Genomic DNA, 72,089 nt, shown 5'->3' with positions numbered 1-72,089 from the left:
GAAACTTCTAATAGCTTGTCAATCTTCCATTTGGCAGGCCACAGCATGCTACCCGAGTATTTGACATGATCGATGATTTTTACATTGGAGATCTGGAGCGGTAATCAATCACAGCCATCAGTTTGTGATTTACAAGAAAAATGTGCTTCCGAAAATATCATTGTTCTGTTCCCCATTCCTGCCTTTATGGATGACTTCTACATTGGAGATCTGGAGCGGTAATTAATTACAGCCATCAGCCTGTCAAATGGACAAGAGAGACGGTTTCTGCTTTTCATTTATGAGCAAAAATTGGAGATGTTTTAGTAATTAATTACAGCCATTGATTGGTAAGTTTGACAAGATAAACGTACCTTCCAAATCTGATTTCTCTTTTGATTTTCCTGCCTTAAACGCAACAGTCTTGTATTGTGCACACTAATTATTCTCAGTTTCTTTATTGAGTAAATGCTCCATCAATTGCTTAGATGATCTTGAGCCATCTAATAATAGTCTTAACCAATTTTATCGTTCCTCTTCACTACGTTTCTATGGTTTGCTTTTCTTCTGGTTATAACTTATTCTGAAATTTTACATTTACACCTCCATAGAAGAACTTATAAATGAATGGTATCCATTTTACGACGTTATGTTGACAAGTGAAATGACCAAATGCCCCATGTTTTATACTAAATTGATATTCGGAGAGGTCAAAAAAAGAAATGTACTTAACTGTAATTTTGTGTTTGCATAACTTAATGGTCAACCTTGAATGAAGAAGAAGAGGATGGATCACAACTCTACCGTCTGACATTATGAATTGAATTGTGTAACTCATAAAATTACATGACAAAATAAGTATAAATTACAAAAAAAAAAAAAAATCAAAATCAAAATCAGCCCAAACAAGGTGGGTGAAGCTGAAGAATCAAATTGATTGAATGGGAGACTGAATTTAAAAAATGATGCGAAAATTCCTAAAACACTTTAATCAATTCAATGGTGGATTCACCAAGAGATCTAACAAGACCTAGTAGTATCCACAGTAATTCTTGCTTCTGAAGCCTTTGCTGCCCACTTAATCTGAAATTGGAGGCAAAATGATCCAATATTTTTCTTTTCTAGATGTCATATTTCTTAGGCTGGCGCCACTGAGCTATAGTTCTGGCCAATGAACCGAGGAACGAGACTTGGGGAGGAGCTCCTTTCTTCCCATATAAGTTCTTTCCTCCCAAGTCCGTAAAAACTGGACCCATATCCCTGCTTCTTTCAATCTGCAAGAGAGTACATAAAATCACTTACGGTTCAGAAAATAGGCAAAAACGACATTATAATTAATATCGTTTATTTAACTATAATGTTCCTTTTTCCATTTCTTTCCTTACCCTTTGGATTGTTTCAGTTCATGATACAAGGGAAAGCCCTTCAAATAGGCGGAAGGTAAAGAATTATTGATTAAAAATCCTTGAACCACAGAATATTGAGAAATGATAGTTGCAGTCGTGAGTGTGCAAGTGTCGTGCAATCACTTTGAAAAAAATAAATAAATACAGGACCCACATGAAAAGAAATTAATTATTTAATGGTAGATCCCACTCTTTTTCAAAGCGACTTCACGATGTTTGCGCATTCCACGACTGTATGTAGCATTACTCCAGAATATATGGGTGGCAAAGTGAGAAAAAGGGAAGATTGTTCATCTCTAAGCAAATCCATTTTGTATATTACCCGGCATTTAGACAAGTGAAATAATACTTCGATTGAAGAAAATCATGTTTTTGTAATCAACAGAAAGACCTTAGCCAGCTTACCTTGAATATCTTTCCATTCTTCAAATGATAACGGATACCAGACCAATTGATAGACTGAGAAAAATGAGAACGAATTGCAGAGATAGGGTATAAAAAGTTATCCACTATCATCGCAATGAATACCTGCTCAATCGAAAATCAGTTCAATTACATTAGTAACTACGTATCAACCATAACCAGGATGTCCCAATTCAAGCAATCGAAATTATGTTGGGTTTTTGCTTAAAATTCAGACCTTTTAAGGTATTCCAACTTGCAATTATTGCTTCTGAATATCAGCTTGAAGCAATTTTTTTGTAAAATGTTCTCGCTTTTAGATATCTCAACATACTATCTTACATTAATCTAAAGGGGGGCGCAACACTTCTCTTTCCTGATTACTCGTTGAAGTTTCTAGAACCTAAAATCCCTCAATTTACCTACCCTACATTCAGGTCAAATTGTCATTCCAGTCGCATCTATACAGCAAAGGATGAACTGGAAAAAGATCCAAACAATGTATCCATGGCACTAACAGAGCTCTTAGAACTTCAAGAAAATGGTAATGGCATGGATGTAGTAATAGAAGTTTACCCAGTCCTTTCACTGAAAGAAGAGACTTAAAAGTACTTACACGACCCCAGTTGTAAGAAGTAAGTGAGAGTCGGGATGCCTCAGGAGATAACATGTTGCATAAATGAACTTCAATCCTTGTCAAATTCCACATTGAAAGAAGTTCTATAGCAGTGCATAGAGCTAGGCAGTTTACCAATAACAACCCTGAAAATATCAGTTATTAAGCTGTTAGAATTGAAAGTGCTGTCCGCATAGACTTAAAACTCTCACATTAATAGTGCGCTTCTCTGCCTCAAATTTCTCATTGCTAACACAAATATCTTATCAAAGTAAGAGTTTTAAACTAAAGCCTCAGGGTTACAACACTAAAATACCCCCCCCCCCCCCAACCCACAAAACAAAAGGGTGGGCAATGGTGGCAGTCTGAATAAAATTCTAAGATTCATCGGTCAACTATCATGTATAAAAGAGTATGGTGCTTTTCTCCATAGCTTGAATAAACTAGCAATCCTACCTCAACTAACCCCACATTAATGGTATGAAACATTCGTGCAAAAAAAAAAACAATACCACACGAAAGATCCTGCAAATCTGTTTAATCTGATCAATAACAACAACCTACCTAAAAAGGAAAAGTAGTGTGCTCACCAGCAGAAGTCAAGGTAGTTTCCTCGAGTGAATACCCCTTAATGTAAACTCTAAGTGCAGCAGTGATATGAATCAAAGACATAACGTATGGTGCTACAAATCCCCATGACAGGTAGCAGTGAGTAGTAAACAATGCACGATTCATTATCCAGTTAACCTTTGTTGTGTATGACTCCAAAACAAATGTTTGCTTCCTCAAGTAATTCCAATACCTACACAAGAAGCCAAAATTTAAAACATGGAAATTAATGCAATAGACGTGAGTTTACCAGATGACAATCACAAACCTTGGGAAAGTAAGATCGCTTGCAAGGGGATGAGGAAATACGGCAACTGGAGGTGATGTAATGAGCCTCTTATGAGCTCCTGGGAAGGGAAAATAACAGAAAAAATAAAACAAAAAGCCACTCTCCACCATGCTGGATAGAAAATAAATATAGCTACACTCTGCAGTCAATGAGAGCCATAGCTCGCACCCTTGTCAAAGCACACTAAATTCATGGAGAGAACAAAGCTAAGGACATTACAACACTTCAATCTTCAACCACCAAAAACTATCCATTATGCACAAGATATGAAATGACTTGTCAGTGATAGCATATCAACCTGTCGAGAATCTACAATAAAATGTCTGATAGAGACCAGAATGTCCAATATGACATTAAATAGGGAATTAAACCTAGGATTTAACCAGAGACACTACAAAGCCTGAAACTTTCATTTAGTGATCTCAAACGTGCAAAGTTGGTAGAAACAAAGACCTAGTTTGGTTAAGGGCATTTTTCAAAATTTCTCAAAACAATTTCCAAAAGGAAAATTCTATACACCATACCACCATCCCACTTTCATCCCACTAAGCATGATGTGGCACATTTATCACCATTAAACGATCATTTATTGCATGCTTCTTTATCATCTAATGGTGATTAATGTGCCACATACTACTTAGTATGATCAAAATAGGATGAGAGTGTGGTATATAGCATTACTCTTTTCAAAATCAAACCAAACATCTTCGAATCTCAAAAAAATACTCTATTACAACTTTTGAACCTTTCATCCAATCATCATTCAAACACAAAAGTCAAAGCAACCTTTACAAAAATCAAAACAAAAACTACTCTTAGATAATTATATTCAAACAACTTTTCAACTCTACCATTCACTTTCACAAACCCCAATACAAAACATATTTAAAAAAAAAGTACTCAAAATTCTCTTTTCAAGAGACCCAAAACGCAACACATCTAAAAAATTTCTCAAAAATTCTCTTAATTTTCTCAAAAATCTTGAAACCAAACATGCCCAAAGGTTCACTAGCATTTTATAAATAAGAAATCTTAGCTTATAATGGCAGAAAGCAGTGCTCTGTGTAGATAAAAGCTTCTGAGTCTCCAAAATGGCTTGCAAGAAAATAAAAATAAAAATAAAAATAAAAATAATGATGAGTTCATTACCAGCTATAGCTGCAAGAGTCATATCGTCTGAGTATCCACCATCTCGAAGTCCCGAGAGCACACCAAAGCGGTCAAATCTAAAATCATCAGCATGCATCTGCAAAACTTGAAAAGAAATTAGAACATCTAAATTATGTAAATACGGTAGCAATAGAGAAGGCAGTATTTGTTTACCATCATGCACCCTCCCCACAGAAAGAATGTTTTTCCACCAGTAGCAAATCCCATTGAACAAGGCTGTGAATTAGAGAGGGAAATAAATTGTCAGATATACACAATCAGAAGGATACAAAAATTGATAACCCCCAATAAGGAAAGCTAACAATTAGATGTGTCATCTATACCAGCCCACTACTGGAGAATTGTTAATTGTTAGCTAACAATAAGGAAACCATTAACATTCCAAAATTCTCTTCTAAGCAACTCAAATCAACTTAAATAAACAGATCTCTATCCCAGTAGTTGTGATAAAAATTCAAGAAAACCACCTGGAGACAAAAACTGATCCTTGATAGAACTCTGTTCTCATTGCATTTGAAATTAAAAAACATATAGATCACTCATCAAATTGTTGCATCACAAATTCTTAGTGCTTTGAAATTTCCAGGAAAACACTCATGATCACATATTTGTTTATTCTCTTGTTACTTAAAATTCACAAGAGATGAAGGAGCTAGTTTTGATATAGTTTCTGGGACAGATTACTGTGAAGTCTTTTCAATCAATCTAAACATATTCCCATTACATATATGTTTATGAACAGTTATTCATTAGAGAATTTTTAACAACTTATTTAAGCATACCCCCACACAAATGTGCCCAAGCACACACAGTGCAGGTCAAAGAACTCAAACACAGGACCAATCTACCTAACATGTAGTAAACAAAGAAGAGATTAGAAAAATGAGAGCATCTTAAGAACGGTAACATAACAGAAATTTCTAGATATGAAAATAATCCTAGCAATATCTTTTTCTTTTTGTGAGGAACCCTAGGCAAACCCAGGCAGTAGCTTTTACAACTAATATTTTCTGGTTAAACATACTGCCAGGTTGGAAGTAAAGAAAACCCTACCCTAAAGTATAAAACAGGACAAAACATATTTGTACACATGCATTAAGAAGCTTGGGAAAAAGAACAAATAAATGATAAACTCATAGATTGCGCTTTACCATATGATATTCATATATGCAGTAACTCCCTAAACTTCCGGAAGGTAAATCCAGAGGGTATCCAGTTTGAATAAATATCTGTAATCAAATACAAATGAAGTTAAGAACATCTCAAAGTCCACAGTTCAAATAATGTCTCATAAGCATGAAAAAAATTCACCTTAAAGATATAATGTAAATAAAATAAAATCCTAAGGAATTAGAATACAGAATGTTTGGTAGTTATCATACATCAGGATTTTTTTCCATCTCAGCGGTGAGAGCTCCAATTGTACCAGGGTGCAGCCTAACATCATCATCCAAAAATAATACATATTTGCTATCATTATGCATTTTCTCCACTCCAACCTGCACAATAGCATTATATTATATATGACTAGCGCTTACAAAGTATATGCTTCTAGGAACAGTAAATTCTCAAATCATACAGCTCATAAGATTATTTCAGTAATCAGAAGATTGGCAAAGACCATATTACATACCAACTGATTGTGAATTTTCTGACTACAAGTTGTGGACAAACCAGCTACAATAATCTTAGCATCAACTTCATCCTGTGCATATAAAACATGGATACAAGTGAGGAAGGATAGCCATGGTAAAGTAGCTTGAATGAGTTGATTATGCGCCCATTTCTTCATTAAAGATATTAAAAGACAAGGTTTTCCTTTTGACATCAGTCTTTTTGGCATTCAGAACCAATCACAGAGTACTCGAGGCTTCTAGCTGTATCTTCTCAATATAGCCAGAGCATATGTAAAGAGAGAAGTAAATAAAGTTCGTGAAATAAATACCTTAAAATCTGATATTAACAAAGATACAGGATGGTAAGCAGGGTCTTCTGTACTTTCCACCACAAAAATAAATTCTACAGGACCGCCATAAAGGGAAGTTACCTGTAACCATTCATGAGACAGAACCATGTGAACTCTACAGACAAGTATAAATGTATGCAATTGGAGGGGGAAAGGTTCAATGTAAATGTAAAATAAGTATGAGGATTTGAAGCGTAATTATTTAAGTAAGAAAAGAATTAGAAAATCCAAAACATGGTTAAAATGGCCAAGTATCAGCTCCAAAAGAAATTGATGTTAAATAATCTGGTCAACAAGGTCAACAGTGACAGTAGGATATATGTATAAATACATAGCTACACACACATATCTATGGGATAATTGCACTTTTTACCCACAAATTACTGTCCCTTTTTCACTTTGCACCATAAAATACAAAGAGTTTAGAGATAATAGTTCAATTGAGAGTGTAATGTGAACCTATTGGCAGTTTTAGGTGCATATTGAAACTTTCTGTAGTTTAGGATGCAAACTAAGAAGGGGGTGATAGTTTGTGTGGGGAACGGTATAAATTTTTTATATTTACATATCTTGACTTCTTTCCCTTTTTTGACCAAAAAAAATGCATTTTTTTATTTTTTATTATTTTATTCAGTAAAAATAGTATTGATATTAATAAGGAAAATAGGCTAGCCTAAGTACACAATATGTATACAAGAGAGAATACCTAGTCAAGAGCTAGACATATATACAAGGAAATCGTGAAAACTAAGCCCATTTGAAATCTGTAGCAATTTCCCATGTAATTAAAAGCACACACTACAAATGCAAATAATTCTTCACCTGACTTCTCCAATTGTGTAGATTGTGCTCTCCAAAACCCTTTAAAGGCATAACAACTGACACTCTGGGCAGATTGACCTGTTTAGCGTGCTCAAGTTCATTAATATCGTGATAAAGAAAAGCAAAGCTATTGCCACGCCGCATACTATCTTTCATTTGGTTGATCTCCCTATTCCTGTGAGAAAGAAGAGGATGTTGAAGATAGCCCAAATAGAAACTTTGAGTTATTTATATTAAGATTATTAGAAGGATTAAAGCAAAGACGTCATGTCACTAAATTTATCAGTAAACTCAATCAATAGTATTTTGATACCTGACATAAGCTGCAAAAGCCCACCCAATAGCAAGAATTAAGCAGATCATGCATCCCTACATTAAGAAAATGGATACAAGTCAATACACAATGAACTCGATAAGTTTATCTTAAAGAAACAGATGGGGAATGAACTACCACATTACAAACACCATGTTATTTAGATAACTAGTTCCTCGATGGATATAATAGCAACAAGGAATTTAATACCCAATTCTGTTCCCCAATTAATATTGTAGTAACAAGGAATTTAATTCCCAATGCTAGTACAAATTGTATTTTTTGCTGAAATGCCAGTGATGGAACTAGACAAACTAGATTATTAATATATGCAACTATGCAAAACATTGATCTTTGCAGTAGCCTTTTTGTCGCTAGTCTAATTCCGGCCCTGTTTGGATTGAAAGATGAGATGAGATGAGTTGAGATGGTTTGTGAATAGTAGTGAGATTTAAGAGTTGAAATTTGTGAATAGTAATAAATAGTAGTGAGATGAGTTGAGACATCTCTCAATTCAACATCCTCTTCTTTCGGTTTAGAGAGTCACCACAGCAATTGAGAACTATGAAGCAATACCCTATGATTTCAAGGGGTCGCCACAGCCAGCAGATACATTTATCTTTGAATGTTGAGTTATGGTACTTTGAAAAGTAAAAAAAAAAAAATGACATCTTCACCTAATTTAACTGTCAAAGTTATATTGGAGACACATTGTCGTGGTAATAACCCAATTTAAAATTGACACCAATATCTTTATCAAAGGGCATAAAAGGCATTCATTTCCTGTCTTTAGCTAGAATGAGCTATCCATATCTCGGACTAGCATAATGAAAAGTTTTACTGTTTTCGAAAAAATTATTTTATGCCAAATGATAAACGAAGAAGGATGTTTTCGGTCTCATAATAAAGAAAAGGAGAGAAATTCAACTTTAATCTTCCGGAAAACCACGGCTCAGCCAATTAAAAATAAAGGGAAAGATTAAAAGAAAAAACTAGTCCTCCGTTTGGTTGCCGAGAAAATGTAGGAAACATAAGTAATAAAAAAGTGAATATTAGATTGTAATTGTTTAGAAAGAAAAGGAAGAAAACGAATGAAACCAGCCAAACAAAGCGATGAGGCTCTATTCCAGACAGAAAATCCAGAAAAAAAAAATACGAGAATCACAATTTCCCATCCCTTTTCCCCTTCTCAACAAATTTGTCGAAAGCCAAAACACTTACAGATCTGAATTAAACACAAAAAGCGCAATTGCGAAGGGAAGAGAGAAACAAACCTGGATCTGAACGAAAACAGCAAGAGGACCACAGAAGGCTCTGCTTAGAGAGAAGAGGAACAAGTCGAAACCCTCCATTGCAGGCATTGTCGCCGCCTCTCTCTCTCTCTCTCTCTCTCTCTCAAACCAAATCTAGTTTCTTTAATCCCTCCGAACCTGCGCTTTCGAATACGCCAAAAACATCCACAAAAGAACCAAAAAAATAAAAAACAAAGCTTCAGATTTCAGCTAAAAGAGTCTCCTCTTCACTATCTCTCCCTCTTCATCAGATCACCATGGACAGAGTAAGAAGAACATTGAGAGAAAAAGAGAGAAATTACAAAATGGAGGAGGAGGGGTCACTGAGAGAGACCTTTAGGCCACAGAATTATTATATTTTATTTAATTTTTTGAATTTATTGCCCAAATTAAGTTTGTTTTTGTTTTTTTAGAGGGAGAGACCGTTAAATGGGTTTGTTATTTACAGGTAGCATAGATTGTATTGGGGGGATGAGATGTGATTTGCCGATGGTGGGCTGAGAGAGGACTGAGGGGGCAATGGAAGCGTGTAAGGTGGCACGTGTGGGTTGGTCTCTATTTTTCCAAACAAAAAATAATAATAAATCTTAGTCTCGACAATGAGATGATATGATATGTAAATAGTAGTAAAATAGTTTGTAAATAGTTGTAAAATTATTTGAGTTTAAATGTTTTATAGGTTTTTGAAAAAATAGTGGGAAAAAAGTTAATAAAAATATTATAAAGTTAAAATATTATTAGAATATAAAATTTTTAATATTATTTTTGTTTTAAAATTTAAAAAAATTGAATTATTTTTTATATTTGATTTAAAAGTTTTAAAAAGTTATAATAATTAGGTGATGATTTGATAAAAAAATTAAAAATTAAAAAGTATTTATATTTATTATATTTAAATATGAACAATGATGTATACACAATATATTATATAATACATTGTACAATAATATTATAAAATAACGGTATTTTTATAAAATGACGTTACTTTTATATATGTTTAACAAAATACTCTTTATTTAAAATATAATTATATAAAGTGTTGTGAAAAATATTGTGTCTAAATTATTATTTTTTAAATATTAAAATAAAATGAAATGGTTTCCAACCAGGCGTCAATTTCTTTTAGGGAAGAAGATGCTGCTTTATGATTCGAATCTTCATCATTTGCCGCGTCAATCTTAATAGTAACTTTGTTTTGGCCTTCTCTATTACCCTTTTCGTGTTTGGGTCCTTGCACGGAGGACAGCTCTTCTTTTTGTTTGGTTCTTTAACTTCTTCTCAATTTTGGCCAATAAATTATTAGGCTGCTTTTGTGTTATTGCATTTGATGAAATATATAACGGAAGGAAAATTATATTTGTAAGTCGATCTGTAAATCACATATTTCATGTTGTTGACATTGTAGAATTTGATCGGCAAGAGAAGTTTAAAACGAAAAATTATACTTATTATTCTCTGCACCACACACTATATAATGTGATTTGATATTTTTGTATTTATATTTAAATACATATATTTACACATCAATATGCATATATTTAAATAGAATGATAAAAATAAAAAATCACATATTAATGTATAGTACAGAAAATGATAAGAAAATTTTTCGTTTAAAATTTAAATCTATTTCAAAGTAAATCATCGGCTTATAAGTAGAACTACTCATCATGAAATTAATATTTAGTAATTATAATATTAGCACGACACTAAATTGGTTGATTTTTCTTTTCTTTTTGAGAGTAAGATTGCTTCTTATATCCAAAAAGAAGGAAACAAAATATAAAGGGTAGAGATTTAAAAAAGAAAGAAGGTCAGGACTATTATTAGAGATTTAGAAAAGAGAATGCGACAAGTAAGTTTTACATCACACACTTTTATCAAATTAACATATAATTTTTTTTATTTAAATACATACATATTTAAGTATTAAAATAAAATGATAAATTATATATCGATTAAGCAGAATTATGTAGTGAATGGCTTCTAAATTAAATTAATTTTGAGTTTTTGGTACAAATAAGATGATGTCATATCATGTATCATTCACGTCAACTTATAAATATAACTTTTCATACACAAAGCCAGAGATATATAGTTCATTGGCGCGGGAAAACAGCAATAAGTGACAGAAAATATCATAGTAATTTGGCAAAGCAATGGGCTGTCAATGACGTGGCTAAGCTTAAGATTGTCTCGTAAGGCAAGGATGACAAAAATTAGTGGCACTACAGCCACCGCTCTCAGCTCCAGCTCCTGCTGAGAGCCGCCGTTAGTTTTAAATTATTTTTTTCTCTTTTTTTTTTATATGTGTATTTTTTAATAATTTTTAAAAATATAAAAAAATAATAATATTATTAAAAAAAATAATGCTAGATATAGTTTCTATTTGAGGATTGCAATGCAAGTCTAGGCTATTTTAATTTTAAAATTTTTTAAAATTATAAAATTATCCTTCTTAAAATAATATTTTCTCTTATTTAATAATATACCTGTATTTATAATTCTCACTGTAAATAGAATTTTTCTATTATAAAATACATACTTAATCATTAAATAAAAAAGAATTTAAAAAAAAAAAAAAAAGGGGAGCCACCAGCGATAGCGCCAGCGAGAAATGTATCATTTCCTATAATATTATGAGTAGGAAAGGAAGCATATATTATATTATATTATATTATACGTCACTCACATGGCTGTGCCAGCATTGCTTTTCAAAAACCATATCAGAAAGATATGGTCTGCCATGCCATGTGGCCCCTTGCAGTAATGCGGAGCTCTCTTTTTTTTTTTTTTTCTTTTTATTTTTCTTTTTTTTTTAAGGATTGTGGCAAGGTTCATTGTTATAAACCTACCAGTCTTCTTGACAATTTTTTAGATGGATGGAGGATGATTGATGATTGTCAGCTTCTCTAAGATCTAGTTTGGGTTTATGTATTTTTGAAATATTTTATTATTATTATTTATATATTTTTTATTATTATTAATTATTTTTTATTAATTTTTTATTATTATTCACATAATATCTAAAAATATTTCACTACTCAAAAGCAACTTAACTCTTAGAATTGAAATGAGTTTTAAGAAAATAAATTTGAATTTTGTCTTCTATTCATTGAAAAAGCGTCACTCGTGTGTAATGTTACGATTTTAAGGATTAAGATATTATTTAACAGTCTTGAGATTACTGGATCAATGATTAAGTCCGTAATCATGCTACAAGCTCGAATTACATAAGATGTTATTACTATGTATGAATACAATATCAGTATTAGTAGATGAGTGGAAAAGATTACTCCTAGCTAGTTCGTGTAACAAAGTGAATCTTCGTGAACATCAAGCTAAAAAAACGTTATAAAATGTTACGATCCTTAAAGTTAAGGAATTAATAAAATAAATGTTTAATAGTCTTGATACTTTTGGATGAATAAGTAACTAAACAGGTAACCATATGAACTGCCCACATCTTCCGATAAACATCATTTAGTTAAGCCTAAGAAAGAATCAATTCCCTGTTTGAAATGATCTGGTTGTGGTAGGAAACTTCTCCCCCCTGCATGTTGATGGTCAGTAGTTTTTTGGCAGAATCTACATATGTGAAGGGTACAACATTGTTTTTTTCCATTTCGATTTTCTTGAGGTAGCATGTTAAAACTCAACAACTTGGATAAAAACAACTTTTCATCATTTCCACCCAATTTACAAGATCCAATGCAATATGCCTCTCCATTTCAAAAAAAAAAAAAAAAATCCCAAAAAAATTTATACTTTTGACATGATGGTATTCAATTTGGTAGAAAAATTTAAAATTAAAATATCTTGCAAAATAAATATTGTTACGCGAGCCTCCGCACGGATTTGCAAATATAAATTTTCTTTGTTATGTAGTTCATAAGCTTGGTATTCATTTTTAAATGAGTGGAAAATTTTGATAATTTCTCTTGTTAAATATGAAATAACTTAAAATAACCTATGTTTTTATTCTAAATATATATTATTTATTTCAAGTAAACGATCTTGTTGTACGGTTTGGATGAAGTTATGAATGCTTTTAATTGGTAATTTCATGACTTTAAATGAATGCTTTAAATTCAAAGAAAGAAAAAAAAAATTATACAGGTGCCAAGAACATAAATGTTCGGAGTCTCCAAAAGCTCGTGGAGTCTGGGGAGTGAGATGAGATGATAATTTTGTAAATAATAGTAAAATAATTTGTGAATAATAGTAAGATAGTTTGAGTTGAGTATTTTTTAGATTTTAAGAAATGAGAGAAAAAAATTGAATAAAAATATTATAAATTAAAATATTGTAAGAATATAATTTTATAATATAATTTTCACTTAAAAATTTGAAAAAGTACTTGAAATTATTTTTTATTTTTTATTTGAAAGTTTGAAAAAGTTATAATGATTAATCTGAAAAAATTGTAATGATTAGTTTAAAAATTTTATATTTAAATTATGTTTAAAAGTAAGATTGAATAAAATGAAACGAGATCATATAAAAATTTTATGTCTCATCTAAAATTCCAAAAAAGTAATTCGGACAAAAGCTCAAAAAAATGCAAATTCTTACCTAAACTCAAAAGTTAAAGAGTACAGGATAGACTAAAGTTGGGCAAGAAGGCCCCTGATAGAGGCCCAATGCGGCAAGCCCAGCTTAGTTCAAAAGGATAGCTCCTCGTTACGGCAAGCACATAGAGAACACCTTGAACAGTTGGCCCCAACATAAGTTACCCTTCACTTCAGAAAATGAGAGTGGCTACGAAAAAGGCTATCCATTGTTTTTTATATTTTAGTTTTTTTACTTAATAATTAAAGAAATATTTTTTAATGAGATTGTGATTTTTTCTTTTAAAAATATTTTAGAAGTTTAAAAAAATATTTAAAAAAAACTTGCACATTCGTTTCTCGATAGGTATAGCATTACCTTAAGAAAAACACAATTTATGAAAGTGTCAAAATATCATTTACTTTGATGCTAACTTTTTTTGTTTTCTATTTTTGTTAGAAGACACATGTTTCTGCCGCTTGGGTCTCGTTTGGATAGTGAAAGTATTTCATCTCATAATTACAACTTTTCTAAATTTATACACAAAAATATAATAAACAATTCAACTTTTTCAAATCTCAAAACAATAATAATATTAAAAAATAATATTCTAACAATATTTTATTCAACTTTCAACTTTCATTTAAAAACATCCCATCTCATCTTACTATCCAAACTGCACTCTAGGTATGGGCTCATGATCTCATCCACATCTACCTTAATTATCATGGCGTGGAAATAAACTTTCTAATTATCTCACCCCATAGAAAGAAGGATTTACAATTTAGGTTCTTGAAGATGTTGAAGTGTACTATAATACTTTTGGAGAGAAGAATCATGTTATACGCATGATCACCATTTTGAGTTATTCAAATTTTCACATTAATGCTCAAGTATCTGAAGTGAGTAGGGGCAGTATTATATGGCAGATGACATGTCTGTATGGCCATCCTGAGATAGCAAGAAGACATGAGATTCGGAATCTCTTGAGGTCAATGAAGAGGAGAGGCAGTGCTTGGCTGGTTTTTGGAGATTTCATAGAACTGTTGAATAGAAATATTTTATTCAACTTTCAACTTTTATCTAAAAATATCTCATCTTATCTTATTATCCAAACTGCACCTAAGTAGGTATGGGCTCATCCACATCTACCTTAATTATCATGACGTGGAAATAAATTTTCTAATTATCTCACCCCATAGAAAAGAAAGATTTACAACTTAGGTTCTTGAAGATGTTGAAGTGTACTGTAATACTTTTGGAAAGAATAATCATGTTATATGCATGCTATACGCATGATCACCATTTTGAGTTATTCAAATTTTCACATTAATGCTCAAGTATCTGAAGTGAGTAGAGGCAGTATTGTGCGGCAGATGACATGTCTGTATGGCTATCCCGAGACAGCAAGAAGATATGAGACTTGGAATCTCTTGAGGTCAATGAAGAGGAAAGGCAATGTTTGGCTAGTTTTTGGAGATTTCAATGAACTGTTGCATAGAAATGAGAAATGTGGGGGCAGAAAAAGACCTAAAGAACAAATGGAGGACTTTAGATAGGTAGTTAGTGACTGTGAACTGGCTGATATGGGTTTTTCAGGATCAAAATTCACTTGGTGGAACAATAAGGAGGAAGGCAAATATATTTGTGAAAGACTGGACATATTTATGGCCAATGAACAGTAGAATTCTTTGTTTCCATTTGCTAAAGTAGTTCATGTAGCTACAGCATATTCAGATCACTATCCTATTTAATGCAGCTTGATGGGGGAAGTATAAGTAGAAGAGGATTGAAACCCTTTAGGTTTGAGGCTATGTGGATTAAAGATCAAGAATGCCCAAGAGTAATTGATAGATCTTGGCAGGTCATTAATGGAACAAGAGCAATGGAAGATCTTATATATAAGTTATCAGTGTGCAGTGAGAATTTGACTAAATGGAATAAGCAATCCTTTGGGAATGTACAAGCAAAAGTTTATCAAGGACGAGCTCGATTGCTTGAACTTCAGAAAAGTGCATCCAGTTCATAAGATATGGAAGGCTTACAATAGGCTAGAGATGAGTTGCAAGTTTGGTTGGAAATGGCAGAGATCATGTGATGGCAAAGGTCAAAGGCTTTGTGGTTAAAGGAGAGTGATCACAACATAAAGTTTTTCTATAGGAAAGCTACTCACAGAAGGAGGAAGAATGAGATTCTGAGGCTTCAAATAGATTCAGGTCTGTGGAAAGAGGGGGAGGAACATGATGAGCTTATTATGCATTATTTTCAGGATATATTCAAAGCAAACTCAAAACAAGGGGAGATGGGCTTTCTTGCAGATTTACATGGCAGAGTAACAACTGATATGAATCATATTCTAAAAGGCTCTTTTATAGCAAAGGAGGTTGAAGATGCTTTGAAGGAAATAAATCCAACAAAGGCTCCAAGTCCTGATAGAATGCCTCCGATATTTTTTCAATAATGTTGGAATACTGTGGGGAGCTCAGTTACCTCAGTTGTGCTGAAAGCATTGAATGATGGCCACTTTACAGGTTCTTTGAATCACACCTTCATTTCTTTGATTCCTAAAACCAAAAAACCTGTTAAAGTGAGTGAGTATAGGTCTATTAGTCTTTGCAATGTGGTTTATAAAATAATTTCCAAAGTCTTAGCTAATAGGCTTAAACAGATTTTGCCTAATGTTATCTCAAAGTCTCAAACAACTTTTGTTCCTGGAAGAATCATTTATAATAACATATTAGTGGCATATGAAATGGTCCATTACTTAAGGAATAAGAAGAAGGGTTCATGTCCCTCAAGCTTGACATGAGCAAAGCCTATAATAAGTTAGATGAAATTATTTGGAAGAGGTGATGCTGCAGATGAGATTTGCTAGTAAGTGGATTGATATGGTAATGTTTTGTATTAAGTCAATGAGTTTCTTTATACTCATAAATGGTGAGCCAAAATGACCAATTTATCCGACAAAATGTGTGAGGCAGGGAGATCCTTTATTCCCCTACTTATTTATGTTGTGTATTGAAGGTCTCATTACTCTTTTGAATAAGGCTACTGAAAGAAGACAAATTAGTGGGATTAAAGTGTGTCGAGGGGCCCCTTTAGTAAATCATCTTTTGTTTGCTGAGGATAGTGTTTTCTTTTGTGACTAACCTCAATGAAAATATGGCAGTGCATGAGCTTTTACAAATTTGTGAATTTGTTTCTAGGCAGAAAATAAATAGAGACAAAACAACAGTGATCTTTAGTGGGAATGTGCCTAATGAAAGAAGGACATATCTGCTACAATTGTGGGGGATACAAAGATTTGAACAGTATGAAAGATATTTAGGACTCCCACCAATGATTGTAAGAGCAAAGTCTTCTGCTTTTTCTGATATTAAGCATAAGGTTTGGCTCAAACTGCAGAATTGGAAGAATAAACTCTTGTCTCAATGAGGAAAAGAAATACTAATCAAGGCAATGGCTTTATCAATACCATCCTATTCTATGAGTTGTTTTAAGCTGCCTTCTTCTTTGTGTAATGAGCTTAAGCAAATGATGGCAAGTTTTTGGTTGGGTCAGGAGAGAGAGAGAGAGAGAGAGAGAGAGAGAAGAATCCATTGGATTAGTTGGAAAAAGATGTGCGACCAAAGAGCGAAGAGGGTATGAGTTTCAAGGATCTCAAAATTTTCAATGATGCCTTATTAGCTAAACAAGGATGGAGAGTTATGCATATTGAAGATAGTCTATTTTACAAGGTTTACAAGACTAAGTACTTTCCAAATAGCAGGATCTTGGATTCAAAGAAGGGACACAATAGTTCCTATGCATGGCAAGGTATATGGTTATTTAAGGACAAACTATCACATGGTTGCAAATGGAGGGTTTGCAATGGAAGAAGTATTGAAATTTGGAATGATTCTTGGATTCTAGATGTTAAAGAATTAAGAAGTTTTGTGAATGAGAATGTCATTGAGGATGTTGGTGCAAAAGTGGTTTCACTGATTGATTCACAAACTAGATGGTGGGATGTCTCCAAAGTAAGAAGTTTACTGCCACCTAATGCTGCAAATGCAGTCCTCAAAATGGTATTAAGTTCTAAATAGCATGAAGATAGTTTGATTTGGACTATGGAGAGGAAAGGGAATTATTATGTGAAGAGTACATATAGACTATTTACAATTATGAAGAGGGGAGAAGACTAGGCAGAATCTTCGAATACAAACAATCAAAATAAGCTATGGAAATTCATTTGGAGTTTGAGTATTCCAAATAAGGTGAAAGTCTTTTCATGGAGGGCTTGTGTGGAAGGATTACCAACCATGGTGAATATGAAACAAAAAAGATCAGTGGAAGAGGATGTATGTAGATTATGTTTAAAAGAACTAGAGAATACTCTTCATGCCTTGTATCGATGTGATCAACAAGTTGTATGCTAGAAAAAGGCACTTTCCTTGCTTGCAAGCTGTAGACTCACAGTTGCTGTTTGGGGAATCTCTAAGATTAAATCAAGAAGGCAAAACAAAAGCATATTTGTAACTAATGTTGCTCATTGCTTGGAACTGCTGGCATAAGAGAAATTAATGGACTTATGAGGAAAAATAACTCTGTCTAGATTGGGTGATTAGACAGGCACTTTCAATGCAAAAATTCTGCAACTCTGTCAAAACAGAACATCCAAACACAGTTAGTAGATTTACAAAATGTATGCCTCCACATACTGATGTAGTTAAGTTGAATGTTGATGGAGTTGTTTTTCATGAAGCAGGAATAGCAGGAGAGGGAGTAGTTTTAAGAGATAGTAAGGGTGAAGTGCTTATGACTTGCTCAAAGAGAGAATTGGCAGTGATTGATTCCTATGAGATTGAACTTATTGCAGTGTTAAGGGGCCTCCAACTTTGCATTCCACTGGGTTTACAAGAGTTACAAATTGAGAGTGATTCTCTAATGGTGGTAAAGGATAATCAAGATCAAACAGATTCCTCTACAACGATGGGTCATATTGTCAAAGATATTCAACACCTCATGAACAGGTTTTCAAGTTGTTCAATCCTTCATGCTTTTAGTGAGTCAAATGTAGTATCTCATAAACTTGCAAGGTTTGCTTGTAATGCTCAAGATATTAATGTTTGGTAGGATATTTTCCAACATGTATTCGGCAGCCAATTTGGGTTGACCAACAGTTGTAATGTTTTATTTCACTAATGAGAAGTTGATGTTTCATATAAAAAAAGAAAAATAAAAAAAGAAAGAGATGGAGAAGAATGAGTACTTTTGAGATCCATACCATTCACAAAAAGATGGAAAAAATAACTTTGGTTTCGTTTGGGAACACATCTCATATCATTTCATTTCAAAATTTTTCATAATTTTATTCCTTAATATCACTTAAACACAAACAATTTTCAATTTTAAGTTTTTAACTTTTTTTTATCTAATCATTACCTAATTATTAAAACTTTTCTAAACTTCTAAATAAAACATAAAAAAACAATTCAACCTTTTCAATTTCAAAAACAAAAATAATTTTGAAAAATAATATTTTAACTTAATAATATTTTTATTCAACTTTTTTTTCTCATTTTTCAAAACCCACTACTATTCATGAACAATTTTACTAATATTTACAAATTTCTCATATCGTATCATTATTCAATCGAAGCTCCTAAAAGGGATTTAATTTGCCCTTCAACCATCTTATTTCTGTTGACAAATCAGATGGTAGTAATTTTTCGTTGACCAATCATGTTGTTTTCCATTGACAAATATTTTCAATCCTACTCAAACAAGTAAACCGTTGAAATATTAGAAAATATTATCATTCTAAACAAACACAACCTCAAACTCAATTGTAGGTACAAATACAATGCATAATATTATCTTCTTCGTGCCGACAGAGCAGCCAAAACTGGACCAATCCCAGCCCATTCATTCCCTTCGCCATCCATTTTAGTAAGCCTGGTCAATACGCGTATAATTAAACGACATATCGTTTATTTGTTTAGAAATAAAGCCGAAAAAAATAAAAATAAAAACGCTCGTCGTTTAGATGGAAGGCTGAAGCTCCACTATTCCGAACCCTTTCCCCACGACACGCGTGACTATAAATTAGTTTTGGAACCAATTTCCTAGTGCGAATATTTTGCTCGATCACCGTACGACGCTCAAGCCTCTACAAAAGAAACCCTAGAGAAACTTCAGCTGATGGGGACGCCGGAGACATCTAGAGAGCCCTGCCCGGATCGTATCCTCGACGATGTAGGTGGCGCCTTCGCTATGGGAGCTGTTGGAGGCTCGGCCTTCCACTTCCTGAAGGGAATCTACAATTCCCCCACAGGGGCCCGCCTTGTCGGTGGCTCCCAGGCCGTGCGCCTCAACGCCCCGCGAGTCGGCGGAAGCTTTGCCGTCTGGGGTGGCCTCTTCTCCGCCTTCGACTGCACCATGGTATACGTCCGCCAGAAGGAAGACCCCTGGAACTCAATCGTGGCCGGCGCCGCCACCGGTGGATTCCTGTCCATGCGCCAGGGCCTCCCCGCCTCGGCTCGATCGGCTGCTTTCGGAGGAGTCCTCCTGGCTCTCATCGAAGGAGCCGGGATCATGCTCAACCGTATATTCAGCGCGCAGCAACAGATGCCCATGGTCATCGAAGAGCCCCCACCCAATATGCCTGCTCTTCCTGCCTTCATGGGCCAGTCACCAGGCCTGCCTCAGGCCCTGCCCACGCCTGAGCCGGCGTCCGCAGCTGGATCTTCTTCGGATTCTGGTTCGGGTTGGCTCGGAGGCTGGTTTGGCGGAGCAAAGAAAAAAGATTCGGTAGCAACTACTAGCGGAAGCGAGACGAAGATCTTGGAAAGTTTCGATGCGCCACCGGTGCCGAGTTTTGAGTACAAGTGACAAAGGTTATTTTTGAGGTAAATGTAGGGTTTTGATTTCAAAATTGTTAATTTTGTTGTTGGAAGGGTGTTTTTTTCCCAGCTTGGGAATTTGGGGGTTTGTGTTAGGCAGTGTGTAACGGACCCGAAATCGGTGGTACAATTTTTCTTCTTTCATAATGGTATCGTAAGATATAGTACTAGCACTGTATGATAATGCTTTTTCCACCATTGTATTTTGGATTTTGACTGGGAGCTAAATTGAACTTTGGTTGAATAATTATTTATTGATGGGTTTAATTTGAGTTTTTGTTGGGAGCTAGCTGGTGCACAAGCCAGTTTCTTGCACCTCGGATAATTCAAGAAAAAAATTGATGCAGGAGGATCCGAGTCAAATGATACTGAGTTGTTGGATTGCATGTTGACGCGTTGAAATACCTCAAGGTAGCACATCAGTGCAAAAATGGTAAGAAATTGTGATCTTTTCTTGATTGGGACAGTTTTGGACACGCTTTGGTATTTTGGCCATAACTTTGGTTACGGGTATCAAAATTGCATATATGACCCCAATTCGAGGCTAAATTCCACTGTTTTCCCTCTGAATCCCTATTTTTAGTTATTTTTTTCTTTTATGGTAATATTTCATTTATCGTTTAGGAAGTTATTCTGAACTCGATTTAGACCAGATTTTTGGTAGATTACATCTTTTATTACATATTTATTTTTAGCGTGATTATTGAGATTTTGCTGTTTTGGATAAAATTCTGATATGGTTGATTTTCAGCTATTATAGCCCGGCTTGTGGGCTGATTTAGTCATTCTTGGATATTGATAATTTTGAATTAAACATCAAAGTCGTTTTCTCTGTGTTATGGGCGATTCTCTTATCTTTCGTCCCTATGAATTTTATGTTGAAAGCCTGCGGAATAATCATTATTCTGTTCGGCGTCAATTGTGATCAATTTCTCTGTGTTTACGGTCGATTTTCAATTGGTCAGTTGTGACCAATTGACGCCGGACAGAATAGTGATTATTCTGCTAACTAGTTTCAACAGATAATTCACAGGGACGGAAGACGAGAATAATCCAAAACATAGAGAAAATAACTCTGATGTTCAATTCAAAATTATTAATATCCAAGAATGACCAAATTAGCCCACAAGCCAAGTTGTAATAGCTGAAAATCGACTATATCAGAATTTTACCCAAAATTTCAATAATCACGCCAATAATAAATACTTAATAAAATAAGTAATCTGTCAAAAATTTGATCCATATCGAATTTAGAATCATTTGGTAAACGATAAATGAAATGTTATCATAAAAGACAAAAAAACTAAAAATATGGATTTTGAGGGGAAAATAGTGAAATTTGGCTTCGAAAATGATGCACACCGAGCGCAACTAGGTGACCACGATGTGCATGCCGAAAAGAGCTTTCTGAATTGGGGTTCATATTCGCGATTTTGATACCTGTAGCCAAAGTTATGGTCAAAATACCGAAACGTGTCCAAAACCGTCCCAATCAAGGAAAGATTACGATTTCCTAACATCTTTGTGCTGATCTGCCATCTCAAAGTATTTTAGTGCCGTCAACTTGGAATCCGACAACTCAGCATCATCTGACTCGGATCTTCTTGCATAAAAAATTCCCTAGTCTGGTGGCCCCTAGCAAACTTTGCACTCATGATGATTTGAATCGTAGACATGGAGGGAGCATACCACCAAGACCAAGGCTTTTACCACTTGATCCAACCCGTAGGACTCCTATGTAGAAGAAATAATGTATGGGTTATTGTGTAGGATCCTCTTATCATGCTTAAACTTTGGGAATAATTGTCTTTGTTTTCAAACTGTGGATTCCACCCTATGCCTTGAAATCTTAGATATACCTATGGCTTTTAAGTTAGGTTGTATTCAACCATTTGGAGAATCAATTTGAGCTTTAAATTCAAGATTCTCGATGGAATGATTTCCTAGTCTTTTCATTGCAGTATGAAAAAAGTGTAGGTTATGAGGTCACTGGCGTAGTTAACATGCCATACCCTCCCTCCCGCGGGGGCCGACCTCCTTCTTTCCAGTTTCCACCCTTTCAAATTGACGTTATTAAGGTCCTATCAAAGTTCACAAAGCAAATTGCATACCTCGCCGCTGGAAAGTACTACCATATTTCATTTTTTGTGTTGTTCAGAGCCAGTTTTCTTCTTTTTACTTTCTGCCCCCTGATACAAACTGAAATGACCACTATTGCCTAGTTATTTTCTTTTCATAGATTAGATGTGTTATGAATCACTCTCTTGTTATGCACTATTTAAGTTTTCAGTTTGCTTAGATTATTATTTTGATATTGTTATGGGTTGACATTTTCATATATATATATATATATATTTGATAATTGGATATTTTCCTTTGTAGGCATCTCTTTGATCATCGGTGATTGCAATACCCTTTCATCATTCCTCCCCAATTCATGAAGTTATTTTTCTAATTATATCTTTACATGATGTCTTCTTCCTTGAGATGGGTACTCCAGCTATGCACAAATTTTTCACTTGGTGATGTGTCACTGGTAGGCTGGATTTCATTCTATACTCAAGCCTGAAAGCGTAGAAAGAGTAGGACGCGGTTGAACATGTAGTTTGTATCCATCATATTGCTGAAATTAGATGTAAACCATGTTCATATCTTTGGTATGTTTTGAAGAATTTTGTATTGTTTTTCAATGTCTATTTCATGACAGCATGCTGTCATGTGACGGCTTGCTGACAAAGATAGTTGAATTTCTAACCTGTGAACCAGTTCCATTGTTTGGTTGGACGGACATATCTGGTATGTTATATGCTTTTGGTCTAAGGTGCAGAGAATTTTAATTATTGGCGTGTGAATCAGTACTGGTACTAGGTTGGACGAGTTGTGTTTAAACGGTTTAAAATAGGGCAAAATTAATGTCTTAATTTATTTATCGATACATCTACACATTGTCAGGGTATCTTGGGTTTTGATTTTTGATTGATTGATTGATTTATTTTTTATAATTGCAATTGGTCAACGATAAATGGTGTGTTTGCGAGCCAGCTGTTAAAATGGGTGTCAGTTTGCACCAATTTTGAGATTAGACAAGGTGTTCGAGATAAGTTAGCTTGGTGGACTTAGGTGTCTCAAGGATCGTTTGTTTTTAAAGATGAGATGAGATTAAAGTTAAAAAGTTGAATAAAATATTGTTAGAATATATTTTTTAATATTATTTTTATTTTGAAATTTGAAAAAGTTGAATTGTTTATTTTATTTTGTATAGGGATTTGAAAAAGTTGTAATGATGAAATGAGATGAGATGAGATGAGATGAGATGTTTCTTGAAAACAAACAAGGCTAATTGTTTGGAAACCGACTTGATTTTAGCAATCCTTGGCTGACTTCCAAAAATCTTCTCATCTCATGAGTCATCTCTGTAGCTAATACAATTGAATGGGAGTCGATTGTTAAATCTCAAAAACCTTCTTCCCACTCTTGAAATGGCCTTGCCCTCGAGGCCCAGCGAACTCATACGTGTTTATTGGGCTTATAAATCCCCTCCAATGCCCATGGATGAGAGTTTCTTGGTGTTTTGTTTGAGGTTGAAGTCCTCTAGGCCCTTCCGCACGTATTGTTTGGCCATTTAGGATAGTGGAGTGTGAACACTCTACTACTATTTATTATTTTATTATTTATTTTTATTATTATTTATTATTTAATATTTTATTATTTTTTTTATTATTATTCACAGAATATTTGAGATCACTTCAGCTGAACTCCCTGCTGTGCTGACCACAATTAGCCAAGCCATCAGCCAAATGATTACCTTCTCCTTAAGTGTGCGTTACCTTGCAGCTTACATAATCAAAGGGTAATGCTAAATTAGATCAAACACCATATTATATATATATCTGAACTGCTTAATATATATCTGAACTGCTCAAACGAGATGTAATTGTTCCGAACTGTTCAGACGAGATATGATGCGAACGAGGTGTAATTAATCCGAACTGTTCCTTGCGCTGCTGCTGCAGATTGTGTTCATGACTCGACCAGCTAGATCTGTTGTTTGGTTGGTCCTCCAAATAATTTCTCAGTAGACATAAACATAATATCACAATTTCCAGGTTAGTTTGGAAGGCTTTGGCTCTCTCGGAGGAGACTGGAAAGCTCCTGGGTGACACTAAACAAATCATACTTTCATAATGCCATTTGGTGGCAAGAAAGAGTCAACTCCTCTCTCTCTATGTGTGTATATATCTTCTTATACTTAAAAGAGGCTATAACGTGAACAGTAATGAACAGTAGTCATGAATAGTAGTGAACACAGTAAAACCACTATATCTCCGCGTTCCTCTCTGCATCCTCAAAGCAAAATCACGGCAATCATCACAAAAATACTACAAAGTAAAAAAATCACCACAAAATTATCACAAAATAAAAAAAATCACCACACAAATCACAGTGGTGAAGGGAAAACTGGCCGTGTGTGAGAGGGAGAGATGCCGTGAGAGAGTGAGGGAGCATAGGTGGCAGATCGGGGCCATGGGTGGTTGGGATGGGTCGGTGGTGGTCTGAGGATGTCGGAGAGGGTGGTCACATGCTGTGGGTGGCGGCGTACGGTGGTGGAGGTGGCCTAAGGGGAAGTGGGCGTCCGTGAGGAAAGGTGAGCATGCTTGGTGGCTCGGCTAGACGTGGGGATGGCTATGAGAGGTGGTCGGTGGCCAAAGGAGGTCTCGGTGGTGGTGCGGTGGCTAGAGGAGGTGGAGCTCCTCCGCGAGTGTGGAGAACCCTTGCAAGAGAGAGGTGGACTTCGTGAGGGCAAATGACAGGAAGATGGAGGTCGAGCTTGCTGGAGGAGGATGGTTGGTGGGAGGGGAGGCTACCGTGGAGGTGGTGGCACCGGAGGATGGCGCACGACAGCGCAGCAACATCAAGCCCATTCGGGCTGTGCACTGCCGAGAGAGAGGAAGAGAGCGTGAGAGAGTGAGACTGGTGTGGGGGGACTCGCCGGAGTGAGGTGGTGTCGGTGGAAGGGGCGGTGAGGCGCACCTGCGCATGGCGGTGCCGGGCTGGGCAGTGGAGGAATTGGGCATGGGGAGAGCTGCGTATGACGTACGCTGAAAGAGAAGGATGAGAGAGAGAGAGCCAGGGGGAGAAAAGTGAGGGAGAAAGAGAGAGAGGCTGGGGTTTTTTATTGTAAAATCTAACGTTTGGAATCTAAAATTTGTTTAAAGATATTGTGCAAATTTTACATACTTTAAAATTATATAAATAATTTTTATTAAAATTTAGAGATACAATTATAAGACTATAATATTTATCACTATAATAAATAATTTCTTTTGTTAAAATTTATATATAAATAATTTCTCTTATTAAAACACTGATTTAAACTAATTTAAAATATAAATAACATATCATACATAAACTATCAAATTTAATTTATAAAATACTAATATTTCATCATTAAATAAATGATGAAATTTTACTAAGTATTTTTAAGAAATTAAAACTATATAAATAATTAGAGCTTTAACATAATTTAAATATGATAATATTTTTAATTAACTAAATTAGGCAAACGTGCATGGGGAAGGAGAGAGAGGGAGAAATGAAAAGTGAGGGAAAATGTTAGTTTTTAGGTTTTAAATCGCAACCCTTCATCTTGAATCTTCAGATTTAATCTAACGGTAGAAGTTTAAATATTGATTTAAACTAACATAAAATAGATAATTAAAATATAAATATTATATCATATACATAAAATTAACTTTAATTTATAAAATACTAATTTTTCATCATTAAATAAAAGATAAAGTTTTACTGAATTAGGCAAACGTCCCTTGGACATCACTCTACTGCTAGTATATATATATATATATATATATATATATATATATCTTCTTATATCTTAAAAGCATGTATAACGCGAATAGTAATGAACAGTATTGACTGTTTACGTTAAAAGTCAACCGTAATGAATAGTTATTATTGTTCAGGTTAAGAGTAAAAAATATTGAATAGTGATTACTGTTCACGTTAAAAGCCAACAGTAATAAATAGTGATTGGAAAAATTAAGTTTTGAGACTTTAAATCTCAACCCTTCATCTTGAATCTCCAAAATTGATCTAACAGTGGAGGTTAAAACATTAAAAGTAAACAAATTTAAAATAGATAATTAAAATATAAATTCAACTTTAATTTATAAAATATTAATCTTTTATCATTAAATAAAAAATAGAGTTTTGTTAAATATTTTTAAGAGAATAAAATCATATAAGCCAACAGTAATGAACAATGATTGGAAAAATTAAGATTTGAGATTTTAAATCTCAACCATTCATCTTGAATCTCCAAAATTGATTCAACAGTAGAGGTTAAAACATTAAAAGTAAACAAATTTAAAATAGATAATTAAAATATAAATTCAACTTTAATTTATAAAATATTAATCTTTTATTATAAAATAAAAAATAGAGTTTTGTTAAATATTTTTAAGAGAATAAAATCATATAAATAATTAGAGTTTTTAATATAATTTAAATCTCATAATATTCTTAATTAACTAAAATCATTTAGATAAAATGATTTTTTTTAGTGCTCCCTGAGTCATTGAGTAGTGTGCTTAAATTCTACCATTAATATATTTTATTAAGAAAACTATTGCTAGAATATCCAAAATCTTTTAATTTTCATATTACTCATATTACTGTAACATTTTGTTATCATTATAATGTTTGTTAAAATTTATTTTTCTACTCCTGTACATTAAATTATTGACTAATTAATTTTATTTAAAAAAATATTATTTTTACATTTTATGGATATTAGTCACTAGAAAAACGTGCATTGCACGTTACTCACTGCTAGTGTATATATATATATATATATATATATAAAATATCCTGGATCAATGGTTTCAGCCCATTGCCCTTTAATTAAATTGATGGCTAAACAAATTAGATTACGATCCGTACTAGTGGAAATATGCAACATCTAACGTGCCCAGAGGTCCATTCATAGACAATGAGACAGGTACCCATAAGAGAAAACCCTACAGCCAATGTGCCCACCCAGTCTTGCCCCAGCAAAGTGTAGTCTAGAGGAACTTGTACCAACGGGATGGGCTAGTGCTTCCATGCTGACTCGATTGGTAAGATAGGTTGGAATTGCCACCTCATGCCCTATGCCTAGAAAGGGTTATAGCATTCAATGCACCGAAGTAACATTTCAAGAGACATGTCTGTGTCAGGCTGTAATGACAAAGGCCCAGAAGAGATCACCACATTAAATGCGGTAATGAGCCCTCTCAATATGAGCTAATGTCAGACCACCAAAAGGAAGGACCAAGATAGCACCTGAGCAAAATATATAGGGAAGGGAAAGTAAGCTCAAGGGTATGGTCCTTCTTCTCTCCCTTTGTACACTTCGAAGGATATCAACTGACTTAGATATCAGAGGCTCCCCTTCAAGCTATCAAAATTCACTTTGTTTGTAGGTAGCGTAGAGGAAGCAGGCATACCAAAATTGGCATCAACAATCAGCACCGAGGTGAAACTAGGAAGTTTTTGTTGGAGGCCAACCGACATAAATATAAAAGCATATAAATTCTTGTAGCCTCCTTCTATATTAGTATGTGTGCATTATCAAATATATGTTTAAAAAATTAAAGTAAAAAACTAATATTGTACTTGGTCAAAATCGATCAAATAATAAAAAATCAACATTTTCCTACAAATACATTATAAGAGCATATAAGCAAAGGATAAAAATTAAGCAAACGAAAAATAAATTTCTTTATTAAATCTAAAATTGAATGTTGTAAAGCCTTTATAATATAGATAAGAATAGTCATATGAGATTTGTTGTCTTCACTCCTAATTGTTAACTTGGTGGTAGCATATATATTACTAACAAAATCAATCAAAATAAGTTAGCTAGTGGAAGAATTTAAAGGAAAAGTATAAATAAATAGAAAAAAATGAGGTTGTAAATCTATCAAATAGCTTGTAAAAAGAGACTGTTATATTTTCTTACCTCTTATGAGATGTGAAAAAAAAAAAAAAAAAATTAATGTGAGAATGTGAGATTTTATTAATGACCAATAAAAATTAAGTACTAGGTAATATTTTAAAGAGTTTTTGGGAAGGTAAATTGTTTTTGAGGAATGCTATCCAGCCTCCTACACCATACACCACACACCACACACCACACACCACACGTGTTTAATTGTTTAAAATTTTATGTCTATTAAACTAATTGAATTTTTCTACTCATCATCCATACACCACATACTTGCTAAGGGAAAAACAATAAAAAGATATATATATATATATATATATATAAATCAGGTGTGATGTGTAGTGTAGGGGTGATGAGTAGAATTATTCATTATTTTTATGCAAAAACATATCTAGAACAGTTCCGCCCTTCATTTGCAACCTCAAGAATCTCACATCCATTGATCTTTCAGATAACAATTTCGCCTCAACTAAGTTCTCGAGAGCTCTCTATAACTGTTACAAGCTCCAATGCCTCGACCTCTCTGAGAACGCTGTCGCTAGAGCCATCGTTGATGACATTCATCGCATGGATTGGCTTCGGAATCTCAAACTCGAAGGCAACAACTTCACTAGGAACATCCCATAATCCATTTGGCAGTTGACAGAACTGAGGACACTCAACCTTTTCATGTGTCTGTTTTGTTAAAGATATTTGTCCCAAGAGTCCTGCTATACCAAGATCACTTGAAAACAACCATTCTGGTGAGGATAAATCTGTGGAATATCAAATTACTACATAGCTTATCAAGAGTTTGTTGCCTTATCTTATCTTTAGTTATATGTACTTAGTTGCTTTATCTTATCTTTAGTTACCTGTAGTTATCTACACTTGTTTACATTTATCTATAAGTTGTAATTCAAACTGTGTAATTGTCTATATAAACAATCAATACAATATGACTGGTATCATTGTTGAACCAGCATTATTTCATTACTTTTGACTTGGTATCAAAGCAATAATTAGATTACGCTCTTCGATCCAATATGGCTTTATCTTCATAACTTGTTGTTTCTCACTTTGTCATTCCAAACATCACACATTTGGTTTCTGTCAAATTAGATGGAACCAATTATTTGAATTGAACTACTCAATTCATTCCAGTTCTTAGAAGCCATGACTTACTAAGCATTGTTGTTGGCTTAGAAGTGTGCCCTCCTTAATTTCTTCTTGATTCCACTGGGAAATCTACTTTTGATGTCAAGCCAGGTTACTTGGTTTGGCAGAAGAAGGATCAATGTTTTTTGGCATGGTTAAATGCCACCCTTAGTGAGAAAATTCTCTCTACAGTTTATGGACTTACAATGTCCAAGCTGGTTTGGAATGCATTGGCTAGCAGGTTTGCACCTCAATCTTGATCCCGCATTTCACATCTGAAACAACAACTCTAAACTTTACAAAAAGATCTAAAACTTGCTCTGATTATCTAAAACTTGATGTCCTATGTTGTTGGAGGTCTCAACCCCATTTATAATTCCTTTATCACTTCCCTCAGCTTTGCTACCTAGGATAATCCAATTTCCTTTGATGACTTACAAGCTAAATTGCTCAATGATAAGCAATTACTTGAATCTTAGACCAAAAAACTTTCCATTGGTGGTACCTAGTTTGCATGCTTTACTCACAAACAAATACCCCAACATGGCAAGAAACACAAGTTCTCCCAACTGCAATGTAAACCATGAACCTACTCTCATCGTGCTCCTAATTCCACTTATGGTTCCAAATCACCCAAACCACAGTCTTCCAATAATCCATTCTTTTCCAACAAATTTCCACCATGTCAAATATGTGGCATGACCAATCATTAGGCCCATTATTGCTACCACAGAATGGATTTTCCTTATCTAGGCAGGCATCTACCACCACAGTTGGCAGCCATGGAAACACACACTCATGTTGCATAAGAAGCTGAACAACAATGGTATCTAGACAATGGTGCTGGTAATCACATTACAACTGAGCTAGAGAACTTGACCTTACATCAACAACTTTATTAAGGCACTGACAAGGTTACAATAGGCAATTGAGAAGGTCTGCTCATCACTAACACTAGTACCTCTTTGCTATTTAATTATAAAAATAGCTTCCTCCTGAATAACATATTACATTGCCCTAGTGCATCTTTTAATTTCCCATCCATACAAAAGTTCTGTAGTGATAATAATTGTTATTTTGTTCTCACATCTTCTAATTTTTTTGTGAAGGATCTACAGACCAAAGAAATCTCCTCTAAGGGCAAAGTGTAGTGGGCTTATACCCTATGTACATGAAGCAGCTGGAACTCAACAAATCAACTCCCAAAGCTACTCTTCTTTCCTCATTCACTACCTTGCAAGATGTTAAAGCTCCAATTCACATTTTGTACTCCAAATTGGGTCATGCCTCTAAGTCCACCATCTCTAGATAGTTAGAAATTCTATGTTACCAATTTCTGGTTCTATAAAGTTTAATCATGTCTGTGAGTCATGCAAGTAGCCAAGTGTCACAAGCTTCCATTTCTTGAGTCCAATAACAGATCCACATATCCTCTTGAGTTGATATACTCGGATGTATGGATCTCCCTAGTTTCTTCAGTTAGTGGTTGTAAACTTTATGTTCTATTTATTGATGATTTCTCAAGGTTTACATGGTTACTCTTTTTAAAACTGAAATTTGATGTTTTTCCTTGCTTTATCAAATTCAAACAACTAGTAGAAAACATGTTCTCCAACAAAATTAAACTACTTCTCACTGATAATGGTGGAGAATATCTTTCCACTGCATTTTAAGACTTTATCTCTTCACATGGAATACTGTACAAGCTCACTTGCCCTTATACATATGAGCAAAATGGAGTATCTGAGAGAAAACACAGCCATATCACTAAGATGTGGCTATCTCTCCTAGCCCAATCTCAACTTCCCTCTTGGTACTGGGTTGACGCCTTTCTCACAACCACTGATATTATCAATAGGCTCCCTATACCTGTACTAACTAATCAATCTCCCTACTTCACTCTTTCCAAAAAATAACCTGACTACTCTTTCCTTAAAACCTTTGGTTGTACATGCTATCATTTTCTTAGATTTTACAACCCACACAAATGAGCTTTTAGAAGTAAAAAAATATGTGTTTCTTGGGTATAGTACAAATCAGAAGGGTTATCGTTGCCTTGACCTACAATAAAAAAAAGTTTATATCTCATGACATATCATATTTGATGAGTTGAGTTTCTCCGCTCAGACTACATGGGGTACAGATGTTGCTTCTCCACCTTTGCAGGACCATTTCCCTACCTCTATCACTTCTTTACAATCAGGTTCAGTCTCTAACTCTCTACCCTTTATCTCAGTTCCTTTATTTCCTACTTCTAATTCTCCTACCTCACCTATGCCTGTTTCTCCTAAAAATTTTTCCTCCTTCCTGCACCAAATGAAATTTCCTCTACCCCATGCCCTCACACAACTCATTGCTGAAACCATCTCTACACTAGCATCAACACTTACACATTCTTCTAGTGAGTTACCACCCATTTCACCTGCACATGATCCACCGCTTCCTGCTTCTACCCTCGCTCCCTCCTCTATCCAAATTATCACTCGTTCTAAGACCAACTTCTTGAAACCTAAACAATTTCTAGACTATCATCTCTATTATTCTACTAAATATCCATTCCAAGCCCTCTGCACTATAACCTTACCCTCTAAACCCTAAACCTATAAAGAGGCAGTGAGGGACCAGCAAACCTGAAACTTATGTCCCTGACCTTATCATAAATAAGTTGTGAGGAATAAGTGGGTGTTTAAGGTTAAACAAAAATTTGACAGGAGCCTTGATTGATACAAGGCCAAATTGGTAGCTAAAGGATTTGATCAAGTTGAAGGAGTTGATTTTAATGATACTTTTAACCCTGTTATGAAACCTGCTACAATCAAGCTATTTTTGGCCCTAGCTGTGCACCATGACTGGTTTATTTATCAACTTGACATATCTAATAACTTTCTACATGGTTATCTTGAAGAAGAAGTTTACATGGAGCAACCCTAAGGATTTGAGGATCCCCACCTTCTTGATTATGTGTGTCGGTTGAACAAGTCCATCTATGGACTTAAACAAACTCCTAGAGCTTGGTTCTTGCGGTTGTCCCAAGCTCTACTGGCTCTTGGATTCATTGGTTCAACTGTTGACACCTCTCTCTTTACCTTTCATCACCACAACATCTCCGTATTTCTCTTTATTTATGTTGATGACATAATTGTTACTAGCAATTCTTCCCCATCTATTGATGCTCATATTACTAATCTTGGTTGTGACTTTGTTGTTAAAGATCTTGGACCACTCTTTTATTTTTTGGGCTTTCAGGTCACAAAGACCTCTGCTGGACTACTTCTTCATTAAGGAAAATATGCTGCTGATTTACTGCATTGCGCTAAAATTGCTGGTGCAAAGCTATCAAGATTTTTGGGTGATCCATTACCTGACCTTACTGAATATCGCACTCTGGTGGGAGCTCTTCAATACCTGACCCTCAAAAGACCAGACCTATCTTATAGTGTAAACCATATGTGTCAATTCTTAATTGTCCCATCATAGATCATTTTGTTGTTGCCAAAAGAGTGTTGTGATATCTCAAAGACACTTTACACTTTATTCTCCAGCTCATCAAAGGATCACTTCAACTTAATGGTTTTTGTGACTCTAATTAGGCTGGTAGTCATGATGATAGGAAGTTCACTTCTGGTTATTGCATATACTTTGGACCTTGTCTCATCTCTTGGTCTGCTAATAAGCAGCTAGTTGTAGCCAAGTCTAGCATTAGAGTTGAATACAGGTCTATGACTCTCATAGTGGCTAAACTTTACTGGATAAGGATGCTATTTCAGGAACTCCACATACCACTCACAATTGGTCCCTCCTTATGGGTTGATAACATTGGTGCTTTGGCCCTTTCATCTAATCCAGTATTTCATGCTTGCACTAAGTACATATAGGTGAATTACCATTTTATTTGGAAAAAAGTTTTCAATAAGGGCATCCAGGCAAAATATATCTCCACTTCTGCACAACCATTTGATGGGATCTATCTCTAGCACACTTCCTACTACTTCTTGACAAATTAATGATTCGTGACCTTTCCATTACCTTGAAGGGGGATGTTAAAGATATGTGTCCCGAGAGTCTTGCTATACCAAGATCACTTGATAACAACCATTCAAATGAGGATAAATCTGTGGAACACATTATCAAGAAGTTGTCTTATCTTATCTTTAGTTATATGTACTTAGTAGCTTTATCTTATTTTTAGTTACTTTATTGATCTACACTTGTTTGCATTTATCTGTAACTTGTAATTCAACTATGTAATCTTCTATATAAACAATCAATACAGTATGACTGGTATCATTGTTGAAACAACATTTTTTCATTACTTTTAACTCGTTTATCGGTTCTTTCCCGTCGGAGATTGGAAATTTGTCTAATCTTAAAGAACTGAGATTGATATTTAATTCTAAAATGACATCGATGTTGCCTTCTGAGTTCACCTGGCAAAAGAAGCTGAAGCTTTGGATGGCCCAGATGAATTTTGTTGGGGAAATCCCAAACATGATTGGAGAGATGGCATCACTAAAGCATTTGGATTTGTCGAGCAACTGTCTAAGCGGGAAAATTCTGAGCAGTTTGTTCATGCCAAAGAATTTACATATAGTTTACCTTTACAAAAAAAAATTTTCTGAGAGATTCCTCAGGTTGTTGAAGCTTTGAACCTAGACTTCATTGATCTCTTGGAGAATAATTTGGCTAGGATGATTCTCAATATTTTGGAAAACTCTAAAAACTTTCGGGTCTGAGTTCGTTTTGCAATCTGTTATCCGGTAAAATCCTAGATGGCATTGGTTGTCTTCTGGGGTTGATAATTCTTAGAGTGTTTTGTGACAGTTTTTCAGGTACTTTGCCTCCAGACTTTGGTCGATATTCAATGCTTTAAAAGTTTCAGGTTGCGTCCAATTGGTTTACGGGCGAATTTCCAGAACACTTGTGTGACAATGGTAGATTGGTGAGAGTGGACGCTTTTGAAAACAATCTTGGCGGAGAAGTACCTAGGTTGCTTGGAAATTGCAGCAGTTTGAATATTTTTATTGTTTACAGAAATCGACTCTCTGGGCATATTCCTAGTGGTTTGTGGATATCATTAAACACGAGCATCTTGATGTTAAGTGATAATTCTTTTACGGGTGAGCTTCCTGAGAGATTTTCATGGAAGCTTTCATGGTTGATGAGCAACAACGAGTTTTCAGGTAAAATTCTAGAGGCCGAGAGCTTCTTCCTAGAGGAATTTGGTTGTTCTTGAGGTGAATAATAACCTCTTGAATGGTAACATTCCTCTAGAGTTAACAACTATTTCTCGTCTGACAACTCTTTTGCTTGATTGGAACTGACTTTCAGACTCCCTTCCATAAGATATTATATCTTGGAATTCCCTTCGTACTTTAAACCTTAGTTGAAATGCAATCTTTGGACATATTCCATAAAAATTTGGTTTTTTACGAGACCTTAGCGAATTGGACTTGTCAAAAAGCCAACTATCTAGCCAAATTCCACCATAACTCGGCCTCCTAATCAAGCTCACTTTGCTCAATCTCTCTTCCAATCATCTGGTTAGGAGTGTCCCTATTGGATTAAAAAATGATGCATATGCCAACAGCTTCTTTAACAATCCTGGCCTCTGTGCCAGTAACCCATCACTAAACCTTGATGATGAGTGCAAATTGAACCACCAAAGTTCAAGCAAAACTTCATACCAATTGGCTTGGATGATAGGTTTGGTGATGGAAATTGTCTGATGTTTATTAATCTTATTCTTTATTGTTTGAATTTACAGAAAAGGAAAGCCTAGATTGGACTCCAGATGGAAGCCACCTAATTCTAGAATCTGAATTTCACAGAATCAAACATTTTGTTGGGACTGATAGAAAATAATGTGATTTGCCAGTCGTGGTGGATTAGGGAAGGTATACCGTGTTTCTTTTAATAATTCACGTGATAATGTTCTTGTGGAGAAGTTCATCTGCAATAGCGGAAAGCTTGAAGAAAGGGTGCTTGACAAAAAAAATTCTAGCAGAAGTTGAAATACTGGGTTCAATTCAACATCCCAACATAGTGAAGTTGTTGTGCTATATCTCTAGTGACAATTCAAAACTTTTTTTATCTACGATTATACAAAAAATTGTAGCCTAGACCAATGGCTGCAATATGGGAAGAGTGGAGTATCAACTGACTCAAGTTCATTCTGTCACATAGACTGTCTAGATTGGCCTAAGAGGTTGCATATAGGAGTTGGGGTTGCTCAAGGGCTCACCTATATGCACCACGACTGCTCACAACCCATTGTTCATCAAGACGTGAAGTCAAGCAAATTTCAACTTTAATGCACAAATAGGTAATTTTGGTAAGATGCTTATAAAAAAGGGATAAGAGGCTACAATATCATCTATGTCAGGCTCTTTTGGCTACATTGCTCCAGGTGTATGACATTAGAACTTCTCAAGATTCATATAATTATTAATTATCACCACGTTTTTTAGTTGAGTTCTTGCTATTATTCTTAACTTGAATCTGCAGAGTATGCTAGAACGGCATGAGTGACTGAGAAGATTGACATTTATATAATTATTTCAATTATATTTTTATCAAGACTTTTACACAATTATATACAACTTCTCAAATCCAATTTCAATTAACAATGACTTATGTAAATAGTTTATTTATAAATCCAATATCACAAATACTTATTCGGGACTTTTTTTTTTAATGAAAGTTATATACTATTCAAACAAAACAAAATCAAAATAAATACCACACTATAAAATATTGGGGGTTACTAATATTTGACAGAGAGAATGAAGCTGGCAATATTCATAGCCAATCATGAGGAGCAATCTAGTTCTCCCCAAGCACTTCATTGCAAATTTCTCTCTTTTGATCACTTAAGGTTTGTTTGGAAAATTTCTCAAAATTCTCAATATCTATAGCAAATCATCAGGAGTAATATCTTATTACTATTTACAAAATTCTCATCTCATCTCATCTCACTCTCTAAATTTGTATTTAATTTCCGTTTTCTTTTGTTCTTTCTCAATTTCTCTAATTTCTTTTTTCTAAAAATCTAAATGAAGATATAGCCTCGTTTGGATTTAGAAAATGTCTAATTTCATCTCATCTTACCATTACAACTTTTTAAAATTCTCATACAAAATACAGTAAACAATTTAACTTTTTTAAATCTCATAATAATAATAATATTAAAAAATAATATTATAATAATAATATTTTTTTCAAATTTCATTTTTATCTAAAACTATCTCATTCCATATCTGAATCAAAACCAACCCTCCTTTCAAGCACTCTACTCTAGTCCTCTTTAAACATCGGTATATGCATGATCTCAATATGACTGATTCTCCGAGACGTGTTGATTTTATTTTCTAAAAAATTTTCGAAACCTTGGCTCTCTCGCCTGGAATTTATTTTTCTTTTTCTCTTACAAAAGAACAAAATTGTGCTAATTATGCGGATATCTCATCGTCCTTCGCATACAAAATCCAAATTAAGGAGAGAGAAGCAAAAATAAATTATTATTTGTAGTGATGTACTATTGTTTTGCCGGAACAAACGAAAGATGGGGAAAGAATGGGTTTTACAGTGGAAAATTGTATTTAATATTTTCAAGGTGTTATAATAAGAAGAAAAATTCTAAATTTAACTCTTATATCATACACTTTTATCTGATCAATATATGATTTGTCATTTTTATCATTCTATCTGAATATTTAGATATGTATGTATTTAAATAAAATGATAAAAATAACAAATCATATATTAGTTAAGTAACAAATCAAGTATTAGTTAAATAAATATGTGTACTCTTAAAAAAATGTATCACATTTAAAAAATTTTAAAACTAAAAAAAAATATGACAAGTGGATAAATTTAAGGGAGGTTTGAATAGTGAATTGCATGAAAATTAAAAATTAAATAAAATATTATCATGATATTATTTTTTAATAATAATATTATTTTGAGATTTAAAAAAATTAAATTATTTATTATATTGTAACAGTGTAGAAGATTGAGAATTATATTTATATAATAGATAGTAAATTATATTGAATCAAATCTGTAAATGACAGGGATAATGCTTTCTTCGAGAGGAAGCTACTCCAAACAACGTAAATAATAGAATATTCCAAAATGAATTCCCCACTCCCACAACAAACTCATATACTAATAAAAGGAAATTATTACAATATCCTTATTGTAACTGGGCCCAAGGCCACTTAAAGATTAACTAAAAGTCTAATAAGGCTTGCGGTCTCATGGTCCACGACCGTCCACGATCCAACTCCTTCCCTTAATTTTTCATCTACATGGCTCATGGCCCAAAGCCTTCACAATATGCATTAGACATGAAGGCTTAGGGTTCACTTCGACAACAACTAAGATTATTTTCATTAGATCAGCTAAAAGTTAAATTTAATGAGTATTTAATTATTAGAGAGTAATATATGCTCACAATGGATTAGCTAAATTTTAAATATTTGGAATTTAGCTACAGTGACTTTCAAAAGTTTTTCTAAATTTGAAGGTTACTGTACATATGTCAAATACATATTTTATTAATTATTTCTCTCTCTTTCTTTCTATCACATATTTTATTACAATTGGTATATTAATTTGAGTTAGTGATATATTAATTTAATAAGAATATGATTATTAATTAATATATAATAAGTAAAATAGTAAAATATGATAAAATAAAATAAATTAATAATTAAAAAAATTAAATATTTTTAAAATTATTAGTTATTCATTATTATTCATTACTATATAATGAATAAATGTATAATATAATGTGGAGATTTGATGTGAATAACCAAAATTAAATTTATTTTATATTATTTTATTGTTATATAATGAAAAAATAGCTATTCCAATGTAGAGATTTATGTGAATGGAATAGTCAAAAGTCAAATTTCTCTTACATTCATAAAAAATGTCCTTTAATTTCGACTAATCCAATGAGAGTGCTCTAAGGTGTTCTTCTCTTCTTGTCGGCATCGTGTAACATGTGTTTTGTGTATAAATTTAAAAAATTTATAATGATAAGATGAGAGAGACAATTTTTTTTTTTTTATAAAAGAGATCACATTTCATTCATAAAAGAGAACATACAAATTTGACTTAAAAAAGTCAGTTACATATATTAATAGCTCCCCAGCACACTTCCGTGGCTGACATAGTCTAGTTCAGACGATAGATCTCTAAAGACCTAAGTCTAAGGATCTGTCGTGCACATCTCTGTCCCCGACAGAGTAATAATAACTAGGTGACAAAACCCCCCACTACGCAGAGTAGGGTGCACCAACCCCATACACCGCCTAAGCAGAGAGGAGACATCATACTGTTCGGACCAAGGTCCAAAGGGACAAAATTTTTAGATTTTTTATTTTTTCAAAAAAAGAAAAACAGGATACGAAATAAAATACAATGGAAGAACCACTGTAACAACAGAAAAGTACAAAGCTCCACACGGCTGCGCCACCCTGGGAGAAACCGTCGACCTATCTTGGAGGTTTCGGACTCACAGACCCCAGTGGCGCCGCACGTGACGACGGTAGAGGGCCTTTTGGCGTCGTGAGAGAGCCACTTGCTGAAAGTCTCCGATAACTTTTGGCCGTGAGTGCGAGCAACTAGCCGTTCTGTTTGGCGCCGTCTACGATAGTCTTAAAGATCGGCGACTGGGCAATGCCATGGAAAGACGTATGCTGATCTATAGTCGCCGGGTATTCCAGATCTGTAATTCTCTCTTATTTAGCCTATAAACACAATAAATACAAAAAAATAAAACACAACACAGAGGAGACGGTGGGAGGGAGAGAGGTGGAAGGAGCCGAACCTCCTACCCCTAAAGACAGAACTGTAACAAGAGTTTTAAGGGAGACGGGTTCGAAGAGCTATAGAGTTTCGAGGGACAGTTATTTCATATTATTATTTTTTAATATCTAATGCTAGGCGGCCCTAGGCCTCATTAACAAGGTCCAACCGTTCCAAAACAACCTCAAATTCGAGCTGAAATTACGTCTAATGGACAAGTCACAAGTTAGATAACACCGAGTTTGAGATAGAAAAGCAATGCCATTGCCAGTGCCTCCAGTTCTTCGATTCCTCTCCCTCTTCCAAAACTCCCTCTCCCACACTCCCACTCTCTCCTTTCCCTATCTCACTTTACTCCGCCGCTCCATGGCTACCGACTCCATTAGCCCATCCAACACCCGCGTCGGCTGGATCGGCACTGGCGTCATGGGTCGCTCCATGTGCTCCCACCTCATCCAAGCCGGCTATTCCCTCACCATCTTCAACCGCACCCTCTCCAAAGCCCAACCGCTCCTCGAAATGGGTGCCCGTTTGGCTCAGTCTCCCCTCGCCGTCGCCTCCCAATCCGACGTCGTTTTCTCCATCGTCGGCTACCCCTCCGACGTCCGCTCCGTCTTATTAGACCCCACCTCCGGCGCCCTTGCCGGCCTGCGCCACGGCGGTGTCCTCGTCGACATGACCACCTCCGAGCCCTCCCTCGCCGCCGAGATCTCCGCCGCAGCATCCGCCAAGAACTGCGCCGCGATAGACGCCCCGGTATCCGGCGGCGACCGCGGCGCCAAGAACGGAACCCTTGCGATCTTCGCCGGTGGGGACGAGTCGGTGGTCAACCGTCTGAACCCACTGTTTTCCCTTCTAGGAAAAATTAATTACATGGGTGCCCCCGGAAAAGGGCAATTCGCGAAGCTAGCGAACCAAATCACAATCGCTTCGACCATGGTGGGGTTGGTGGAGGGGATGGTGTACGCTCACAAGGCCGGGCTTGACGTGGGTCTGTTCCTGGACGCGATATCGACCGGTGCGGCAGGGTCCAAGTCCCTGGATTTGTACGGGAATAGGATTTTGAAGAGGGACTTCGAGCCGGGGTTTTATGTGAACCACTTCGTGAAGGACTTGGGAATTTGTTTGAAGGAGTGTCAGAACATGGGCCTGGCTTTGCCGGGGTTGGCTTTGGCTCAGCAGCTCTATCTCTCGCTCAAGGCTCATGGGGAGGGCAACTTGGGAACCCAAGCTCTTATCTTGGCTCTGGAGCGGCTCAATAATGTTTCTCTTCAATCTGCGGCGGCTTCTCCGTCATAGACTGGTACTGTTTTCCTTTTTCCCAATGTTAATGGGTGCGATAAAGATTCTACCCACATTTTCAAGTGCGTGTGTGACCTGAGTTTTGTAAATAATGAATATAGTGATCTACCCTCGCATCTGTTTCGGAGTGAGACGTGTTTTTGTTACTTCTGTTTGTTCTTTCTACTCTCGTGTAGGATATTGTTGGATAAGTTGGTGGTGCTTTTTCATAATGAGGAAATTTGGGGAATGAAGAGATGGCATTATTTTCTTCATAACCCTCTTTTTCTAAGAATAACAGATGCGTTCAGTGAGATAAATGTTCTCATAAGCTTCCTGAGAACCTTCATATTGCTTTACCTATTAGCTTAAACATGATATTGTTGGGTGCTTAGTTTTTAACGGGATAATGCTGCCTATCTATAAAATTTTTATTGGTGCTGATTTTAACCGTGATCGTAGTGGACGTTTGTTTTAACACTTATCTAGATTAAAAATTAATTTAAAGATTTGTTTAAAAAGTATTAAAACTTAACGGTTAATTTAGTTAATGGGTAGTTAATGAGTAATCCGGGTCAGAATATTACAAGTGTTATCCATTCTTTTGGTAGCTCAACATCGATCCAGCCTGTTAGGAATGATACCCTCTCCTTCTCTCTGTTTTTTTTCCCTTGGAGCAACATATTAATCATTATTACTCCCTTTTCTCAGGTTACACCGGCTAAATCTTGGCCTCTAGAACCCTAATCACACAAGTTCTAGTGATTGGTTGCCATCTTGAAAAATTGACAACCTTCAATCTGGTCTTGGGTTAAGAGAATTTAAGATTTGTTGTATTTAATGAATGTCCTTCCCTTTATGTATATCGGAAGCTTGTGTTTAGGTTTGTATTGATGAGAAGTTACAAGAGATTGTTGTTTATCCTAGATATACTGATACAAATTCAAAATCTAACTTAAACTAGAGATTAGTTGATCCTTTGGTCTTCGGTGGCATTCTCCTTATCTAGTTGCTTTGAAGGCTTAGCTTTGCCTTGTTTTGAATTGAGTTGTCGAAAACTTGGTGCAGCGGCTGCCTCATCTTGGTCTGAATGCTACGCGTTATCCAATTGCCAAATACATGTGTCAATGGGAGCCTACAGTCTAAGTGGTAATTCATGAACAGTGAGATTGGATTGGATGTTTGAAAACTTGGAGGATGGTTACAGTTTCATAAAGGTGTACGCAAGTTGGTCTTTAGTGGAGGAACCATATTGTAAGGTTGCCTGAGGAGGCAAGATCACAAACAAAGTGGACATATATTTTAATATGCTTAACCCAAGCGTGGAAGATTGGGGTTAGTAATATATCTATAATGGGACCTATTTCTTGTCGATGGTGTCAGCACTTGCTCGTTAATTGATCTTTGTGCTGACCAAGAGATCGTGCATTGCTTCTTGGACTTCAAGAAGATGAGGTTGCAGCCGAAGAAGATGCAGTATCCCCCAACGGAAGAATGGTAGTCATCAGGGCACTTGGCTCAGCCTGGGTCAGAGTAAGCCTTGAGAGTTGGTGTGGAGGAGCGCAGAAGAAGCAAACCATGCTGAGCACTGTGGTTTAGATAATGCAAGATGCATTTGATGGCACTTCGATGCAGTGCTGTCAGCTGGTGCATGAATTGGCACACCATGCTAACGATGGCAAAAGTGAGGCCTGGATGAGTGATGAACAAGTATTGGAGTGACCTAACAACACTTTGATTTGTTGTTGGGCAGAGAATGCATCGTTAGTGAACTACGTGAGAGAGGCCCAAGAGCCCCAAGAGCTCATAAGAGAGAAAACAGGCTTTGCATGCTGCATTTGTCTAGACAAGGAGATCAAGAATGTAACGTTGTTGGGAAAGAAGGAGCCATGTCTATAATAGAGGACATCAACACCCAAGAATAAATAAAAGGCTCGAGGTCTTTGAGTGCGAAATCCACCTGTTATTGATCAATGAAACAAGCAAACCGAGTAGAATCTAGGAAACCAAGTAGAATCTGGGATTGTGAGAATGATATCATCCACATAGATGAGAAGATAAAGTGGGTTGGGCGAGTGAAGTGTCATATTTGGATCCAAGAAAACCAAGATGCGAGAGTTTTGAGCTTAGCATGGAGAACTAGGCCCATGGGGCCTATTTCATAAAGGGCTTTCTTCAACTTGCAGACATGATTGGGGTATGTTGGGCGAGTAAAATCCAGAGGTTGCACCATCAAAATATCCTTGTTAAATTAATCATGAAGGAACACATTTTTAACATCGGCCCAATTTTGAGAGACAACAAAGGATAATATAATGTGAATAGTAACATGCTTGACAACTGGGCTAAAAGTCTCACCATAGTTCACGTGATGTTGTTAGTGGAAGCCCTTGGAAACAAGACGTGTCTTATACTGTCGAATGGACTCATCGGCTTTAGGTTGATGTGGAAGACCCACTTGTAGCCCACTAAGTTGGAATTGGGCTGAAGAGGAACTAAGGCCCAAGTGCCATTTTGCACAAGGGTTGTAAATTCCTCACACATGGTCAGATGCCATTTTGGGTACTTAGAGGCAATCGAAAAACATGTAGGTTTACCTGAGAATACCTGAGGTTGCGTTTGGGCAGTGAGGTATTTTTAGGTATTCTATGGATAATAGTGAAAAAGTAATGATAGAATATTGAATATTAGTGAATAGTAATGAAAAGTATGTGAAAAGTAATAATAAAATAATGAATAGTAGTGAGATATTCTCAGAATATCTGAGAATATCTCATTACTGTGTAGAAGTTTGTAGAGGTAGCCATAGTGTCGGGAACAACAAAGTCACTAGGTAGAGGCTTGGGTTTGAAGATCTACCTTTTAGATCAGGTCTGGATGGGGTGCCGATATTGCTTTGGACCAAGAGTGGTGTTGGGCAACTTTGGGAAGGATGAAGCCTTTGAGATTGGCGACGAAGCGAAAGGACATGGCAATGCCAGGTAAGCCAATGAGGACTCAACTATTTGAATGGAAGAAGGAAGATGAATGTGTATGGAATCAGCTTGCAAATAAGATAAGTGAGCAAATGAAAATAAACATTCATCAAAGTTTGAGATTGGTGGAGATAAAGATCCGACATGTAGAGACATCTAGGAAACAATAACCTTTGTGGTGTGGACCATACCCAACGAACACATACTATTTTGGTTGAAAATCTAGTTTCTGTGCATTATATAGATGAAGATGAGGCAAGCGAGCACAACCAAAGACTTTGAGAAAGTTGTATTCGGGTGAGTGATCGAGAAGTAACTAGACTTGAGTGGGTAATAGAAGAGGGAAGTTGGTTGGTAAGTTAGCTGGCTGTGAGGAAGGATTCATGCCAGTAAGCTTTAAGCATGTAGTCAGTGGAAGAGGGTCAGGCCTAGGTTTGTGCATAAAAGGGCCTCGCCCTATCAATCCGAAATGTTCGACATGGGCCCACCCGACTAAAGTCGGATTCAACAGGTCAAACCCAATAACGGGTTTATTACACCTAATATCGGTTGAAACCGATCACCCGAGGAAAAGAAATAGCGTTACAACGCCCATTGCTTAGAGCTACTCCTCAAACCCTAACCTCTCTCTATCCTCTCTACCGCCCCCTCCAAGATCTTCACTCGGCATGGCCTGAGACAAAAGCAAGGTGCGTCCTCTCTCTGTCTCTCTCTTCTCTTCTGCCTCTGGAATCTAGATCCCCAAAATCCTCTTGCAAAATCCTCTCTTCTGTGGCTACTGTTACAAAATCCTCTTGCAAAATGGCATGTAATGCATTAGCCTTAGATGTAGGGTTTCCTTTCACATAGCCCAAAAATATTAAGAAAGTTGTGTGGGTAGGTAAAGGTTGAGTCTGGGTTTTCAGAGCTTTGTAATCTGAAAGCCGCTTGTAGAGAGTCCAGGAAAATGTTGAGTGAACAGAGCTTCGGCCGAAGGCCTTAGAAGAAGTAAAGAAAAGCTTCATTTTTTTCATTGTGGATCGTATTCATTCCGTTTTATTCCCCTTTTTCCAACATTTCACCACTGGTAAATGTTGAATGTTGTGCAAGAATTTGACTGAATCGGTTCGGTCTGGATCAAAATAGCTGCCGGAACTGGATGAATTAATTATTTCACTCAAAAGGAAAAAAAGAAGCAAACCTGAAACAAGGTTAGAATATTGGTTTTTTTCTGGCTTTGAGAGATAAAAAGAAGCAAACCTGAAACAAGAATCCAAACAGAACAGTCCCAAGAGGGGTTATGGAGTAGAGTGACAAACCCATCATTTCGTATATAGCTTTTTCCTATCAAATACCTTTATTTCCTTTAGGCATCATCTCCCATTTTAATAAAATCGAGAAGCAATAGCTGGGTCTTCCAATAAGTATTTAGTGCAAGTAAAACCTTTCTCGTTATCATTATTAATCTACCTTTGGGTTTGAAAATATTTCTAAGTAGGATAAGTATTAAATGCAAGTAAAGCCTTTTTCCTTATCATTATTAATCTATCTTTGGGTCTGAAAATATTTCTAAATAGGGAAATTCATAGGGTGAAGCAGCACTTCATCATGGATCATAATGGCAGATATGGAGGAAGAGACAAGAAGCTTCTATAATTTGATCATTGGATGCTCCTTAGTCCTATATCAGTTGATATTCATATTTTGTAATTTAGATAGTTTTTGTAATAAATAGTTTTTGTACATTTTTTTTTAGTCTTCGTAGAAATTTAACTTGAATTATGTTGAAAAGAAGACCAATAAAGTTAAATTTATGTTGAAAAGAAGACCAATAACAATTATTACCCCCACTGGGGGGGGGGGGGGGGGGACCCGATCCGAATTATACGGGCCGGGTTGGTGCATTAACTGGATTGGGCCGGGTCGGCCCAGGTCTAGAACCGGTCGGTTCTTAGCCTGTCTTGACAAAAGAAAGTCAATGGCCGCGTTCAGTGGAACCGTTCATTTTACATTATGAATAAGAGAGACATGGAGATAAAAAAAAACAGATGATCTTCAATTCATGGTTCTCCTATACTTTCCCCCCTCCCGCACCAAGTTTGGAAAAAAGGTATAGTCTTCTTGTTTTCTTCAGTAAGGCCAGTTTGTCAATAATACTATCAACCTTAGCATGATTTTTTTTTTTTGGTAAATCCGGTGTATGATTTGTGCTTTGGTTACACTTCATCCATTTTGTAGAATTTAACGTTTTCGTGACCCTGACGATTGGAAGACGACATATTGAGAGAAATACTTTGTCTAATAAAGGGGAGCGGACAAAGCAAGATTTAGGGAAGAAAAATTTTCTCATTAGTCACCATTCATCATTATATTTTACATTCTATGAAAAATATTTTCATACCTTATGAAAAATATCCTCACACCTTATTAAAAAGTTATAGATGTGGAGTGTGAGAGTAAATAATGATTGATGCATAGTAAATACTGGTAGTTAAAGGGAGGCCGTAGAATATATAAAAATTTGTATATAATAAAAATTAAAAAATTACTTAAAAACGTGTATAAATATATAAAAAAATTTAAGTTTGAATGTAAAATAAAAAATAAAAGCATTTAACATGTCAATTGTCAATTGATCTCGATATTTTTTCAACAAATAAAAATCATTAATTATCATACTCCTTATTATAATAGACTAACAAATAATTTATAAGGAAGTGATAATTTATTTTTATTTTGAAACCTAGTCTTAATGACATTTATGATTTAAAGTTTTTGATTTATCCATATCATTTAATTTAAAATTTTAAAATAAAAGAGAAAGAAAATGACTCTGATATTCAAAACTAATTTAAATCAACATAATAAATTAAATTAAAAAGTTTGGATTCACATGATGAATCAACGAGCATATATATAATTTATGAAAAATAAAATATATTTGAGATTAAAAAATTTCACATCTAATACTCTTTTTACTTTTTTATTTTTACATAATCAGGCACGCCTCTAGAATCCTAGATTCGTCGCTGGGAGCGTTGAAATCCACAGAGGTATCATGTACGGATGAAAATATTTACATCCACATGAACGACAGTGAAGTCCCTCCCAGTTAACAATTTAGAATTTAGCTCGACTAATAGCATAAGCAGTGGTCTAGTTATTCTTTAACCAAAGTTTGACTACAAAATTTATGTTTTATTTTTAATTTAGCTAGTCACTTTTAATAACAAACTCTTTAAATCTATCACTATTCTATTTAAATATTTCTTTGATATTTTTATTTATTTTAATTCAAATGGTATTGAAATATTTATTTCTTACTAAAAAAACACATTGATTTCAACTGCTGGAAATCTCTTACCAGTGGGAATTTTTTTTGATAAGTAAAAATATTATATATATATATATATCAAAAGGAGTAATCAAGTACACTGAATGTATATAAGAGAACATCTTGCCCATAATAGAAAATCCCTAATAATCCAAAAAACCAGTAAAAAATAATCCAAAATACTCTAAACCCGACCCCAACCCCTTACTTCCCATAGAACTAAATCTCTACCCAACAAACCCCACCCCAACCCCTAGTTTTCCCGTCTTCACAATGCCCACTCTTTAGACTTCCCTCCAGATGAGCTACTACCCTTACCGTCATAGTTGATTTTTGACAAAAGATGCTGTAACTCTATGCTTTTCTTGAAACTTGATTTGGTTTCAAGCGCGTGGCTTATTTCGATCGCAGTAATTAATTCTTTAAATTTCTCTTCACATCCTCTATGTGAAATTTTCACGAACTGCTGAATCTCATTAACTTTAAACAGAATTCAATCTACTATTGGAGGAAGAGATACCAGGGGATCCACCACTAAATCTTACCGGTGGTACCGGTAGGAATGATCACTAGTTCAATATTATTTTTTTAAATAATTTAAAAAAAAATACAAATTCACTATTAGTAACTTTTGTAAATATTAAAAAAAATAAAATATACTAATGATAATTTAGAGTGGCATATTTGATGGGGTTAATAAACATTTTCATTTGATTAATTATAATAGAAAGAGATATGATATTTGCAATAATAGAATGCGCAAGTGCCGAACACTATTTTTTTTAAAAAGTAAATACATATGAGATTCACATAAAAAAATTTAATTTTTTAATAGTGGATAATATTTTTTTTCAAAATGAGTGCACGACATTTATATAATCTATAATTGTATTTAGCATTACTCTAAGGGGTTGACCCAAGTGGTGAAGGCCTTAGTCTTGGGGTCACTCATTTCAAGGTCTAATGTTCAACACCTCATGGGTGTAAACAATCCTTTGAGGCCATATTCCTGGTGAAAAAAAACGATTTAACCAATTCCATGTAAAGAAACATCCAAGGATGTGTTGCACGGGATTGGATTTTACTCTGCAAGGATGGGTCTAAAGGGCCTTGCTTTGGAGAGGTTCTCCGACATAAAAAAAAAAAAAAAAAAAAAGTATCTAGCATTATTGTAATCAAGAAGTCAAGTTTGGTTGTTGCTAGTCCCAATTTAGAGTTTAGCTTGATTAAAAAAATTTGTTCTCATGCATTCTTAATGGTGGACCATGCTCTACAGTCATCGCTGGGGTTTCGACAGTGCATTACATTTTTTATTTTCATGCAATTTTTTAACACTTTTAAATATTTTCTTTTAAAAAAAAACTCACAACATCATTCAAAAATATTTACTTAATCATTAAAAAAAAAAAAACACCCATTGTGAGCCTAGTGGGAGCAGCAAAAAAACTTGGTCTACTACAACTTACGGATGATAAAAAAAAAGGTGAACCGGTAAACTAGACCGGACCAACGGTTCGGTTCGGTACTGATTTTATTTTTTTTAAAACTAGTCGGAATCGGTCCGATTTTAATTTTTCTTTTTCTAACACTGGACTAAACCAGATCGGACCAGTTTATATATATTTTAATTTTTTATATTGTATAAAATATTTTTATATGATTTTTTATATTATATACAATATATATAATTATATATAAAATATTTTTGTATTATATGATAAATTACTAATTAATATAACATTAAAATTTAAAATCATATATAAATAACTAAAAATTATTATTATATTCTGTACTAATACTATATCACAATATATTATAATATATTATAATATATTATCAATGTATTATTAGATACTATAATATAAATACAATATATACTATAATATAAATACAATATATTATTAAAATAAAGGATCAAACCAGATAAAATTGATAAAATTAAAAGTGTCTGTTTAGAGATATAACTGGCGAGATAATGAACCAGTTACAGTCTTGCTACAACTGCACCATTCTTTCGTGTTGACCAATTATAAAGGAAAGAGAATATTTTCGTCAACGTGAGTTGAACGTTGACTTGGTAAATTTTGATTCTAACAGAAAATTAATTAAGAAGAAAATTGACTAAAAGTGTATTTGAATATTGAAGTGAGTTGAGTTGAGATGATAAAATATTATTGGAATATTATTTTTTAATATTATTATTATTTTAGAATTTGAAAAAGTTGAATTGTTTATTATATTTTGTATTGAAATTTGAAAAAATTGTAATGATGAGTTGAGAGTAATTAAGGAACCAAACGAAGCCTAACGCATCAATGTAAAATCACTTTTGTGAGAGTATTTCTTTTATACGAGATTGTTATTAAGGTATCGTTTAGATTGCAAAATATTTCTATCTCATATCATACCATCTTATTTTGTATCATTTTATAAAATATTGTTAAAATATAATTTTTTAATATAATTTTTATTTTAAAATATTAAATTATTTTTTATGTTTTATTTAAAAGTTTGAAAAAATTATAATGATTAGGTAATTATTAGATAAAAAATTAAGAATTTAAAGTTAAAAAGTATTTGTGTCTATAATGTTTAGATATTGAGATAAGATTGGATGAGAGATGAGATAAAAATATCTCTCTATCCAAACTAGACCTAAGTTTGCATTGGGATACTGAGATGATTTCGAATGATCTGAATTGATATCTAAATAATAATATTTTGTAGAGTCTCATTGAGATGTGTTTAAATATATGAAATAAATTGAGATGAGTTTAATTTTCATATAAAAAGTTGAAAAAGTAGTAAATTTTATCAATAATTAATTTGAAATGAGTAGATGTGAGAACCTAACAAACTTCCATATTTGATAAAGTGAGTCATGTGCGTGTGTGCGCGCGTGTCTATATATATATATATATATATATATATGCCCTACAACAATTTGAGGAAATAACTTTTAACTTGGAAAAAAAATATTTAGTTAGAATTTTTAAGGAAAAAACAATTTTATTGGATTATGTTTTCTGTTGGCTATGATTGACAAAAATAATAAAATAAATGATTATTGTTAACAGAAGTACTATAGTCATAAACATATTTCATAAAAATAAAGTTATCAACTAATATAGTTTTATATAATTCGTTAAATCTATTTTATAATAAAAATAATTTTACAATCTAACATACCATATTAAATTACGTTATTTTGTAAGTTTATTTTTATTAAATTAATTACGTTATTTTGCAGTTAAATCATTTCTTATATGAATTGATAAGTAGAAAAAGAATAAGAACAAGAATAGAAAATTGATAAGAGTAGAAAAGAAAGGAAAGAACATGAGAGCTGAATGAAGAGCAGATTCCAAAGTGATTTTGCTTACCTCTCTGAGTAAAAAGAAAAGCCATTGAAACATCAATGGAAACCATTACCTCTCTTTTTGTGTACTCTTCATTGTTCTCCCTCCTAAGAACGTCCATTACACTTGACACCATTGCTCGAAGTCGATCAATCAGAGACGGAGACACATTAGTTTCAGCTGGAAGAACATTTACGTTTGGATTTTTCAGCCCAGGCAGTTCAAAGAGCCGATACGTCGGAATATGGTACGTGATATCTTCTGAGGCAGTTGTGTGGGTAGCCAACAGAGACACTCCGCTTAACGATCACTCGGGAGTTTTGATGGTCACCGATGAAGGAGTTCTTGCACTTCTCAATAGCACAAATAATATTGTTTGGTCATCTAATTCATCGAGAAGAGCAGAAAATCCAGTTGCACAGCTCTTGGACAACGGAAATCTTGTTGTGAAAGATGGAAATGTTGATGACCCAAACCAAACAAGTTTTTGTGGCGGAGTTTTGATTATCCTTGTGACACATTTCTACCGGAAATGAAGATTGGGAGGAACTTTGTAACTGGTATTGATAGATTTATATCATCTTGGAAAAGCGCGGAAGATCCTGCTCAAGGTCAGTTTTCATTACGTATATATCCCCATGGGTTTCCACAGTTGGTTGTTCTGAACGGAACCAGCATAAAGGCAAGAGCAGGGCCATGGAATGGACTTCACTTTACGGGATATCCTTTCCTCAGACAGAATTCAGGAATTCAGCCTGAATTTGTGTTGAATGAGAACGAGGTCTATTATGAGGTCACGGTTGGGAATAGTTCAGCTTTGACAAGACTTGTGTTAAACCCAACAGGCACTGGGGAACGCTTCATCTGGGCAGATCAGACACGAAGTTGGCAAATTTTCTTTACATCGACGGAGAAGGATGAGTGTGAAAATTATGCCCTCTGTGGAGCATTTTCTACCTGCAACCCCAGTAACTCCAATGTATGTGCGTGCTTAGAGGGATTCATACCCAAATCTAGGAAATATAGGAATTCGATTGATTGGTTTAATGGGTGTGTTCGGAGGACTCCACTGGAATGCAATGATGGAGATGGCTTTCGGAAGTATACTGGAATAAAATTGCCTGACACAACTTCTTCCTGGTTTAATAAGACCATGAGCCTAAGGGAATGTGAAGAATTTTGTTTGGAAAACTGCTCTTGCACAGCGTATTCAAACTTGGATATTAGGGGAAAAGGAAGTGGCTGCTTGATTTGGTTCCGTGATCTGAATGACATAAAAGTAAACTCCCTGGATGGGCAAGAGCTATACATAAGGCTGGCCACTTCAGAACTAGGTACCTTCTCGCTTGGTCTTTAATTGGCTACTTCAGTCTCTTTTGTCCATGTTTTCCTGGGAAAGGGGGGAAAATCTGGGGATGTGGGGGATAAGGAACAAACAAAAAGTCTATATACAACTGTCCTGCGTCCCCATTGCGGCATCGCATCCTACATGGCAAAAATTAAAAACGGCGTCGTTTCGTCATTCGCTACATCCTGAAGATAGAAGTTTCTCTCGTCTCTCCATTTTGCCCCACACACTCTCTCTCTCTCTCTTCCATCCATATTCGTCTTCGACATATGATCAGGCCAGCCAGTTTTGGTTTGTATTTCTGAATTAATATAAAAGGAAAGCTAAACCTCTTTGAACTAAATCATTTTCAAACTCCCCAGTTGACATTATTTATTATGTTTCAACAACCAGAACAAAGTAAACTAGGCTCCGTCTGTTTCATGGGAAGAAAGTTCCCAAGTAAATCTAATTCTTTGTTATTAAAAGAATTAATGAGGAAAAGTCAAGGAATTACACATCTTCTTGAAGAAAATTGAAAATGAAGTTTCATGATTTTTCATTCTATTTCGTCTTCGCACAATTCTAGGCAACCATACCGATAGAAAATAAATAGCCGATTCAAAGAAATAGAGGAAACTGTACTCCTTGAGGAATCAATCATCGTCGAGATCTGGATCTTCTTGGAGTTCCTCGAGCTCCTCCTTGGTTTTATCATCGATCCAGGACTTATCTTTTGGGAGAGAGGATTCTTCTTAGCTCGGCGTGAAGGATGGGGGTTTGAACGTTGGGGGTTTCGGCAATAAATTCCCGAGCTTCTGTTGAATGTCGTCCCACCGAGTCGACGCGCCTTCCAATTCCTTGTACACGAAGTGATAGTCTGCTATTGTTGTTCGTTCGTTCGAGCTTTCGAGTTTCGCTAATGCTTGCAGTTGCCTTCTAGCTTTCGATTTTGTTCCGTCTCGATTAGTCATTAGTAAAGAAAGTCAAACGAAAAAAGTCATTATAAGGATGCTACATGTTGTCCTCGTAAAGAATATTAAACGAAAAAAGGCAGGAGATAGAGAAATGGCATGTTTGTACGCAAATTTTTATTATTATTAGCTGACGTGGTCAGCCGATGCCGCAGGGGTTTCCCACCCCGGTTGCCCCAGAAGAACTGAGGAACAAAATATGTAGAAATTGTAGAAATCTGCATCTTTAGGATGTTTGATTGATTGACACTACTAGAAGCTAGATAATTGAAATATTAGTGTGAAAGGTTCAGGACTCTATGCTGTTGCAGGGCCACAGAAACAAGGATTTGGTGGTGTTGTGCCCTACTATTCTATTTTCTCTGTTTCAAAGTTTTTGGAGGAGCTAGCTCGAGGCATGGCCATTCTGTAACTCAATTATTGAAAAAATATATTATTTATTTCTCTGATTTCCTTTTGACAGACAGAAGCTCAAGCAATGCGGATGAAGTGACATACATTGTCGTGCTTCCCACATCACTTGCAATGCTGATATTGGTCCTTTTTGTTTATTATGTGAGAAGAAAACTCAGACAGAAGGGTAAGTCAAACACTCTTCACAAACTTATTTGAGCAACCACAATTTATCTTCTAAATGAAATGACATCCATTTTTTTTCACCATATTAGGAGAGAATTTGTTGCTGTTTGATTTGGGCACGAACCTGAAGACTGATGATTCCGAGCTTACTGAAGTAAATAATCATGGAAATAGTAGAAAAAGGGAAGTCAAGATGCCATTATTCAGCTTTGCAAGTGTTTCTGCTGCAACTGACAATTTCTTAGCTGCAAATAAGCTTGGAGAGGGCGGCTTTGGGCCTGTTTACAAGGTATATACTTCAAATCTCTCTAAACGCAATACTTAGTGTAATGAATGTATACGAGGTCGGTAATTTGGCAGTTAAACACCTTCCCAGGTTGACAAGTGCAAATAGGTGATGCCAATTTTGTTGCTACTTACAAGCTGGTGTGGAGGACAGATTCTCTACACCTTTCTCGTGTCAGGATTTGATCTGTAGAATTCAAATTTTTAAATTTTCTGTGCAAATCAAATCATGTTATGTCAAAGGTGTAGATGATTGTGCTATTCATACTAGCTTGCAAATAGATTTTTTCAAGCCAGTTGGTTGTACCCCATGAGGTGTTTGAAGTTGTCCATGATAGTATATTTCTTCCAATGGTATTTTCTGGTGTTTTCAACAATCAATAAATTAAAAAAAAAAAAAAAACTCAGGGAATATTAGTGAAAGGGGACGAGGTAGCTGTCAAAAGGCTTTCACGAAGACCCAGCCAAGGTTGGGAGGAGCTAAAAAGTGAAGCAATGGTCATAGCCAAGCTCCAACACAAGAATCTTGTCAGACTTTTGGGTTGCTGCATTGAACGAGATGAAAATATACTAGTTTATGAATATATGCCCAATAAAAGCTTGGATTCCTTCCTCTTTGGTTAGTAATTCCTTATATTTGGAATGGAGATAAATCTTTTCAGTTTACAACTTTATGGCCCTTTGCAATTTGCATATAGTACTGCAATTTACTCTTTCTTATATGTTGAACAGATTCACGCAGGATATTAGATTGGGGAACACGGGTTCGAGTAATTGAAGGGATTGCTCAGGGGCTTCTTTATCTTCATCAGTATTCTAGGTTAAGGATTATTCATAGAGACTTGAAGGCCGGCAATATTTTGCTGGATATTGACATGAATCCCAAAATATCAGATTTCGGAATGGCCAGAATCTTTGGAGGAAACGAGTCACCAGCAAATACAAATAGGATTGTTGGAACTTAGTACGTTAAACTTCTGAATCATAAAAGCCTACATAATATTATGCATATGTGCTTTTGCATACACAAAAATCATGCAGCTGCTGATATCTTTTCACCTCATTATGATGGTTTTCAGTGGTTATATGTCCCCTGAATATGCTCTTGAAGGCCTCTTTTCGGTGAAATCTGATGTCTTTAGCTTTGGCGTCTTGTTGTTAGAGATTGTGAGTGGCAAGTAGAACACTGGTTTTTATCTAACTGACTCTCTCCATCTTCTTGGATATGTAAGTATCCCATTTGCATTTTGTGTTGTGAAAATCCAAGCACATTTTTTTTTCTTGGAAAAAAAAATAATTTCTTATTCATAAGCTGAGTGGAAATGTCTAAATTAGTGAGCCTCAAGTGGGAGGGAGGCATGTGAAGTGGCCCTATAATATTTATTGCTAACTGCTTAGTTAATGTTGTTTGGAATACTCATATGAAAAGCGATAAATATTGTAGAATGAAAGATTCTTTTTATCGGTCACTATTCACCATTCCATATCTCACATTTTATGAAAAATACCTCTACATCCTATGAAAAAAAAAAAAAAAAATTCACGTGATGTGAACAATTGCTGATTTGTAGAATACCCTTCTAATTTATCTGTCTCCCACTGCCCGAACATGAGTTTCCTGTGCTTGAAATTTTAGACCATAATAATTAGTGTCCTGTAAATTAAGATCACATTTCGCTTTCTCGCATTTGAAGGCCTGGGACTTATGGACAAGCAACAGAGGATCGGACTTGGTAGATCCTTTACTTGAAATACCCCTTATCTCTATGCATACGGTATCGAGATTTGTGAACATAGGTCTCCTCTGTGTTCAAGGAAGTGCAGCGGATAGACCTACCATGTCCGAGGTTGTCGTGAGGCTTAACAGTGAAAGTGCAGATCTGCCTTATCCCAAACAACCCGCTTTCTTGAACGTGAGAAGTATGATGATGGCAAACCTAGTTCATAGCAAGCAAAAAGAAATCCGTTCTGTGAATGACGCAACGATTTCAGATACCGAAGGTCGATAACGTTTTAATTTCCGCCCACGACCATGAGATTGTAGTACATTATACAACATGACTCTGTTCTAATATGCATCACGAAAAGATCAATTCTACTTGGCATTGACACTATTGTAGTGGACGATTTTCATTTCATCCCAAACACTCTTTCATCTAAATGGGATTTATTGGACCTGGAAATTAATTCCAAAAACTGATGCAAATTCTTCTCCAGTTCTTTTAAGATGTCTTTTGCCATTAATTCCTTATCCTCCAAATCAAGTAAGAAAGAAATATAATGGTGAGGGCATGGATCAGTTGGAGCTAATTCTTTCTTAAACAAATTGCAATCCCCCAAAAAGAGCAAATAATTACAGCTTTACTTTACTGATATGACAAACAAATTAATTTGCTCATTAGCCAAAGGCTTCGCTAATACAATTTTCTTGCACTAGTGACCTTTTTCAGTGGTCACTGGTGACATATACATACATACATATATATATATATATATTTATATTTGGTATGTCAGTAACCAGACTTATAAATAGATTTTTGCGAGAAAGATAAAACTAGAAGGAAAAAATGGAAACAAATTCAGGTCTGTTCCTGAAGTACATGCATTAATTTACTATATATAAATCTCATGTCATCTTACAACCTAATTAAGTTGTAATTACTACATTAATTAATCTCTGGTTATAGTACTCTAGCTTAGCTTAGCTGATGATGAAGGTAGATCTCAGTACTCCAACTCCAATAGCAAGCATATATAATTTAGTCATGCCAACACAGCAGAATCACAGTGTATCTCCATATGATATAAAGCTGAGCCCTCTGTGCTCTCTAATTTGCTTCGAACCCCTCGGCCATGATCGGAGCTTCAAACTTCTTGTCAGACTATGTGCAGTAATTCTAATGTTGGTGAGTGAAGTTTTTGCATGCAGGAGTACTTCATGTGCTGTTGGTTTGAAGGGCTTGAGAGCACTTATATATATACTAGGCGGGAGTAACGTGCAAAGCACGTTTGCCTAATTTTATAAAATGGTTACCTTCTCTTCCTTCCTCCAACTCTTATTTTATCTATTTTGAAGTTTCAAATGTATTGTAATGGAAGACATGATACAAATTTTCATGCAATGATGACTTTTATGTTGACTAACAAATTCCCGAAGTAAAGATGAATCAAAATTCATTTGTAGGTACTTTGTTTAGTGGTAGTCACTTAAAACAAATACAATTAGGAGACACAGATGAATACCTACAACTTACTACCAAAAATAAATAGAGCCAAGCATTCAAGTTGGTGAAGCTGAGACTACCACAGTCCATAACAAACAAGTATGGTTTTACAAGTGTATAACAAGAAAACCAGCATCCAAAAAATAAAAAAAATAAAAGGCAAGATTAAGGCTATTAATGGTGTATTAAAGAAGTCCCATGTAAACATCTTTACTGTATCTTGCCCAATTTAGAAGAACAAATGTTCCCCAATTGTGACATAAGTGAGACACTATTAGGGCTCATACAGGTGGTTTTGACAAAATTAGTCCCCAATGTATTGTTTTAACAGGTTCCTTGGAAATGCTATTGGAAAGGATCAGCTTCTTCTCTTCAAGCAGCAGCTCAGGATCCTCAAGAGGAGAACTATATGCCTGGAGGTACAATCTCAGAGGAAGAGAAGTGGTGACATATGAGCATATATAGCTATATGAAGAGCGAGCAATTGAATCCAAAACTTCAATGCTCATAGACATATTTCTATAAATGCAACAAACATATTACCTTACTTAGCCACACAGAAACCCAAACTGTTCCTAGAGAACCAAAGGAGTAGAAGACTGATGGCCAACCAAACTGGTGGATTAAAAACGGTGAAAAGGCCAGGCCAGTGACTGATCCAAGGTACATCCCATTGTACACCAATGCTAATGATCTACTTGTCTCTGCTACTGGAACCTAGTTTGACAGAATGTTATTCATGGCAGGCATAGCAACACCCTGAAACAGAACCAAATTAACAAAGCCATAACATGGGAACCTTAAATTACTCATGGGCACATTCAAGGCAGGGAAAATGTCATGATATATACACTATGGATGGCTTCATGGAAACACATTTTAAGACAGTAAACATTAAAAACTAGTAAAAAAAAAAAAAAATGAAAGAGAAGATAAGAGATGAGAGCACCCTTTTTCTTCTCCTGTAGCGAGCACCCTTTTTTTTTTTTTACTTTTTTTTTTTCAAAATTTAAAGATATAAAAGGCACAATTGCCAATACGTATGCACCCAACCCGCATAAGAGAAAAGGCATACAGAGAGCAGTGTATAGAGAAAAATCATAAAAATGGTGTACTGACACAAATAAAATGTTATACCAGCTGCAATCAGTGACAAAAAATCCCAATAATATCACAATTTGACAACCTGGAGAAGAGAAAAAGCATTTAGAGACAGCAAAATGGTGTACTGACATAACTGGCAAAACATAAAAGATAAAAATAATAAACTCAAAACATCATAACACTCAACGAATAAAGATGTGAAAAATGTGAAAAAGTAAAAACTGACTGAAGGACAAAAAAATCACTGTTCTTAAAGCTGCTGTAGCAAGTTAAAGCACAAACCTCACCGATACCCATGAAAGCATGAACAACAAGGAAAGGCAATCCAAGTTTAGCAGCAATGGGAGTGAGAGCTGTAGCAATCGACCACCAAACTACACCAAACTATAGGAATTCATGAAGCTGAGGAGAGGCAAGTAGATATGATCATCCCCTAACTTTCTTCAAATGTCAACAAAATATTTCTCTAAAAATTGTTTCAATAATTATGATGTAAAATAGCCTGCCTTCGGTAGCCCTCTTTATTCATCCAATACTATGTCAGAATAAGTTCAAATGTAAATGAAAATGAAAATGTTATGTAATATGAAATGAAAATGTTATAAATGTTTATGTTACTTATCAGTAACAGCAAGCCTATCTAGCTAATAAAATGGTCTCAGACTCTATCATCACAGCAAAATCACATCCAGCAATTGCTCGAGCCAAAAAAATTTGGTCCATAATAAAGAACGGAAATCCAACAAGCAGATTTACACCAAACAAACAAAAAATGAAAAAGAAAAATCCAACAAGTAGAAAAATGAAAAAAAAAAAACAACACAAGTTTTGAGTCGAAGAACAAGAAGACTGGAAAGAATTTTCAAATGCTCTTCAGATTCACATCCCACAAAGAGAAGAGAGAGGATCCACACTAAAAACTAAAACATGCCTAGAAGAATGAACAAGAAACTCACTTCCTTCAGATTTCAAAAAATGGTCCATACCGACAAACAAAAATCCAATAAGCAAAAAAATGAAATAAAAAAATCCACACGAAACAGGAAAAAAAAAAATCAAACCATCCTTCAAATTACATCCCACAGAGTGAAAAGAAATAGAATTAACAAAAACCATACCTACGCGTTTCCTTTAAACCGCGCGTCGGTGCAACGCGCAGCTCCGATTGGCTCCCAATCCGGTCGACAGCAAGATCGGAGGGTAAGGCTTCTCCTAGTGGTGCACGTGTTGGACGATGATCGCCGGAGAAGCTTGAAACGGCTACCCCCTTTATTCGGTCGAAAACCTAAAAAAAAAAAAAAAACCAAATGAAACCACCGGAAACGAATGGCCGGCAAGGAGAGGGAGGAGAGGAAGAGGAAGAAGGAGCCGAAGCTCCCCTCCCCCCAGTTGAGTGAGCGAGTTTCGAGAGAGAGAGGGTCTGATTTTTTACTTTTAGAGAGTTTGTAGAGGAAAAAGGAGCCGACCGAGTTTCTAGAGAGAGAGTGTGGGTATGGTTTTTGACTTTTAAAATCGAGATAGAGTATCAAACGGAAAAAGTATACAAAGACCAGCGAGAATAGAAAAAGTATGACACAAAATCATAAGCTGTAGAAGAGATAAAAAGCTGCAAAGGATAAAAAGTACTAACAGCAGATAGATAAGAAGTATTAAAATGGTATACTGACATAATTATAAAATATAAGTAAAACATAAAAGCTGCGGAAGTGAAAAAGTAGACAGCGAAAAAGTAGACAGTGAAAAAACATAAAAGTATAAAAGTTACGAAAAAGAAAAAGCAGACAGTAAAAAAGTAGATAGTGAAAAAACATAAAAGTGGTGGACTGATGACTGACAAAACATAAAAAAAGAAAAATAATAAATTCAAAACGTTCTAATATCCAACAGATAAAGATGTAAAATAAGAATTTACCCACTGTTTTTAAAGCAGCAGTGACTTAACGTTGATTTAATGGTAATCTAACGGAAAACAAGAAATTCTGTTTACTGATTGTTACATAGCCACTTATATAATAGTAAAGATATAAATATATATATATATAGGGATCAGATAGAGGAGGGAAAGATAAGATAGAATCAATACTGAGTGGTGGATGACAAATATTGTGGGCCTCTGGGTTGAGCTTAATGGGGTGGGTCCCACTTTCTAAGAAAGATGACAAACTAGACCTATTGACTATGAGGTTGTCTCCATTCCAACCCACTCTGTTCTAATAGTTCAAATTAGCTTAATACACCAATAAATCAGGCTCTACAAACTCAACATGCATAAGTGGTGAATAGAACGTAATAAGTGGCACTCTAGCAAATAAAAGGGAAAGCGGACGTGCAAATTAGATGACTTTTGTGCGTGAGTTATGAAGCATGTATATATGTATAAAGAAGGTGTTATCACTTGTTTTTCTGTGTACGTGCTAGGTATTTATGCCTCACATCTCGCCATTATTGTGTCATGATCAGGAGGAGACAACCTCTTGGATTGAGGTCCCATATACATTTTTATATATGAAAAATACTAGTAGAGCCCCTCAAAGTTACTGCTTGATTATTTTAATTTCTTTCTTAACGATTAAGGATGTTACAAAATTGTTGAAAATAAATGAAGGATTTTTTTTTTTTTTAAATAGACTAGCAGTACACCCAGCAGTAACTGTAGGGCAGCCCGCTAGCAGTACTCTATATATATATTGTCTGCTTGGATTGAGATTCCTTGTACTTGTGCCTATGGAGATTCAAACCTCATTTAGAGAGTGAGATGAGATGAAATAGTTTGTGAATAATAGTGAGATATTTGAATTGAGTTGAGATGAGATGAGTTGGTTTTTAAAAGTTTGTGTGTTTGGATGTAGCGATTATATCCATTGAGTGAACTTTATGCTTGGCGCTTCTTCTGATTGCAAAATAGTGCAAAACATTAGGGCTGAGGCGTTGCCCTTGACCCCCATGACCCCCATGACTTAAACCTACAATTCATGGCCCAAGCCTCATTAAAAATCTGTCAAAAAGGTATAACACATCCTTATTGGGTCGAGTCATCAAATCAGCCTGACATACCAAAAATCAGGCTCCACAAACTCAACATGCATAAGTGGTGAATAAAACGTAATAAGTGGCACTCTAGTAATAAAAGGCAAAGCGGACATGCAAATTAGATGACTTTTGTGTGCGAGTTATGAATCGTGTATATATATAGAGAGAAGGTATTATCACTTGTTTTTATGTGTACGTGCTAGGTATTTATGCCTCACACCTCGCCAATATTCTGTCATGATCAGGAGGAGACAACCTCTTTGGAAACTCTAAAACTTGAGTTGCTAAGGTAAATCTAAAAGAATATATATTGGTTGCTTGGATTGAGATTCCTTGTACTTGTGCCTAGGGATACTAGGATGCTTAGGGAATGAAATGAGATGATAATTTTGTGATTTGTGAATAGTAGTAACAAGGTTTGTGAATATTAGTGAGATAGTTTAAGTCAAGTATTTATTGAGTTTTAGGAAAGGAGAGAGAAAAAGTTAAATAAAAATATTATAAAGTTAAAATATTGTTAGAATATAATTTTTGTTTTTGGATTTGAAAATGTTGAATAACTTTTGTTTCAAAATTTAAAAAGTTGTAATGATTAGTTTGAAAGCATTTGTGCTTAAATGATATTTGGGATGGAAATGAGATATGATGAGATGGGATAAGATGAGAATTGTTTTCAAACATCCCGTGAATCACCGCCTAAAAATATCAACACTCTCATATTTCTAGAGTTTTATAAAAATAAATATTTTCCTATGAATTCTTCCCAAATGGGGTCAAATACGACTTTCTCATCCTAAGTGAAGAGACTCTTTTATCTTCACTAGACGGGCCAAATATACCATGTAAGAGGCCGAAATGATGGACCAAACAAGTTAGAAAACCAGAGGTGCACCATACAGCATACACTTGCTACCATGAAATCATACCACCCAATGAGATTAATATGGTAACTATCATCGGTCAAAGATACTTACCTCTAAGGAAACAGTGAAATATCCGAGATACTTATTTTTGATATGCTTATCCCTTTCCTCTTGAAATCATATTATGAGAATTTGGTGATCAAGACCCTGAGATTTGGGGAAGGTTTAAACTATCTTTATTAGCAACAATCCATTCCATATAAAGAACCAACACTAGCAGCCCAAGGTGAGACAATATACACATATTTCTAACTTAGGCATAGGAGGTGCACTAGGCACATCGGGCCATCCTCTTTCTTTGTTGTAGTTCATTAGTCGAGATCAGTTGATGGTGGAGCACGTCTAAAATTGTGGCGTCGTCTGTGCGATCGACACAGATTTCTTGAAGATGTTTCAACTTGGTTTTCACATGCCTGCTACAACACGCTCCAATACAACCCGTGACCAAGAAAGCACCTTTAGAAATATGGAAACATGTCTTGTAGAGATGGAAGAGCAGTTAAAGAAGATGGTGAAATGATGGAGGCTCTTCAACGAGAGAATGAGAGCTTGAAATGGAAAAACCAAAACTACAACGAGGACGTCGAGGTAGATTGCAACGAACAACCCGAAGGAGAGGCACACATTGCAGGCAGAAAAAAATGCCTAGGAAGTGGAAAAAAAGAAGTTGCACGACAAGTTGCATAGCCTTGTTGATAAATATGAAGAGATGGCTAGGAAGATATGAGGTTCATCCTCAGTTGACCAGTTGCTTAACCGCACAAATTTACCCTATAGCTTGAAGGTGATGGTCGTGCCGCTCCCACCAAAGTTCAAGGTCCCGCAGATAGAGCTGTATGACAGGTCACGAGATCCGGTAGACCACCTGGAAAACTTTAAAGCACACATGACCCTTCAAGAGTTCCTTGGGGAGGTCGCATGTCAGGCTTTCCCATTGACATTGAGAGGTGTGGTGAGACGCTAGTTCGGGGTGCTACGGTCGGGATCGATCGATATCTTTGAAGAATTGGCCAAACAAGTCCTAACACAATTCATGGCCAACAGAAGGCGAAGGCAACCCATAGCATACCTCTTGACCATCAAGCAGAAAGAAAGAGAGAACCTGAAGACATATCTCACTCGATTCAATAAAGAGCGATTAACTACTGATGACCAAGATGAGAAAATTACATTGGTAGCCCTTCTAGGGGATTGTATGGCCTTGAAGTCCATTCATGGCGGAGGTAGCGTAGAGGACTTTGTCCACATTGAGATAATTAATGGACAAGATCGATGACTTCATCAACACTAAAGACACATTGCAAGCCTTAATTGCACCACGAAAAGAAGCGATGAAAGTAGAAGATAGAGACCCTCAGAGGTTGAGAGAACGGAGAGCCTCAAAGAAGAATGAACGAAGCCATCATGATAAAAGAAGAGAAAGACGAGTGCCCCTAGGGGGCGTGGCCCGAGGTTCATTCACGACAACCTGAATGTAAAATCAAAGGGTAGGTCGCCAGAACGAACAGAAGGCAGCAAGGCGAAGAGAGGATGACGTTTTTGCACCTACCACTAGAATGACACCCATTGGACGGAGGATTGCTATAGGATGAAAATGTGAGTCATGGAGTTATGGGGAAGCAGTGAGTTGGAGCGCCTGGTCACAGAACATTTAGGCCCAGTTTGTATTCGCAAGTCATCTCACTACTATTTATTATTATTCAACTTTAACTCACAAATCTCACTACTATTCACAACTCATCTCACGACTATTCACAACCCATCTCAACTCATCTCAACTCATCTTCGAATCCAAACGATACCTTAAAGCCTAGAAAACAAGCACCTGGGCTGAAGGCAAAGCGAGATCGGGATGTCCGATGAAGCAGAAGCCCGAAAAGGCGACGATCAGTGAGAGAGGATGATTGAGATGCTCCCCACTAGAACTTAACCTCAATGAGGCACCCCTCGGCAAGATCCATACTATAGCAGAAGGGTTCATTGGGGGTGGAACCTTTGCATCTAGTAGAAAAGCGCACACCCACAGGGCGAGGTATGTGGTAGTGTACATGACAGACAGACCATCCAAGCAGCCAAGGGGAAAGAACACAAAGAACATTTCTTTTGGGAAAGACGACTGCGAAGGAGTCTTATACCCAAATGAAAATGCATTGGTGGTAACGATGTTAGTCGCTAACTACACCACCAAGAGGATTTTGACCAATAATGGAAGCTTGGCCGACATCCTCTTTTGGGATGTGTTCACCAAGATGGGTATTGATCCTAGCTCCATTGAAGGGATTCTCCAAAGATGCAATACAACCCCAAGGCGTAATAACCCTATCGGTCACAACCGGGAAGGGATTGCAGACTGCCACCTCAATGACCGACTTCCTAGTAGTTAAGGCCCCCTCATCCTACATTGCTAGATTAATGGACTTGTTCTTGAATAACCTCAGAGCAGTCACCTCTACCTATCATTTGGAGATGAAATTCCTGATGGAGGCAGGAATAGAAAAGGTCCGAGGCGAGTAGGCCCTAGCACGAGAGTGTTATGTGAAAGAACCTAGGTCGATAGGAGCATATGTCTTTATTACGAAAAACCAGAGCCAAGATGAAGTCCCTTTGCCCAACGTTCCTTCTCGACCATGTCATAGAAGCACAGGATGAAGAAAACTTGCAGCAAGTAAAAGCCAGCTGGCGCTAGTGACACTGCACCCTGAACAATCAGAGACTACAACATGGGTCAGGACCAGACTCCAGCCCAAGGTCCGAGAGGCATTGAAGAAGCTTCAGGTCGAACATAGAGACATGTTTGCATGGAGTCTGTGGCGGCTCCTCCGTCATAGACTGGTATTTTTTTTCTTTTTCCCAATGTTTATGGGGGCGATAAAGATTCTACCCACATTTTCAAGTGCGTGTGTGACCTGAATTTTGCAAATAATGAATATGGTGATCTACCCACATTTTCGCATATGTCTTGGAGTGAGATGTGTTTTTGTTATTTCTGTTTGTTCTTTCTACCCTTGTGTAGGATATTGTTGGATAAGTTGGTGGTGCTTTTTCATAATGAGGAAATTTGGGGAATGAAGAGATGTCATTATTTTATTCATAACCCCCATTTTCTAAGAAAAATAGAGGCGTTCAGTAAAGATAATTTTAGGATGCTCAAATGTATTGAATTGGAGACCCGGTTTTCCGCAAGTTTCTCTCTGTTCTGCTCGGAGGAGACATTGACCACTGGCGAGTGATACCTCACCACAGGCCCAAACAAGGTCGACGGGCCCCGGTGATAGCGTTGAGGGCCGTTCAGCGTAGGTCTTGGCCCAACGACTTGGATTTTCGCAAGATTTACATCAACTACTAGTGAGTGACACCTCACCACCGGCCCTAGTAAGGTCGACGGGCTCCGACGACTCTTTGAGGGCCCCTTCGACATCGGTCTCCCTTCGACGTCCAAGATTTTTGAGCTGCACTTTAATTGGCACAGATCTGGTTTCTGATCTGCTTTTTATATCCTTGTGACGACGAAGCGAGATTATCCTGGAAGATGATCTTGTGACTTGGGATTAGACGATGACGATGCGTAACATGGATTCGTTTCAGATGGAAGGTGAGAGGTGGTTGAAGGTGGAATAAAAAACTTTTGTTTTTAAGAAAGAGGGAGGAAATAGCTTCTCTAAACGTAGTAAAAGGATGGCTAAGTTTATTTGTCTAGGCGGGACGTCAGTTTCGTGGGTGACAAAGAGGATAGAAGATTGTTTAGAACTCAACTGTCATGAAGGATTCTTTAGGGAACTAATGATGGATAATGGAGTTCTCATTATTCAACATCATATTAACGCAATGGGCAACTTTCTGTAACTCTCAGAATTTCCAAATGGAAGGAGGAAAAGTTTGTTGGTGATTTTGGAAGGTGCAAATGGCATTGGATGGAAAGGTTTTCTGCAGTCCATTCTAAGCGTTACTGGGTCCAAAGTCACTATTCTGAAGCATGCAAATGGAGGGGAGTTTGTTGATGGAAAGACAATGGGAAGGCCTCCCACGGTCAAAGGTGTCTCGTATGCTTTGGTGTTGAGGTCACATGCGGGTAGTCTAGCCAAGAAGAGCTCCTTGGTGGAAGGAAATGGTAAGACACTTGTAGGGAGGGAACAAAGGCTGTCAGGTGACATTCGGAGAAGTCGAAGGGGTCTTCTGGGCTGCTAAAGCTCAATTGACGGGAGTTATGGAGTATGTGAGTGATCTCATGACTAAAGTGGATAAGGGGTTGAACCTCATCATGGGTTTGAGTGGTGGGCTGAAAATAGACAAGGGGGGCGGGGGGTAGATTCTATGGGTTTGAAGGCCTCAAGTGCGTCGACAAAGGGTATTTTGATGCCGTCATAGATAGGGTCGGTGGACGCCGACATCATTGTTCTCACTAGTATTACTCAGGACATAGGAGGTTCATCCTTAGTTGACCAGTTTGACTACCCTCAGTCACCAGTTGCCAATGGGGTTGGTACTTTTGTAGTTGATGGGGGTCCTTCCAGGGTCTTGAGTAGTTTGGAAGATGAAAATGGGGTGACAGAAGGTAGTGCTTCCCCTACATGTTCTATGATTCTTGAAGGAGCAGTGGAGTCTGAAAAAGTGGCACAGAAAGGATCGTCAAGGGGTGGAGCTCATACAAGCATTGTCCTCGTCGATGGAGGGGAGGAACCCTTAATGGTGACAGCAACATTGGACAGCAACCATTTAGCTGTTGAGGAGGTTCGAGATGTGAATACAGGTTATGGCGGGGAGGAAATTGTGGGTTTGTCGTTGGTGCCTTGTGAGGAGGAATGTCTAGGGTCGGGAGTGCAGTTGGGTACTATGTCTGGGGATCATGTTGTTCCCCTGGTTTCTCTCTCTCTCTCTAATAAATAATATAGCGGGTTCACCATCGGATTGGGTTCTGCCTAAGGTTAACGAGATTCAGCATATCGTGGGGCTCTCACATGGAGGATGTGAAGACCAATTTAAAGCACTACTCACTACGATAGAGGCAAGTCACTTGTTTGAAACCAAATCAAGTTTTAAGAAACGCAGAGAGTTAAAGCGTCTTTCTTGGATACTCAACTACAACGGTAAGGGTTGTAGCTCAAGTTGAGGGAAGACTAAAGAAAGAGCATCATGAAGACATTCTCGTAGACGGAGTTTCAGGGGGAGTATTAGTCTTATAGGAAACAAGGGGTTGGGTAGGTGTGTTTTTATTCCAATTTGGGTTTGGTGTATTTTAGGTAGTTTTTTTCACGGACTTTTTGGGTCTTTAGGAGCTCTCTAATATGGGTTAGGTGTTTTCTTGTATACATCCAGCGTACTTGGTTACTCCTATTGATCTATATAATATTTTTACTTATAAAAAAAAGAATTGAATTGTCAAAAACTTAGTGCAGTGACTGCCTCATCTTGGTCTGAATCCTGCACGTTATCCAATTGCCAAATACATGTGTCAATAGGAGCCTACAGTCTAAGTCCTAATTTATGAACAGTGAGATTCATTGGATGTTTGAAAACTAGGAGGATGGTTACAGTTTCATAAAGGTGTTCGCAAGCTGGTCTTTAGTGGAGGAACCGTACTGTAAGGTTGCCTGAGGAGACAAGATCACAAACAAAGTGGACATCTATTTTAATATGCTTAGCCCAAGCGTAGAAGATTGGGGTTAGTAATATATCTATAATGGGACCTATTTCTTGTCGATGGCGTCAGCACTTGCTCGGTAATCGATCTTTGTGCTAACCAAGAGATAGAGCATTGCTTCCTGGACTTCAAGAAGATGAGGCTGTAGCTAAAGAAGATGCAGTATCCACCGGTGGAAGAATGGCAGCCATTAGGGCACTTGGCTTAGCCTGGGTCAGAGTAAGCCTTGAGAGTTGGTGCGGAGGAGCGCAGAAGAAGCAAACCATGATGAGCAGTGTGGCGCAAATAATGTAAGATGCATTTGATGGCACTTTGGTGCAGTGCTGTTAGCTGGTGCATGAATTGGCACACCTTGCTAACGACGACAAAGGTGAGGTCTGGATAAGTGATGAACAAGTATTGGAGTGACCTGACAGCACTTTGATTTGTTGTTGGGCAAAGAATGCATCGTTAGTGTACGTAAGAGAGGCCCAGGAGCTCATCAGAGAGAAAATAAGCTTTGCATGCTGCATATTTGTCTAGACAAGGAGATCAACAATGTAATGTTGTTGGGAACGAAGGAGCCAGGTCTATCATATATGGCATCAACACCCAAGAATAAATAAAATGATCGAGGTCTTTGAGTGCTAAATCCACCTGCAATTGATCAATGAGACAAGCAAACCGAGTAGAATATAGGACTGTGAGGATGATATCATCCACATAGATGAGAAGATAAAGTGGGTTGGGTTGGTGAAGTGTCATATTTGGATCCAAGAAAACTAAGTTGCGAGAGTTTTGAGTTAGCATGGAGAACGGGGCCCATGGGGCCTGTTTCATAAAGGGCTTTTTTCAACTTGCAGACATGATTGTGGTATGTCGGGCGAGTAAAATCCAGAGATTACACCATCAAAGTATCCTTGTTAAATTAACCATGAAGGAACACATTTTTAACATCCAGTTGATTAATGGCCCAATTTTGAGAGACAACAAAGGATAATATGATGTGAATAGTAACAGGCTTGACAACTGGGCTAAAAGTCTCACCATAGTTCACGCGATGTTGTTAGTGGAAGCCCTTGGAAACAAGACGTGCCTTATACTGTCGAATGGAATCATCAGCTTTGGGTTGATGTGGAAGATCCACTTGTATCCCACTAAGTTGGAATTGGGCTGAGGAGGAACTAAGGCCCTGGTGCCATTTTGCACAAGGGCTGTAAATTCTTCACACATGGCCCGATGCCATTTTGGGTACTTAGAGGCAATCGAAAAACAAGTATGTTTAATGGTGTAGAAGTTTGTAGAGGCAGCCATAGTGTCGGGAACAACAAAGTCACTGGGTAGAGGCTTGGGTTTGAAGATCTACCTTTTAGATTAGGTCTGGATGGGGCGCTAATATTGCACTGGACCAGGAGTGGTGTCGGGAAAATTTGGGAAGGATGAAGCCTTTGGGATTGGTGACGAAGCGGGAGGACATGGCAATGCAGGGTAAGCCAATGAGGACTCAACTATTCGAATGGAAGAAGGAAGATGAATGTTTATGGGATCAGCTTGCAAATAAGATAAGTGAGCAAAAGGAAATAAACATTCATTATAGTTTGAGATTGGTGGAGACAGAGATCCGACCTGTAGAGACATCTAGGAAACAATAAGCTTTGTGGTGTGGGCCATACCCAATGGACATGTACTGTTTTGGTTGAAAATCTAGCTTGTGTGCATTATATGGATGAAGATGAGGCAAGCGAGTACAACCAAAGACTTTGAGAAAGTTGTATTCGAGTGAGCGATCGAGAAGTAACTAAACTTGAGTGGGTAACAGAAGAGGGAAGTTGGTTGGTAAGTTAGTTGGCTGTGAGGAAGGATTCATCCGGGTAAGCTCTAGGCATGTAGTCAGTGGCTAGGAGGGTCAAGCCTGTCTTGACAAAAAATGTCAATGACGGCGTTTAGTGGAACCGTTTTGGCGGTTTTTATGAGGACATGTAAGGCGATACCCATCCGGATTGAGTGAAGAGGTTAAGATATGTTGTGTTTAATGAATGTGCTTCCCTTGATGTATATCGAAGCTTGTGTGTATATTTATATTGCTGAGCAGTATTGTAGTTTATCCAAGGTATATCGATACATACTCAAAATTGAACTTAAACTAGTGATTTGCTGATCCCTTGGTCTTCGGTGGCATATTATTTTATTTTTGTTAGTTGTTTGAGTGCTGAGCTTATCTGGGTTTGAATTGAAGTTGCCGAGAACTTGGTGCAGCTGCTGCTTTATTTTGGTTTGAAAGCTCTGCTTTATCCAATTGTTGAGGACATGTGTCAATGCGGGTCTTCCAACATAACTGGACTCGTCTGCTTATACTGCTGAGCTAATGGGCCGGACTGTTGTACGGACAATTGCTAGAAGTTGATTCACTTAGTTTGCGGGAATAAGAGCCAATGTGCATTCAGCTATATATACTTCCATTTTCTGTTGTATATTATAGTCATTCTAGACTTTTTAATGAAATGAGTTTGGAGGATAAGGCTACCTCAAATTAGCCTACCAATTTGTTTGGTCTTCTTAAATCTTTTCTTTCTTGTTTCTTTCTTTCCAAACACGACTTGCATTTCAAAATCAAGGTTCATTTTACATTATGAATAAAAAAGACATGGAGATAAAAAAACAGATGATCTTCAATTCATGGTTATCAACTTATCCTATAATTTTTCCTTTTCAAAAATTTTATGCCCAATCATTTTTGCATATTCTTTTGTGTAATGTGATTGGCTGTCATTTTTTTTAATATAAAATAACTGTTTTAATCAATTATATCAGTGGAGTACGTAAAGAATACGAGAAAATGATTGTATATAAAAAAACTTTTTCCAACCAAAACGTTAAATTCTACACCATGGAGGGAAGTGTAATCAAAGCCCAAATCATACGCTGGATTTCCAAGAAAAATAAAGCCAAAATTGATGGTATGATGTCGATTAACTGGCCTTACTAAAGAAAACAAGAAGTCCAACTCTTTTTTTTCCAAATTTGGTGTGAGAGGGTGAAAGAGTTTTTTATATATAATTATTTTTACGTATTCTTTATGCATTCTATTGATGTGACGATCCAAGTTTGAAAACCCTCCTATATTCTACTTTGCGTATTTCTACAGCGTGATTTGGTCTTTGGTTACACTTCCCTACATTTTGTAAAATTTAGTTTTCGTGACCTGACGTTGGAAAACAACATATCAAGAGAAAATCACGTTGGCACTTTTTTTTCCCCTCTCATGTTTTGGCTAAGGGTCTTGCTAGTTGCCCATCTTTTGCTGCTGGGCATGATTGTTAGTTTATTTTTTAAAAAATATTTTTTAATTTTAAAATAATACAAATTTACAAACAATAACTTTTGTAAATATTCGTAAAATAAAATAAAATACACTAACGATAACTTTAGCGATATACTGCAATTTAGTTTATTTTTATAAAATCTATTTTCTTTTATGATATAATAGAAAGTTGATAGAGTAAAAAGAAAAGTTGAAAGGAAAGAACGTGAGAGCTGAATGAAGAGCAGATTCCAAAGTGAGTTTGTTAACCTCTCTGAGTAAAAAGAAAAGCCATTGAAACATCAATGGAAACCATTACCTATCTTTTTGTGTACTCTTTATTGTTCTCCCTCCTAAGAACGTCCATTATATAGAGGTTTAGACAAAATGAATCACCCATTCTTATTAGAAGAAGAGGTATAAATACAGATTTGAGAAACTGAAATTACTTCTAAACTTGTGCTAACGTATAACAACATATATGAAAATAAAGGAAAGAATGAGCTGTACAGATTTCCTAAACTAGCTGATCAAATGCAGTTACAAATTTGGATGCTGATTTTCTGCATGAATACTAGCTGTCCTTATATGCCCCCTCAAGATGGAGGTGCCATCTGCAACACCAATCTTGGATCTTAATAGTTGAAAGCGTTGACGTGAGAGTGATTTTGTAAGGAGATCAGCTAGTTGATCAATGGTATGGATGTGCTGAACACGAATAGTTCCCTTTTTGACAAGATCTCGTACAAAGAGGAGATCAATTTCAATGTGTTTCATCCGTGTGTGCTGGACTGGATTTAAACTGAAATGGTTGGCGCCAATATTATCACAAAACATTTGAGGTGCTTCTCTGAGAGTGAGACCAAGTTCCTTGATGAGAGAATGAAGCTAAACTGTTTCTGATGTGGCAGTAGCTAGTGCCCGAAACTCTGCTTCTGTAGATGATCTTGAGACTGCCCTTTGCTTGCGTGCAGACCATGAGATTGGATTAGGACTAATGAATGTGATGAAAGCAGTGGTTGAAACATGAGTGTCCGTATTTGATGCCCAGTCCGCATCACTATAGGTCTTGAGTTGGAATTGATCATGCTTTTGGAGAAGAATACCATGAAACATGGTCTGTTTAAGATATCTGAGTAGTCTTTTTGCTGCAGCCCAGTGGTTTGTTGTCGGCTTCTGCATAAACTGAGATAATCTGCTGACTGCAAAGGCAATATCGGGACGAGTGAGTCCCAAATACTGAAGTGCTCCAATGATCTTGCGATACTCAGTGCTGTCAACACATTGAGAATTATCTTGAACCGTAAGCTTGGCTGTTGTGGACATTGGAGTGAGTGTTTCTTTAGCATTTTCCATGGAGGTTCGTGAAAGGAGATCCCGTATATACTTATGTTGAGATAGAAAGAGCCCCTGTGGCGTTGGAATCACTTCTATGCCCAAGAAATAATGCAAAGAGCCCATATCTTTGACTGAGAATGTAGAGCCAAGCTTGTTTATAATGTTATTCACAAAGCTGAGTGTGTTACTTGTGACAATTATGTCA

General features: G+C 36.0%; 4 protein-coding genes and 1 pseudogene across 7 annotated transcripts in view; 4 read left to right on the top strand and 1 right to left on the bottom strand.

Annotated features, from left to right (window-relative positions):
• The window catches only part of LOC121251101 (cytochrome B5-like protein), a 5,482-nt gene extending 5,016 nt beyond the window's left edge, over nt 1-466 (top strand). For all 3 annotated transcript variants that reach the window (XM_041150421.1, XM_041150423.1, XM_041150422.1), the window contains exon 6: nt 38-466. In XM_041150421.1, coding sequence (XP_041006355.1) covers nt 38-104 — 67 coding nt within the window. In that variant the 3' untranslated portion in view covers nt 105-466. The remainder of the gene's footprint in view (nt 1-37) is intronic.
• A 244-nt stretch (nt 467-710) lies between these two features.
• Nucleotides 711-9,277, bottom strand: LOC121251067. The gene is made up of 14 exons (XM_041150372.1): nt 8,847-9,277; nt 7,573-7,628; nt 7,260-7,434; nt 6,417-6,518; nt 6,105-6,176; nt 5,854-5,970; nt 5,623-5,700; nt 4,625-4,687; nt 4,451-4,547; nt 3,281-3,359; nt 2,994-3,205; nt 2,404-2,549; nt 1,791-1,913; nt 711-1,253 (listed from the first exon to the last, which is right to left on the bottom strand). Exons 1-14 carry the CDS (start codon nt 8,931-8,933, stop codon nt 1,101-1,103), a joined length of 1,560 nt encoding a protein of 519 aa, XP_041006306.1. The 5' UTR covers nt 8,934-9,277; the 3' UTR covers nt 711-1,100.
• A 10,225-nt stretch (nt 9,278-19,502) lies between these two features.
• LOC121251090 (mitochondrial import inner membrane translocase subunit TIM17-2-like) lies at nt 19,503-23,113 on the top strand. Of its 2 annotated transcripts, none has more exons than XM_041150404.1 (2): nt 19,503-20,302; nt 22,837-23,113. In XM_041150404.1, exon 1 carries the CDS (start codon nt 19,596-19,598, stop codon nt 20,283-20,285), a length of 690 nt encoding a protein of 229 aa, XP_041006338.1. In that variant the 5' UTR covers nt 19,503-19,595; the 3' UTR covers nt 20,286-20,302; nt 22,837-23,113. The 2 variants fall into 2 exon arrangements, with proteins under 2 accessions (XP_041006338.1, XP_041006339.1); XM_041150405.1 differs by having other exon boundaries at nt 19,518-20,302; nt 22,679-23,113.
• A 16,332-nt stretch (nt 23,114-39,445) lies between these two features.
• Nucleotides 39,446-64,677, top strand: LOC121251083 (probable 3-hydroxyisobutyrate dehydrogenase-like 1, mitochondrial). Its single transcript, XM_041150398.1, has 2 exons — nt 39,446-40,580; nt 64,484-64,677. Exon 1 carries the CDS (start codon nt 39,513-39,515, stop codon nt 40,551-40,553), a length of 1,041 nt encoding a protein of 346 aa, XP_041006332.1. The 5' UTR covers nt 39,446-39,512; the 3' UTR covers nt 40,554-40,580; nt 64,484-64,677.
• Nucleotides 50,242-55,356, top strand: LOC121249474 (annotated as a pseudogene).
• Nucleotides 64,678-72,089: the final 7,412 nt, after the last annotated feature.

This window comes from Juglans microcarpa x Juglans regia, chromosome 2D, assembly GCF_004785595.1.
Source record: "Juglans microcarpa x Juglans regia isolate MS1-56 chromosome 2D, Jm3101_v1.0, whole genome shotgun sequence".
In the NCBI taxonomy this organism is placed as follows: domain Eukaryota; kingdom Viridiplantae; phylum Streptophyta; class Magnoliopsida; order Fagales; family Juglandaceae; genus Juglans; species Juglans microcarpa x Juglans regia.
Note: the sequence above shows the minus strand (reverse complement) of the source record. Positions and strands in the feature narration are given on the sequence as shown.

Coding starts and splice junctions, on each gene's coding strand:
- LOC121251067 (XM_041150372.1), bottom strand. CDS start 8,933: ATGCCTGCAATGGAGGGTTTCGACTTGTTCCTCTTCTCTCTAAGCAGA. Junction 7,629..8,846: donor CTGTTTTCGTTCAGATCCAG/GTTTGTTTCTCT, acceptor TTCTTAATGTAG/GGATGCATGATCTGCTTAAT. Junction 4,548..4,624: donor TGTGGGGAGGGTGCATGATG/GTAAACAAATAC, acceptor CAAGTTTTGCAG/ATGCATGCTGATGATTTTAG.
- LOC121251083 (XM_041150398.1), top strand. CDS start 39,513: ATGCCATTGCCAGTGCCTCCAGTTCTTCGATTCCTCTCCCTCTTCCAA.
- LOC121251090 (XM_041150404.1), top strand. CDS start 19,596: ATGGGGACGCCGGAGACATCTAGAGAGCCCTGCCCGGATCGTATCCTC.